General features: G+C 32.3%; 9 protein-coding genes across 11 annotated transcripts in view; 5 read left to right on the top strand and 4 right to left on the bottom strand.

Annotated features, from left to right (window-relative positions):
- Positions 1–2,643: 2,643 nt before the first annotated feature.
- LOC123902564 (DNA mismatch repair protein MSH3) lies at positions 2,644–12,102 on the bottom strand. The gene is made up of 13 exons (XM_045952327.1): positions 10,986–12,102; positions 9,384–9,572; positions 8,231–8,392; positions 7,531–7,629; positions 7,166–7,414; positions 5,877–6,125; positions 5,631–5,762; positions 5,283–5,543; positions 5,134–5,205; positions 4,577–4,726; positions 3,855–4,322; positions 3,078–3,355; positions 2,644–2,913 (listed from the first exon to the last, which is right to left on the bottom strand). Exons 1-13 carry the CDS (start codon positions 11,937–11,939, stop codon positions 2,910–2,912), a joined length of 3,267 nt encoding a protein of 1,088 aa, XP_045808283.1. The 5' UTR covers positions 11,940–12,102; the 3' UTR covers positions 2,644–2,909.
- A 2,458-nt stretch (positions 12,103–14,560) lies between these two features.
- On the top strand, positions 14,561–19,243 carry LOC123899658 (pre-mRNA cleavage factor Im 25 kDa subunit 2). Its single transcript, XM_045950852.1, has 7 exons — positions 14,561–14,832; positions 17,071–17,116; positions 17,883–17,976; positions 18,058–18,131; positions 18,228–18,314; positions 18,408–18,518; positions 18,851–19,243. Exons 1-7 carry the CDS (start codon positions 14,714–14,716, stop codon positions 18,920–18,922), a joined length of 603 nt encoding a protein of 200 aa, XP_045806808.1. The 5' UTR covers positions 14,561–14,713; the 3' UTR covers positions 18,923–19,243.
- Positions 19,244–23,939: 4,696 nt separating this feature from the next.
- Positions 23,940–26,417, top strand: LOC123917963 (transcription factor LAF1). The gene is made up of 3 exons (XM_045969883.1): positions 23,940–24,236; positions 24,644–24,773; positions 25,659–26,417. The coding sequence occupies exons 1-3, from the start codon at positions 24,101–24,103 to the stop codon at positions 26,185–26,187; spliced, it is 795 nt and encodes a 264-aa protein (XP_045825839.1). The 5' UTR covers positions 23,940–24,100; the 3' UTR covers positions 26,188–26,417.
- A 767-nt stretch (positions 26,418–27,184) lies between these two features.
- LOC123917973 (25.3 kDa vesicle transport protein) lies at positions 27,185–28,771 on the bottom strand. 2 transcript variants are annotated; one of them, XM_045969895.1, is made up of 5 exons: positions 28,537–28,771; positions 28,273–28,433; positions 27,872–28,018; positions 27,569–27,639; positions 27,188–27,475 (listed from the first exon to the last, which is right to left on the bottom strand). In XM_045969895.1, the coding sequence occupies exons 1-5, from the start codon at positions 28,725–28,727 to the stop codon at positions 27,368–27,370; spliced, it is 678 nt and encodes a 225-aa protein (XP_045825851.1). In that variant the 5' UTR covers positions 28,728–28,771; the 3' UTR covers positions 27,188–27,367. The 2 variants fall into 2 exon arrangements, with proteins under 2 accessions (XP_045825859.1, XP_045825851.1); XM_045969903.1 differs by lacking the exon at positions 27,872–28,018 and having other exon boundaries at positions 27,185–27,475.
- Positions 28,772–34,335: 5,564 nt separating this feature from the next.
- On the top strand, positions 34,336–36,699 carry LOC123917953 (transcription factor MYB17-like). The gene is made up of 3 exons (XM_045969872.1): positions 34,336–34,869; positions 35,532–35,661; positions 35,842–36,699. The coding sequence occupies exons 1-3, from the start codon at positions 34,737–34,739 to the stop codon at positions 36,488–36,490; spliced, it is 912 nt and encodes a 303-aa protein (XP_045825828.1). The 5' UTR covers positions 34,336–34,736; the 3' UTR covers positions 36,491–36,699.
- Positions 36,700–36,756: 57 nt separating this feature from the next.
- On the bottom strand, positions 36,757–39,536 carry LOC123917986 (remorin-like). The gene is made up of 5 exons (XM_045969915.1): positions 38,980–39,536; positions 38,112–38,162; positions 37,860–37,947; positions 37,225–37,306; positions 36,757–37,138 (listed from the first exon to the last, which is right to left on the bottom strand). Exons 1-5 carry the CDS (start codon positions 39,215–39,217, stop codon positions 36,944–36,946), a joined length of 654 nt encoding a protein of 217 aa, XP_045825871.1. The 5' UTR covers positions 39,218–39,536; the 3' UTR covers positions 36,757–36,943.
- A 4,984-nt stretch (positions 39,537–44,520) lies between these two features.
- Positions 44,521–48,143, bottom strand: LOC123885282 (transmembrane ascorbate ferrireductase 1). Its single transcript, XM_045934562.1, has 4 exons — positions 47,781–48,143; positions 46,383–46,431; positions 46,068–46,267; positions 44,521–45,033 (listed from the first exon to the last, which is right to left on the bottom strand). The coding sequence occupies exons 1-4, from the start codon at positions 47,922–47,924 to the stop codon at positions 44,737–44,739; spliced, it is 690 nt and encodes a 229-aa protein (XP_045790518.1). The 5' UTR covers positions 47,925–48,143; the 3' UTR covers positions 44,521–44,736.
- Positions 48,144–61,739: 13,596 nt separating this feature from the next.
- LOC123902667 (intracellular protein transport protein USO1) lies at positions 61,740–66,542 on the top strand. Its single transcript, XM_045952446.1, has 8 exons — positions 61,740–62,168; positions 62,431–62,631; positions 62,733–62,855; positions 63,039–63,076; positions 63,175–63,274; positions 63,485–65,257; positions 65,717–65,760; positions 65,914–66,542. Exons 1-8 carry the CDS (start codon positions 62,100–62,102, stop codon positions 66,107–66,109), a joined length of 2,544 nt encoding a protein of 847 aa, XP_045808402.1. The 5' UTR covers positions 61,740–62,099; the 3' UTR covers positions 66,110–66,542.
- A 1,303-nt stretch (positions 66,543–67,845) lies between these two features.
- LOC123902668 (low-temperature-induced 65 kDa protein-like) overlaps positions 67,846–69,426 on the top strand; it is a 2,867-nt gene continuing 1,286 nt past the window's right edge. Inside the window, exons 1-4 of one of the 2 annotated variants that reach the window (XM_045952449.1) lie at positions 67,846–67,977; positions 68,066–68,305; positions 68,677–69,021; positions 69,128–69,316. In XM_045952449.1, coding sequence (XP_045808405.1) covers positions 67,899–67,977; positions 68,066–68,305; positions 68,677–69,021; positions 69,128–69,316 — 853 coding nt within the window. In that variant the 5' untranslated portion in view covers positions 67,846–67,898. The remainder of the gene's footprint in view (positions 67,978–68,065; positions 68,306–68,676; positions 69,022–69,127; positions 69,317–69,426) is intronic. The other variant, XM_045952448.1, reaches the window with a different exon arrangement.

Consider the following 69,426-nt stretch of genomic DNA (forward strand, 5'->3'; position numbering starts at 1 on the left):
TATAATGCATTTATATTTACATTTATATTTTAATGAGAAAACCCGTCTTCAAAAACAAATAAAAAATGAGAAAACCATTAGCAGCACTTTGGATATAGATTCGGACATTGTTTGAAAGGGAAGAAAAGCATAAAAGGAGGAGGGCTCGTGAATTACTCAAACATAGAATTAAAGTATATGTTTGTTCCCCGTTAAAGAAAAGTGATTTTGGTAGTTAGTAGTATAAATATCACATTGGCTTTTTCTTCTCTACCCTCACATAAATTGAGGGCATATGCCCTATGCTGATGTGGCATGATGTGTCACCAATTAAATTCAAACACATGTATTTAAATCAAATATAATTAATTTTTTACCTTAAAGTAATTTTATTTTAAATTAATTATATTTTAAGTATTATATTTTATGAATTTACATTTTGGTCATTGCTTCTAATTTGTTTGTTTGCCTTCTTCTTCTTCCATCTCTATTTGACAGGCAATGAACTAGATAACTGACGGCAGTGTGAGAAGAAAACTGAAACAGACAGTGGGGGTTACAGATTGCAACGGCGGTGGCAATGGTTCATCTTGAATTTTGGTAATTAGATTGCAACGGTGGCGAAGGTGGAAACCTTATCAAGAATGTTATCTGCGTACAAATTGAATTTTGGTAATTAGATTGCAACGGCGGCAACGGTGGAAACCTATGTTTCTCCGCTCATGGATAATTTTGTTGGATATCTATTCCAAATATTTCACATACAATGATTCTTAATTGCCAGGAATGGTGAAAAATTGATTTTGGGTCTATGGGTGCTGGGTTTTGCTTTCACGCAGAGAGGAAGAGCAAGAAGAAGGCAATTGGGGAATCAATATTAGGGTTTTTGATATGTTATAAATTGGGGAATTTGTGATTGTTAGGTGCTGTGATACTTTTCATAGCATTATCCATGTAGTCTGCAACAAAAAAGAGGAGAACAAAAAATAGAGATGGAAGAAGAAGAAGAAGGCAAACAAACAAATTAGAAGCAATGACCAAAATGTAAATTTATAAAATATAATACTTAAAATATAATTAATTTAAAATAAAATTACTTTGTGGTAAAAAATTAATTATATTTGATTTAAATACATGTGGTTGAATTTGATTGGTGACACATCATGCCACATCAGCATAGGGCATATGCCCTCAATTTATGTGAGGGTAGAGAAGTAGTCACCTATCACATTTTATATATTGGAGTCGAAATATCCAAAGATGTTATTAGAAATATTAGTGTTCGAACTCCAAATTTCTCATTTTTGTTCATTTAATGTATGTGAATCTGTTATTAGACTACCTAACAAAGAAAGTAATTTTAATTAATCATGAGACTGAAAAGGGGAGAGATGATTGTTGCCTTTTGTGTTTAGAATTTTATTATCTTTATACAAAAATAGAACTTCATACGATGGATTTCGGATATCTCCGCTTTACACCCCAACTTTATTTCTACGTGAATTTGAATTGTATTTTTAAAAATTTGCCCTCTGCTTTCATGCGCAATGTCAAAGTCTCATAGCCTTTTTTTATTAAAAAAAAAAGGACAGCACAATGTCGGAGAATTACCAACTAACATTAATGAAAATTTAATTACTATGAAAATTAAATATATTATTTACAAATAAATATTACAGATTAAAATTCAAATTGGTGCAGAAAGAAATTAAGTTCAACCATACGTTTCAACGAACTTTCCTTACCTTTTTTATTTGGTACATAACGAACTTTCCTTACTTATACTCACTTCTATTTTAACAAGAAAAATATTGTCAATATTTTTAGTCATCCAACCACATCCATTTATTTATAATAGTATAAGACTATTGTTTCTTTCGAAGGCTCATAGTATAAGAATATATGTGTTATGTGTTATATTGTAGTTGTTACCTACTACTAGTCGACCATGTAAAAGATCGACATGCAAAGTGACGTGATAAATCTATTTATATCTTATAATTGAAAGACCAATCTTTCTTTTAAAATATTGTTTAGTTGATATCTATAATCTATTTTATTTATATTTTTAAGCATGTTATTTTTTTATTGTATTTATTTTATATATTTTTTTAGTGAAGTTTTTATGGTATAAATTGTTGTAGTTTGTTCCTATTTATAATATGTTTTGTTTCTATGTTTAAGCATTTTTTTATTTATTTATCTTATATTCTTTCTATATTTTATTTTGTATTTATCTTATAATCTTTTTATATTTTTTTTTGAATTTTTTTTAGTGAAATTACAATTAAAGATATAAATTTTGCAACGTGGTTAAAAACAATAACGAGAATTTAGGAACTTTGGTGGTAATCGATTTTAATATAGTAAGTAATTGACTATTTTACACTGTAGTAAATATCTCACTTTCTACTCTTTTACTTTCCCTTCACTCTTTTACAAACCAAATACAAAGCAAAAAATAAATAATAAAAAAATCAAACCAAATGATTGATTGATAGTGAATTTCTCTCCTCTCTCTTTTTTATTACCAAATGTAAATAAGATCACCATACCGTAGTAATTACCTCAAATTAAGACATCTATATATAGTACATTGCATAAAATATAATCAGTTCCGAAGCATAACCGCGATTACAAAAATATAAACAAGGCAAGAGGGAGTAAAGAAGCAAAAATCGGAAGCCATAACTTCAACGAATATATAAAAATTGTAATCAAAATATTACCTATAATATATAACACTAGAGGAGACCTTCTAAACCCTGCATCTTATGTCATATATACAAACTGGATTGACATGTTAAAGCACAAGGGGAAAAAAAAACTAGTTGCGATGAAAATTTCGAAGCAACTGCTATTAGCACCAACAAACTAACCAGCTAGTCAATCACGCAAAAAATAATTAAAAAAACTACTTGGCTACACCCTCATCTGCAACCAGGAGAAGAATTCTGTTAGTAAATATCTTATGCAGATAAATCTCACAAGTAAGAACTAAGTCAATGGTTTAAGTTGTCTATTCTGTTAATATAATAGGAAAGCCACTGATATACGAAAGAGGTAATTACTACCGAGATACGAAATAGGTGCTTCACCTGCTAACTAATGTCTTTGCAATGCTTCTAGCATTCTCTAAAAGTTGAAAGCTTTTTGCATGGTCATCATCTAATATTGCAGCTTTTAAGTTTGAATAGAATTCCTTATAAGCACTACCAAATTCTTGATGTGGACAATCATGTGGCTCATGCTCTGGATCAATTACAGGTGCATCCAACAACAACTGCTTTCCTGATCTACCATGCATTCTACTGTTTACTAGTGCTTCTAGTTTGGAAGCCATGACAATAGCTCGGCTAATGCAATGTGATGGTAACTGAAAATTCAATATATACGAAAATTCAACAATTACATCATTAGATTTGAGACCTCAGTTGTCAAACCCAGATATCAAGGCAATCCCTAAATTTTCTAGCCATAATATTTGTTTGTGATGAATGCAGTAGCTCTAGGAGTAAATTAATTGCTTTAGGAGCTGTGCAAAGTATTCTGACCCAAAATAAATGCCTTTTCAACACGGAAAAAATGTCTGAAATAATCATTTTGTGTTATCAAAGTAATATTAATTATTTATTTTAATTTTACCCCAAAACTAATATTGTGCACATCACTCCCAAATCCATTTATGACAATGGCTAATATACTCAATATGTAAGTTGTAACAAGGATAATTTTGTTAAATTGTTTCACAAATCCATTCATTAATAGTTTTTCATACTCTGAATAAACCTTCAATGATGTTTTAAAAAAAACCTTAAATGACTCTTATTATGGGACATCACAGGAAGTAATGTAATAAAATGCCATGAATATACCTGTGCAAGCTGGGCAACCTTAAAACCAAAACTCCTCTCTGAAACACCTGGTACGAGCTTATATAGATAAGTGACATTTTCATGATCATCGGATTTTCCACTCGCATCATTGTGTGAGGTCAGATGGGACATGTGATATGCTGCTACGGACCCTGGAAATTCAGTTTCCAGACTAGCAATCTTTGGATAATGAGTGACAAAGAGGACCAAGCTTTTCCTCTGCTTCAGAAGATAATGTAATGTCGCATAAGCGATGGCCATGCCGTCATGTGTACTTGTACCTCTCCCAAGCTCATCAAGTATAACGAGTGAACGTCCTGTACATCTATGAAGTATATGTGATGTCTCACTCAATTCTTCTAGGAAGGTGCTTCTCCCTAACTGAATACTGTCAGAAGCACCCATCCGGGTGTAGATCCCATCCAGGACATACAGTTTTGCTGATGATGCTGGTACAAAGGAACCCACCTAGAGAGATCGGGGCAATTTTCAATAAAGCAACAGCCGTAAGGGACACGGATGTCAAATAAAAGCAGAAGGTTAAATATTTTGGAGGAGGAAATAGTTCAATAATTTTGATAGTATAGGAAATAATTTGGAAGAAAAAATTAACTCAATTTCAAGACATTCAATGTATAAGAAAATAAACTTTTCCCAGAAAGGATAATTTCCCTTCAGACTAACTCAAAGCATAAATATAGCTGACAGTGTATTGATCCTACCTGAGCCATGAGAGTGATCAGAGCCACTTGGCGAACATAGCAACTTTTCCCCCCCATATTGGGTCCAGTTACAATTTGACAGTACTCTCTATCTGCATGCATGTTTGTATCATTTGGGACAAAATTATTTTGTAAGGTAGTCTCCAAAACCTGGTGAGAAATGACTTACAATAATGAGCCCTTTGTTACCAATCAGTGAGAAAATTGAATCAACTCGGTTGAAGTCAAAAGTACAGCAGCCCCAATAATTTTTTAGAATAGAATATTCTGATTCTGGTTATCTGATATAGGAAATATATAATAATGAATAAAAAAGGGTTATGCTAACACCAGATAAAATTGTATAAGTCATTTCAAGTATACTAGTATCTGCAACCATCAAGCAGAATTATTTTGTTTCTCAAGCCAATGCCCTTTGAAGGAAATTAATAATAATGATACCAATAACATGCACTAAATATACAAACACAAATCATAACAGGCATTTGCAGCTCAAATACATTCAAGTAAACATCAATTTGAATTACATACAAAACTTCAAACCGTGAAATTCATACCGGATGTCTACCAGAGCAAATTTGTATCTGAACAGGCTCATGATTGTCTACAAAAACTGGGCGGACATAACCCTGTCACAGTAAATAGAGAACCATGTTAAAAATGTACAAACATTTGGAGGTGCTTAAGAAATCCTTCAATAACAGACCTTATTTCTTGAAAGAATGGCAAGTGAATGCAGACAATCTAAAGCAGCTAGTGCTTGAATAGAAGCTTGGAACTCCGCATAGTGTTTACTGAAGTCCTTCAGAAAGCTATCCCAAGCAGCTCGGCAAGCAACAGTAAGCTTCTCTTTCGCTAAGGATAACCCATCCAATGCTGTAACTACTTCAGGAGGGTGATACCGAATTGTTTTCTTTGTGCCATTTACCTTGACCCAATTTGAAGGCACTTTTACATCAGTTGATAACTGCAGCCAAAATGAATAACAATTTTAACTTATTCACAACCAACCATCAAACCCATATAAAATATTTTGGTGGCTCAGTCAAACTACCTCTATCAAGTGAGTTATACCAGAAACACACATATATTCCAAATTTCGCATTCCAAGCCGTTTGCGGTACAAGTTAATCAAAGAATCTAATTGTTCTTCTGCCATCTGAAAATCCTTTCTAGCTGTAATTACCTATTTATAGTCATATTTTTAACATATATTAAAAATGAAGCAGAGAGTACAAAATGAAATCCAAAAAGAAACAAATTATAAAGTATAATTTTTTTCGCACAGATACACACAAACCTCTGGAAATTGTCCCTCAGTTGCAACGAACATATTTATCAGATCTCCTTGATAAGCAGAGTCTTTATTTAAAGATGACAACATCTTTGCAGCATTACCAATAACACTTGCAGAGGAAGCAGTTGAAATTAACTTCTTCAACAATTCAGAGCGCAATTTATTATTACTATCATCGCTATCCCCCTCTCCTATGTTAAGTTGCTGAAGCCGTTTTCCAGCAGACAAAACAGCTTGTATAACGGCAATAAACTGTAAAAAGATGGCATGATTGAAGCAATCAACAGCTAGAAGCTTTCTGGTCAACTGAAATATTTCTAACTGAATTTATACCAATTTAATATGACCTATGAAGAATCTGAATGACTATAAGTATAAAAGTTGAGAAATAGCAATACTCATAATCATTGCTTCACACTGCATTGAAACTTTATAGTTCTCATTCTCAAACAGTTAAAACATTTTTACCAAAAAATAAATGTATTAGTCGTTGACTTTCTTAACCCAGAAAAATGCAAACATTGCCTGAAAACAGTCATGATCTTCATTTCAAATAGGTTACATAAAAAAACAGTTAAAACATTTTTACCAAAAAATAAATGTATTAGTCGTTGACTTTCTTAACCCAGAAAAATGCAAACATTGCCTGAAAACAGTCATGATCTTCATTTCAAATAGGTTACATAACTTTATTTGTTGGCTATATTTTAGATACTAGAAATATACAAAGAGAAGGTGTTAGGAACTAAAGAAGAAGAAGAAGAAGAAAGAATGAAGGAACATTATTCTGTGAGTGAATGGTACAAGGTGTGCTAAATCACCTTACAAGGTTTTCCCCATACCTGATTTTTCTCAGTTACTCAGATACAATCATCCAAACCCCTAACCTAACCCCTAACTCCCTTAATCAACGTTCAACGGCCTAACCTATACCTAGGTAAAGATTGAGAGAGAGAAAAACTCATATTAGGTATCTAGGTCAATTTATGCTGAACTCCTGTTGCATCCAGACCCATTTGTACAACTTGAATGGGTTTTAAATCATGATTTTATCCTTAGCTGCTCCAACTCAATGAATCAAACTATGTACTGAAGAATCACTAACAACATCTTGGCATGTACCAAACAGAGATTCTTGCCGTTAAGTTAAAAGAAGATGTTTAGCTATATTTGTTATCTCCCTCTCATGAAAAGCTAAAATGTGAACAAAGATCACAAGGAAGATAGGACAGTTGATTACATTACATCATATAGTGAAATACATGAACATCCAACAAAAAGCTATTTTTCACCTCAGATGGGGTAGCAGTGAGATGGAAAATTCTAGTAATCCCACGCTGTATATCAGGTGCCCGGCCCAGGGATGCCAAAACCGATGAAAGTATGTTTGCTAAAGCAGGCTGCACAATTGCTACATCAGAATCTTCCTCAAAACATTCAAGATTCTTCATGCCATTACAAGTTCCCATGGACTCTGCGATTTCAGATACAGCATTAAGACGGGCAGCAATCAAGGATTGATCACACAATGGGTGTGATACCTGTATCATGCACATGAACAACATTTAAACAAATAACTTTTTTGGCTGGTGAAAGGAAGATAATCGATAATTTAACACTCAATGATGATATATCAGGAATGGAGGCATTCCCATACCCAATGCCTAAGAAGCCTGGAACCAAATATAGTAAGAGTCTGGTTCATAATTTGCAGCAAGGAACCACTCTCAGATCCATCACTGTTATTTTGTAAAACCTGAAAACATAGGAAACCTTCATCAGCAGCAATAATCTGCAAGATTATTTTAAGCTGGCACGAGCTTATGTGACCCATGTAAAAGAATATAAGTATGCATGCTGTTGTCACAGGCAATCAAAAAACCACGATACTTTATTACTATAACTATCACACTAATCCTGCTTACACATGTTAGCTGTAGAGCCAATAAGAAGTCATGATCCTTAATTACTATAATTTAATTATTTTATATGAATCTTTAAGAACTAATACCTGAACCAGAGAAAGAAAGGGCGGTTTAAGTGAACGGTTAGATTGATTAATAGTCAATTTAACCATGTTAATGTTGGTCCAAGTCATGTTAACAGGATTAGTAAATAGTGGAAACTCTTGTGACACTGGGTTAATGGGCCGATTTCACTGACTATTTAAGCTAATTTTAATTTTGACCACGTTTCTGATAATCTTCGGAAAAACCATTTGCAGTTTATGTTGATAACAAAATGATCATGTGAACCATTTCCATTCACTATAATTGTCACACTTCCAAAAAAGAAAAATGAAAAAATTGAAACATCCAGCATGTAGGTGTAGAGTATGCTTGTCATTTTATAATTACCTCCAGTTGTTGAAGTGCATTGGCTGAGAGAGTCATCTCTGTATTGCTTATGAAGGGCCTTAAAGCACCTGAGCACAGAATTCTTTCAAAACCAAATCTCTTCAAATGGCGAATAGTTAAGGCCAAAGCTTCGACCGCCAAATCTGGCAGGTTCATTACCTCCTTTAAAATCAAAAGAGTAGAGGTAAAACTATAAGTATGCTATCAATAGAAATTGCATAAAAAATGAATGTATAGCTATAATCTGGAAAGTAAAATTAAATTTGTAGGCATCTGGTAAGACTTTAATAGAAAAGAGAAGCATTTCAAATTCAGCAATTTCTTTGATTGCATTATCATACACTACAATCCGCTATAACAACATCGAATCCTTTTTGCAGTTCATTACATGGATCAAGAGGCTTGTTAAGTAAGTTTGAAGATATTTACCTCTAAATCTCTCTTAATCGTTTGACATAGTTTTCTTTAGTCTGCCTCTACCTCTGACTAATGGAGAAACATCCATAAAGTCAACTATCCTTACTGAGCCTGATGTTTCTACAGGTTTTGTCAACGCATACCCAAATCACTTAAGATGAGACTCTAACTCTACTATCTCCTCTACAATGGGAGCTACCCTTTCTTTTTCTCTGATGATTTAATTTCTAATCATGTCTTGTGTAACCACTTATCCATCTTAAAATTCTCATTTGCAACACTAAGCTTGCGTTTTTATTATTAGTTTTTTTACCACTCAACAATAAGTGCCATAAAGCATTTCTCTAAGCTTGACTAACAATTCAATATTACAAGTCATATCTGAGGTTTCCCTTTTTATCCTTTTCACTTTGTATGATAGACCCGATTTATCTGAACATGAGATTTACCGTATTGTAGGTTATCCAATTTTCACCTCCAAGCTATGGTTTGTGTGTCTCTTACTACACATGTATTCCCTATTCCGTTTTGCTCCTACTTAGACAAAAGTTAAACAGATTTTGACTTATAAACTATAATAACAAACTCCGATGGCATGCTTCAAAATCACAAAACATATTTTGACTGGTAGCATAATGCATACTCAAAATAATAAAATAATAGTAATTTCAAGACTTTTGAAGTTTGCTGGAAGGATAACGAGTTTTATAAATAATTAAATATCAGTAGTTGGTACCTTAACTACCATCTGCTGACTTCTATGCTCGGTTAGTTCATTGCTTTGCATTGAATCTGGTGGACTGTCAACATGCATGTTCTCATACAAGGTCATAACTTCAGCAGAAGCACCTCCATCAGTGAAGCAATCTCGTGAGGCACGCTCCACACGGGCATTTGAGGAGGGTCCAGCAAAAGCCAGTAATAACTAATAAAAATCAAATCATACAGTTGGATCTTAGGGTTAGAGAATTTACATTGATAATTGATCAACTTGACCTTCTGATCACTGTAAGCGAACCATCTAATGTTTATGAAAACATGCCTCCTTGTAAGGATTATTACATGATTTAACACGAGTATAAAATTTCCATCTAATATTAATTAATAAGAACATAAAATATCTTACGAATTAAGACATGTTTTCTAAGCACTGTATCATTTCAACAGTCCTTAAATGGTGATATATTGAATTACAAGAAAACTGAGATGGAAAAGCCATGTAGTGAGGACAAATATGCACAGTACATAAATGGTAAGAATAAATACTGAAATTGATCATCGAAATACATGGGATATCTTGTTGGTCCTTCAATGAATCCATTAATAAACTTGGTTAATTTAATATTGGAAATAGAGATCAATTTAATCCCTGAATGGATCTTGGAACATCAATTTATTCCTAAGCTAATGCTTAGTAATACTATGAAGGATTAAAATTGATGTTCAAATTTTTTGGAGGACCAATTTAAGTATTAAGTCAGTGTTTGGATCAATAATGAGTATACCTGTGCATTATATTGTGTCGATTGTTACAATCAAAACATCCAATTCAATTTTCTGGTAACTTCGTCTTCTGTTCAGTTCAAAATTCCATCTACTGTATTGAAATACAGATCTAAATCAGGATTTTGCATCAACTATTTGAGCTAAGATAAGGGATTTGTATTGTACCAGCATATTTCAAGCTTAAAACTGTAATTTTAATATTTGATGTTTAAATATTTGATGTTTATAATGTTTTATTATCCTTTTATGATAAATCTTAGAATTTGGGCTTTAAGCTTCACACCTCACACTTATTAATAGGACTGAACATCTGAAGCATACAATTCTGGGTGGTCCAATAACAAATATCTTAACAATGAACGTTCCTTGGCTGTGAATATTTTTCCTTTTCCACAAACTGGAAAGCAAGAAATATTTTATTGAAATATAAACAAATTAAGTTATATCTGAATGCTTACAATTTTAAAGATCCTCACTCCTAAGCCAATAAGTAATGTTAACATAAAGTATATTTTGATGCCGTCCTCTAAATTGTCTCCTTTTCCAATAAGCAAGCCATGAAATAACCTCCTGGATTATCAATCCAATCTTACATGGTATATGTATGTTGTATGACAGATACATCATTCATTGCAGTATCAAACATCAACATTCCAACCATCAGAATTGTTTCAACTAGATTCTAACAAGTACCAACTACAGTCTGAAGTTCAATTTTTAACATAATGAAACAAGATTACAATTATTGAAATTTATGGAGGAATATTGGAACATTTCATTGCTTATGAGAATAATAGTAGTAAGTAGTAACACCTTGGCAAATAAAAACTACCTTCTCGGTTTGTTTGGAAAGAGGATCTCCAAGAAGTAACTCAGCAGGAGACAAACTCGCAACAACGGCCTCAAGTTCACTCCTCAAAAAATTATCATTAAACTCTCCATAAACAACATCTCCGGTTGATATCTCCACACCAACAATTCCAATCCTCACATCAAAACCACCTTCCACACCACAATTAGATTTGTTCTCTCCCAAAATGCTCTTCTCCACAACACACAACAAATAGTTACTCACACTCCCACACTCATCTTCCCCTCCTCCCAAATCCTGAGCTGCCTCCAACGTCGCCTTGGTGTACAACCCCGACAAGCCTCGGCAAAAAGGGCCAGCCCGGTTCAAACCATGGGCTTTAATGGAAGCAGTCTCAGTCTGCTTAACAACACCAACCTTATACCCTGCACTTACAAGCCTCCTCACATGGACATTTAATCGAACAGTTGGTATACTAGCAGTTAAAAAATTATGATCCATATGTGCATATATACCCAAAACTCTAGCAGCATTCTCAGCATCTTCGCCGAAAAACCGATACTTGTAACCAACTTCAATCATTAAAAGAACATCAGGGTATTTAGCTTTGAGTTCCACTACCTGATGCTCTAAAGGAGTAAACTTTACCGGTTTGGAAGATGAAGGAAGTTGTGGGTCTGGAGGAGAAGGTTCTAGAAGCTTCTGGAGGAAGCGTTGGTGGAGGGAGGGATTGGATGTAGAGGGTATAGGGTTGTTAGTATCTGGTGAGAGTTTGGGTTTTTTGTTAGGGGATGATGTTAGTTGAGAGATTAGGCGGCGTTTGGATGGAGAGAAATTGACGGTGGCGGAGATTTTGGGAGTGGGAGGGGTGGGACGAGGAGAGGAAGAAGGTGGAGTTGGATCGGTGGTCGGTGGAGGGGGTTTGGGTTTAGGAGCGAAGAAACGGGAAATGACTTGTTGTTTTTGCTTACCCATTTGGTCGGAGTTGCTCCGGTGGTGGTGGATTTGTTTGCGAAAATTTGGCGCCCTTCTAATTTTGTCGGGAATGTGTTTGAAGAAATGCGTGGGAAAAGCTAAACACTTACCACTTGCTAGTTACCAACATGTCAACTCTTTTTTAGAACAAGACAAGAAACCCTTTTTTACATTGGTTCTTCTCCACTTTGAGGGAAACAAAAAAAAAAATGAAAATCATCAACCGATTCAAAACAATTTTATCAAAAAAAAAAAAAAAAAACTGATTCAAAACAATGTGAACTTTTTTGGTTTATAAAATAAACAATGTGTTATAAACACCAAATTATCCTAAAAATAATACGAAAGACATATGTTATTATTAATGTTGAAATGTCTATTTAAAATGTCAACTTACAATAATAGTAATGTAAATTATCTATCTACATGTTAACTTATACAATTACAATAGTAAATGAGTTTTTTTTTCTTTTCTTAAGTAGTCTAACGGTTAGAATCTCACACATTTAAATGTGGAGAAGTGTAGAATCTGGGATTTAAACTCCGGTTACTTTAATAATATCTCTAATAGCTACCATTTGAGCTACACTTATAAGACTAAATATGAGTTATTTTATTCATAGCTTTGGTTGTATAAATAACATTGTTCAGAACTTATCAGATATTTTCTACATCCTTCAGGGATGTGTCACAATTGAATTCATCAAGATTTCATGGAGAATAAAATTTGAATTTTTAAGTTCTTCAAGAACATATAGATCTAATTGCACGATCCTTCAAAGATGCATCCGTAATGAATTTTTCAGGAATTCGTGGGGAATACAAATTGATTTTTAAATTGTTCAAGAACTGTATAACAGATCAAATCAGTTATTTATTCAATCCTTCAGGGATTGATGTTCATTTTACTTATATCTATGAATCTTCAGGATTCATATTTTAAAAGATGTTTTACGGTACTTTTAGAAGCTTATGCTTATGAATCTTCAGGATTCATATTTTAAAAGATGTTTTACGGTACTTTTAGAAGCTTATGCTTATGAATTTTCAGGATTCATATTTTAAAAGATGTTTTACGGTACTTTTAGAAGCTTATGCTTATGAATCTTCAGGATTCATATTTTAAAATTTCATCATACTATGAATCTTCATGATTCATATTTCAAAAATTTCACCACGATACTTCTGGATCGTAAGTTTGTGAATCAATATAAAAAAAACGAAAAAATAGAATAAAAAAATACAAGAAATAAAATTATCACCTCCCATGGTTGCTATACCTTTCTTGAGAGGGGAGAGAGACTATCGTGCTGATAACGTGTTATGAACTATTCCTAGATAATGACAAGAATAGAGAAGAAGGAGAGAAAGAGAATAGACTCTTGTATTATTTTATTTAAGATGTATATTACATTGTATCATATGTTCTATTTATAGGACAATATATGGGCCAATGAATATGGGCCAAGACTAATGGACATCTACTAATAATATATTCATAACAGTTCATGTAAAGATGCAATTTTATGAATAATAAAATACCTTAGCTAACTTATCTATTCTCTTCATTTCCTTAATTTAATTTAATATATGTTTGCAGCATTATAATTTATATCATTTAATATATGTTTGTTTGTATAATCATTACTAGTAATTTTTTTTTAACGATGTTAAATTTATATTTGTATATTATATACTCTATCAATTTGGAAGGGTTGGATTTTGTTCTCGTCGAAGTTTCTTTGTGTGTTCGTCGTTGGGCAACCTTATCATCGACGGTTTTGTTAGTCGGGGTGTTTTGTGTCGAGGTTTTTTCGTTTTGTAAGTCCCTGGCTTTTATTTTTATGTTTGTTTTTACGTTTTTCGTATTTTTGTTTGTTATGAGATTGGGGAGATTTTAGATTTGTTTGATTGTGGCTGATTTTTTAGACTCGAAAGTGTCTGTTTGTTCTTATAACCCGAAAGAGTTTGGTTGGTGACTAACGTGTTGGACTCATCGCTCGATCTGGGTTCATACGTCTTTTATTGTGTTACTGGTTATGTTGGGTTACTGCTCTTTGTTTCTCTGATGCTCCAGATTTATTGAGATTTGCAGGTCTCAAGGTGTTAGATTTGCCTCCAATTTTCGTATCAGGTGCTTATCTGTCATAGTCCCCGCGACTGTTTCCCGATTGTTTTGCTCGAAAGAGCTTTGATACTTGCTGATTTGCTCAGGAAGTTATTGGTACGTGGGTTTGAATTCCGTGTTGACGACCGGTTTGAATCCTGATTACTGTTTGCAAATTATTACTATTCCCCTTTTGTAACTTTGTTTCGCGCCTGTACGCGGGTTCGCTCGATTACCCTCGTGAAGAGTGATAATCTGTTAAGATTGTTTTGATTTATCACGATGTATTTCTTTTACATGGGTCAAGTAAGTTTAATGTCTCCAAATTTTTGTATATCTGTTTTTATTTAATATATTTTTCCTTTCCTAAAAAAAATAAAATTGTGTAACAAAAATAGATTTAGTTTATTTTTTTATTTTATTTTTTTAAAAAAAAAAGAAAAAACAAGAGTTGGTGGAACGGGCCCCCGGCCCAAGTTGAGATCTTGGGTTTGGCTGTATGCATCAGTGACAGGGCAGTCAGTCCTAAGACTTCCAGAAAGACTGACATTGATTCATCTCCCTCCCTCCTCTTTCTCCTTCTTCTATTCTCTTCTTCTCTCTTTCTTCATCTCGTTCTTTCCCTCAAAATCAACACAAGAGAATAGAAAGAGAAAACAGTTCGAAAATGATACCGTCTCAGGTTGTAAACACATATCCATTGTCAAGCTACACCTTCGGCACCAAGGAGCCAAAGATGGAGAAAGATACCTCCGTCGCCGATCGTCTCGCTCGTATGAAAGTAAAGTCAGTATCTTTCTTATCCCTCTTTATTTTTCATTACTACCCTATAATTAATTTCATAGAATCGTTATTCGCTAGGTCACGCACTATTAACCCTAAAACCCTAGAAAACCCCAATTCCCAATTTTACTCCACTGTTATAAATTAAAATTAATGTCTTTTCATTTGATTTTTCCCTATAAATTATTGGTTATGTAAACTGCTACACTGTTATGACCTCATCAAGAACTAAATTTCTGTTTTGGTGGATCAAAACTGAATTTTTAAGTCTTCCATACTCTTTTTCCTTCCGTCAAAAAAATAAAAAAATACTCTTTTTCTTATTACATTGCTTTAAGAGCCGCTTAAATGGCTTATTATATACTAACAATAATACAATTCATATCACTTGTTATCAAAAGGTTTCAGGATTTGGTTCCTCAAGGATTGAAATGTATAGGATTCATTAGTAAGCCTAAAAAAGGTGTTATTAAGAATCCATAATGTGCCCGAAATCTGTTTTGATGATATATCTTAATCCTTCGTGTAGATTTAGTGCTGTTTTTTATTTTATTTTTATTTTAAATCAAGCTTAGTAAAACTGTGCCTTCGTCTTACTCATTTGTCGATTTAGATTATATGTATTCAGAATTTTTCTGGTTTAAAATGAAGCAGTTGATTAACCTATGTTTGGCTCTCTTGATATTATTACTGTCGTTGTTTCTCCGATTTCCACCAACTGATTTAGTTCCTTGAAATTAGCTATGATCTCCCGCAACTTATAGCCAGTGAGGCATCTATTCCACTCCTAACACAACCCCTGTGTCCTCACTAGTTCAAACAAGAAAAATCCTGTTGAACTGGCAAATTTTGCAACTGCATCTTGACTCGTTTACATACGCCTTGGCAACTGGTTTTTTGTCTGCACAATACTCGGTTTTTTTTTTACTGTGGAGCTTAATTCTCGGACAAGCTTGCCATCTATGAAGTTGTGAGATGCTCTCATTTTCCACCAAACCATCACCTTGATTTCATTGATACTCCCCCACAACTGTGAAGCTATAAAGATCTGTACTCCAGACTGTGTGCTTCCATGTGCTTAGTCGAGTTGTTTTTCTCATCACATCCAAATCAAAAGTAACTTTCTATCTCACAACTCAGCTCCTGATAGTCTCATAGCTCCCCCAATTCCACCTTTGCTCCAATCTACCTGCATATTACTTGAGCGGCCTCTATCTGAGTTACCTCCTACACTCCTTTGCAGATCCTGAACCTAGTTCTTTCCTTCATATGTAGCTGTCCTGGAAGAAGGATATTAACCCCTTGCATTGTTCTTATCTTTCTGGGTTAGCAGCATTCCTTTCAATGGAGTTTGATTCCTCTCATAAACCATCTGCATCATTTTTGTCATCTCTGCCAACCCTTCTACCCTTATATATTTTCAGCTCTCTCTAATTTTCTCCCTTCAAGCCATGGATGATAAGTCACTGGTTGTATGATAAGACCGTACTCAGTGCAATGCAGGGGGTCAGCATAAACTCAAACTGCTACATAAATTGCTTCATCGGATTTGTTTGGCTCAGTAAAATTTGTTAAGGCTTTGCATTATGGAAGGTTGGAGCCACTTTACAGAAATTCAAAACGCTGACCAAGATTGATTCGACATGCTAGCTTCTCTATCGTGTTTCTTCTCTCCCACTCGTTTCCTTTCCTTTTTATGCATTGGCCCTCCATTACTAACTCTCCCTCCGACACCTAACTCTTAACTGCTTTTGTTGTGGTTATTATGAGTTTATGACAGCTGTCTTTGTCACAGGCAATGATCTGAAACCACTAGGGAATTATCAGTGATGTTGATCATTTTTTTGTTTTACCTTTTTTAATTTTTTTCTCTCGTCTCTCGTATCGTAAGTATGAATTTTAAGAACATCAAAACCTTCCCTACACATAAAATAAAAAGCTTCACTTTCAAGAGGGGCACTGGGACTGAAGAACTAAATTTAAAGACTTAAAAAATGCTTAGTTTGAATTTGAATGCTGATTTTTTTTTTCACCTAGACATGGTTTTGAATTTCAAGTACTCTTCTGGGTGAATATGGGATCAAAATCAAATAGTGAAAAGGAAATAGGAAACTGTGTAAACTGTAGAGCTGGACTTCCTCTTACATAATCTTTTTACTTGTCCCGTGTGCTGCTCTCAAATTCATTATTTACTCAAAACGGTTCTGAAATATAATTATTTCCTCTGTTTCCAAACTTCAGTTATATGAAAGAAGGAATGAGGACTAGCGTGGAAGGAATTTTACTGGTATGTTGGTAGCATTATTATCTCTGCAATGTTGATCTTATTTTCTTGCTGGCTTTTTACTGCTGAACATTCAATTTCATACATGACAAATCTTATGGCTGTGCACTAAAGTTTATGTATAGGTTTGATTGGTAATTTTTCTATCACTAATTACATCTGAAACATTCCTGCATTAACTATTTCATCCACACGTTTGAATCCTATGGTTAATATCTCACGCTATCTCACTATCATTTTGTATAATAGATCCAAGATTCTTAAATCATACAACTTATAGTATGGTATATTCTCCAATTTTCACCTCTAAACTACTATTTGTCTGCCTCCTGCTAAACTCGCATTCTTTATACTCTTTTTGGTTGTGTCACTTATCTGAATTGAAGGATTGATGATATATATTAGACTTTATCATAACATATGTTGCACCGTTGTCCAATCCACTCCCCCATGCTACTTTACATATAGTACCTAGTTAACTAGAATTATAAAATCGGCATTCTAGTGAATCTAGACAATTTCTTTAGGTAATCTTCTAACATGTACAATAAGGGACATTGATATGTTTAGCATAGACATGTATTTTAGTTTGTAGTAGGGAAGTGTGCGAATTTTATGGAACAAAAATTACTTGCAGATTTTTTTTATAAGACATGCTGATTGATCATGTGTTATTGTTTTGATTGGTAATGTTAATGAAGAAGATTCTAGTTTCCCTGGAGATTCTGTTTATTGTCAGGTCTCAGCTTTATGCTTCAATTTTGTGTAGGTTCAAGAACACAATCATCCTCATATTCTTCTTCTGCAAATTGGGAACACATTTTGCAAACTCCCAGGTGGTCGTCTCAAGCCAGGGGAGAATGGTAAGATCTTACTTCCTTGCTCTGAATATGGTAGTCTGAAAATTGCAATTATGCTAAATGTACTTTTTTGGTTGTTAACAGAAATTGACGGCTTGAAGAGAAAATTGACCAGCAAGCTTGGCGCTAATTCACCTGCTCTTGTACCTGACTGGCAGGTATGATCACGTACCTTTTAGATGCATGAAACCAGAACGTTTACTACGAAGCTTTTTGTTTATATGCACTCATGACTTATCCTTGGCATCGTGCAGATCGGTGAATGTGTTGCAATCTGGTGGAGGCCAAATTTTGAAACCATAATGTATCCATACTGTCCTCCTCATATAACCAAACCCAAGGTAATTTGTGATGGCAATATCATTGAAAGTCTTGTATTGCTAGTTTTATTGGTCTGTCTATGCTCACAACATCCATTACTATTTTGAATGCAGGAATGCAAGAAGCTTTTCCTTGTCCACTTATCTGAGAGGGAATACTTTGCCGTACCCAAAAACTTGAAGCTGCTTGCTGTTCCATTGTTTGAACTCTATGACAATGTTCAGGTATGATAATTATTATAATTTTTGTCTTCTGTCACTCAATTATAGAATAAAGTTTCAAAATGTAGAGATCTAAAATGGTTATCACTAATTAATGGGAAAACATGCTTGTCAACTGAAACTATTTTTTTTCAAATAAGGGAATCATATGAATTTGATGTAGGAGAGTATTCGGTTCCAACAAAATGTTTTCCTTTTTGGGTGCATGTTAAAAGTTTTCATCTTGCAAGATTTTAGTTTTGACACTACTATTATTATGCTTGGCAGTCAAAATATATTTTAATAATTCTATGATGTGTTTTGTCTTACGAGTTTTTGGTGTCAATTAATTGCAGAGATATGGACCAGTCATATCGACCATTCCTCAGCAACTTTCCAGATTCCAGTTTAAAATGATCACTAACTGACCGTAATTGGAAGCTTAGACGCTGATAGAATTCTACTTCCATTTCTTATTTTGAGAACTAGGACTTATTTGTTGCATTATCCTAAACCCTTAATTTTATTATCATTGCATAATCTGGCTAGAGAACTGATTTTTGAAGTGTGTTTCTAAATAGATTTGTAATTTGTATCACTGTTTGTAACTTTGTATTAATTCATTGGATTGTTGGTTGATATATTGCGGCTGTCAACCCAAGATGGGAAACAACTCGCATGCTAGGCCTGAAAAAGCCGAAGTTGAAATCAATACCGTGGATGACCATCGCTATCACATGGTCTGTTTCCCTGCCCTGCTCAAGTTGCCAATATCAGAATGGAAATGTAAAGGAATGTACAACACTGGTTTTCATTGTATTTTTTTGGGAGGATTAATCATGAAAGGAACAGGAGGGGATAAAATTATACATTAGAAATACGACATAACCCTCGTGTAACAAAATGTATAGAGCAAATGTAAGACACAATTTGAAAATTTAGTTAGATAGAGGTTTTCCCTATCCAATTCTCTGGAAGGTTTTGTTCATTTTTCAACTTGAATTCTTGACCTCCAAATATCCTTGCATTAAAGTTAAAGTAACTTTGCGCACAACACATACTAGTATATCAACTCACCAAAGAAAATATTATAATTCACAAAAAAAAAAAAAAATCATACTAGTATATCTTTGTTGATGGTTGCTCTTAGCGTCTCCTAAATTGATTAAAATCCTCCCATGTCCCCCATCTATTGGGAGATATCTCTTGGTAGTACAAATCTTATCGGGAGATTCTTTCGGTAGTGGACATCTTATTGGGAGATATCTTCCAATAATGCAATTCATGGGAGACGAAGAGTAACCATCTTTGTTATCTATTTACTTAGAAAAATATTCTGTTCAAAGTATTCTGATTGAATACAACAAAAATTACTCTTGAATAATTTTGCTTAAGCCCTCAACTTTCATTCGTATAAAACAAAAATGTCAGCAACAAAACAAGTAACACACCAGATAAAAATGCAAAAGACAACAACCGTAAGATTCCATTTTTCTTTACAAGATAATAGACGGCAGATAATGATTCTTCACTCTTTCCATGAGTTTAGACATATAGTAAGATAATGATGACATAAGTAAGTTTAGGCATAATTTCTATTTGTTTTTTAAATTATACGTGCACAGCGTGCTTCAAGTTTTGCTTATTTACGCCCTTTTGTGCTTATGGCACGCCTACAATTTTGTTGGGTAATTAGCTTACAAGTCTCTGAAATTAATTACAGCATTTTTTTTGACAAAATCAATTAATTAATTATAGCCTTAGACTTTTTTTGTTAAGTAATCTAGTGGCTAGAATTTCACATTTTAAGGTGAATAAGTAGGAGTGTCGGACCCCTACAATAACATACAATGTTCTGCCAATTGAGTTATGCTTACGAGGACTTTTAACCAAAGTCTTACTAGACATATTATGATGAGAAGGAATAGATGTTTTAAATTATATTTATCAGAAAAATTATATTTTATATTATATTTACAAATAGTAAAACAAAATAAGCTGTTTTACTAAAAGTACAAAAGAAATCAAGAAAAATAAACACGTTAATATGAAATTAGGAATAATGTAGTATTAATACAAACATATGCCCTAGGATTAGTCCATGGGTTGCTTTGGTATATGCCACAAATTGAAGGGACATTACCAACTCCAAATATTCCATTTTAGAATTTTAGCATCAAATTTGATCATGCTACCTAACTTGTGTGATTCTCTGAAATAAGTTAAGCATACATCATACATGTGCATGTGCCAACTGATTAATTTATAATAACCTTATGTTTTTCTTTTTAATTTCTGTTTTATCATTGGTTTATGAGGACTGAATAATTAGGAATTAGTATTACCATTTTTTACATTCCTATACATCTTTGTAAAGTCATAGTTGAAAATATAATGGTTATATTGTGCCTTATTTTTTGTTCTAACAAATTCACTCTAAAGAATTGACAACATAGAATGTGTGACCATGCTTTTTTTCCCCCCTCTTGAATGTGGCTTCTGTAATCTTGAAAAGTGGTAGATTATAGTCAATGGAAAAGTAACCCCTTAAAATGGGGACTTGTTTCTTATTTCACAAGTGAAAAGTCATTAGTTAAAATCAACTAAGATATTCAACATTTTATTTATATAGCATCAATTATTATTATACTCCAACCGACTTAAATTAATATTCAACCCACATATAATTGTCATGTTAGCTTATATTGTATTATTAGTTAATTATTATGATCTTATACTATAACAGCAGACCAAGTTGATCCTATATATCCATTGTGCTTTGCCATTGGCAATAATTAAAATCAAGTCACTGGCTTGCCGGATATATTTGAATAAGGACTTCTTTTTTTGCGCTCCTTGAGTGTTGCACGCGCTCTTCAGTCTTCCAATTATACCTTCTTTTCGATTTATTTTTTTATCTTGAAATCTGCAACTATTTCTGTAAAATAAAAATAGTGTTAAAAATATTAATAAAGGTATTTTGGTCTATGGATGACGAGTTTGCACTGGCCAGACCAAGACTTATCCCAAGAGGTGAGGAAAAATGTTGCACAAAACTAGTGTCAATATGTATGTCAATGATATTCTGCAACCAACTCTAAATTTGATATTCTGCAAAGAGGATTCTAGGCTAGTACCACAAAGATCACATTTGAAAACAATAGCACAACCTCTAGAAGACACATTATCATTGGTAGGTAATTTTTTTATGAATGAGTCTCCAAAATTAAAATCATTAATCAATATGAAAAGGAGATTTAAAAAGTTATAAATCCATTTATACATTTTGTTTTTTTGTTTTATTAAAAAATTATAAATATCCAAGTGAATTTAATTGCAAATAAAAAAATGACAAGTAGACACGTCACGTCATCAAAATATACGATCATAAGCCAGTAAACCAGTTAGGCAGAGGTTGAAAACACTTTAAGCCACTCTAAAATGTATTTTCAGTGTTCTTTGTAGGTGTTTATAATTAATGAGATTCTTCTTGGAACAGCATCCATCCTTGTCATTTTTGGTGAATACTGTTGTACACATGCTCATCCAAGTTTTGCAATGATTATAAAATGGATCTAATTCACTAGTACTTTTTTTTTTAGCTTATGTCTCTCACCATTAATGAACTCATGTTATTTCTGCCAAAAATTGTACAAATGTTCCTTTCACCAAGGAATAATGAAGGTGCAATTGTTCTAGTAAGGACAAATTTTTCTCCTATAGCAACTTCAACACATGCATGCTTGTAGATTCTTCAAGCTTTCCTAATTATCTGATGTTGGTCTTTATTACATCAATTGTATACATCAACCTCTGACAGAAGACAAAAACTTCATGTTGTAACAACTACATTAAATTTGTACGTAATAAAAATTTATAAACATGCTATAGAAAACGAGGAATTTCATGAGTTTTCATCTTAACCTTTCATCTTTATGTACGTATTTTTAGTTTTTGTTAACCATTTTGGACAATCTTTCAAAATCCTTAATCTAGAAAACATGTGCTTATAGGATTTAAAGTAATTTACACATGCAACTTCATTTTTTTTATCACCATCGGTACCGGCTCATTTGACCGTCTAATCTGATTCGGATGTCAGTTTTTGTATCAAGTGGTTCCAACTCCTTCCTGATTGCAGTTGCGGGGAATCGAACTATGGTCCTCCCTACCAAGTCCAACGCCAATCACCACTGAACCAACCATAATGATAGGTTGATTCATATATATTTTATTTGCAATGTAGTAAAAATTATGTGTACAGTTTAAACTATACAATAAAAAAGTTTTGTTAATTGATCTTGGGCGGCAGAGAATGTGTTGGCAAGAGACAAAGGTTGACTTGAATAAGCTGATTTCCATTATTACCTCATTATCATTTAGTCTACCTGGCTAGAGAATAACATGAAGTTTCATCAATTATACATTAGTTTATGTTGGTATGTGAGTACTGAAGTCACTTGTCATATCTTTTTAACAAAGCCTTTTCACATAAAATAAGACTTTTCATAATAGGTAAAAATATAAAAAAATTAGGACACAAACTCAGCAAATAAGGATTGGGATTTGCCATAGCTAGCAATTCAGCAGTGAATACGTCGGTAAGCGTTGAATTGAGATCGGATAATTCAGATTTTAATCTAAAAATTATTGCTTTTCTCAAAAAATTTAAAATAAAAATATATATGTATTAAAATCTTAACCGATTTTAATCCAACGATCATCGATATATTGATTGCATGAATGCATATAATCTCTAAATGCAGCAAATTCAAATCCAACAAATAAAGACACCACTATTCCTTGTAATTTTTGACAGTGCAAATTCATTAATGTACTAGTATTATTTGTTCATACTAATATGTAGAAAAGAAACCAAAAATATACACCATTATTACAATCTAATGTTTTACCACAATTTACTTTTTTGGGTTTTCATAAAAATATTTATAGTAGCCGTTTGAGAATAAAGACAAAACTCAATCTATAGTGTATCAAAAATTAAATCATATAAGTATATAACTTTTGGGGTACTTTGAACATGAAATCAACTAATTTTGAATAAGATTAGAGTAAAGAAATATGTTAAACAATGATACATTAGTCTCCAACATTTTCCATGTTTGCACCCTTTGAGTCTGCAAGGGTGAATTTCAATAAGGGGAACACGTTTTCAACTTAAGAGACAAAGTACATAATTATTTATTATTTATTTGTTTGACAAAAATTATTTATTATATACATTTAAAAACCCACTTGGGTTGATGCATTGGTATTGGTTTGGGACCTGGGAGTGTGCTCCTCTTGAGGTCTGAGGTTTGATTCTCTCTGGTGCCAATTTGGGTGGGCTAATTTAGCTTCTTCAAAAAAAAATTATTATATACATTTATTTTGTTAATTATTTCAACATTATTAGTGAAAAAATGGTAGAAAAATGAACAATTACAACCATTTCATCCTTTATATATATTAGTCTACTTGTACACTATTTTCCTTACCAAATATTCTTCCATACCTCTATATGAGTCTACTCTATATTATTCTCTTGTAGAGAATCCAAATTCCAAACATAACATTTAAAGTGATTTTTTGTAAGGCAAAACAAAATGGGGTTCCAACAATTAGAAAAGACAAAACCAAAACATAGGAAGGGTTTATGGTCTCCTGAAGAAGATCATAATCTCAGAAACTATATCCTTAAACATGGTCATGGATGCTGGAGTTCTGTCCCTATTAAAGCAGGTTGGTTTCTTTCTTCTTCATGTTTCTAATCTTTTATAAGTATATATCAAAAGTGCATTGTTTCCTAATCATATTTTCAAATATATCATTATAATTTTATGTTATTGTCCACACGGTGTCACTTCTGTGGTAAGAGTTTGACCTTTGTATATCTTAAGAGATGAATTTCAAATTCACTCAGAAACGGTTGTAAAATAGTTATATGCGTTAATTTAATTAATAATATTTTTTCCATCTAAATTCTTTTTAAGGTTGTTGCACTACTAAAATTTATAAATAACTCTTTAGTCCTTACTTTTTAAGAACTATTGGTTTTTGCTAAAGTATGGATTAATATGAAGATCCATAGTGTATAAGATCATGTTCAATTGTGCTATCTAATTGAGTACAATAACATATATGTATAGGCTTGCAAAGGAATGGAAAGAGTTGCAGATTAAGGTGGATTAACTATCTAAGGCCAGGATTAAAGAGAGGGAAGTTCAGCAAACAGGAGGAGGAGACAATCCTAACCCTTCATCACATCTTAGGCAACAAGTAAGTTAGTAGAGTAAATATATTTTATTTTTTATTTCCAAATTTTAATAATTTTAATTTTATCCAAAAGTTCAAAGTGATTTTTTTTTAAGAAGTGCAAAATATTAATGCAAGGAAGATGAAAACAATATAATGTTAATTTGATGTTTGAGTCTCAAGTTAGGGATGTAATTGGATTGGTGGGTTTATCATATGTAATTCTATTCTATTTTATAGAAGCAACTGGATCCTATTTAAACAAAAAAAAATGAAGCAAGAATTGATAAGTCAAACCAGAATTGGCATGAATGGCATGGTCTTTTTAATAATGGATGAACATTGAGAAAAAAAAAATTGTTTATACTATATCCCTCAATTATGAATATTCAAACTAAACCTATTTCAAGGTTATCTGTTCCTCTTCCTTACGGTTGAAATAGTGACTCGATTGATGTTAGATCGATCAAGTTATCGTATCAGCCGAAAAGATGAGAACGAGAACTGTGAGCTTTTACTTTTAGAAGACAATATCTATTATCATTGAGAAAAAAAATTGATTATACTATATTCCTAAATTATGTATATTCAAACTAAACCTATTTCGAGGTTATGTGTTCCTCTTATTTCTTACGGTTGAAGCAATGACTCGATTAAAGTTAGATCGATCAAGTTATCATATCAGCCGTAAAGATGAGATCGAGGAAAACTGTAAACTTTTATTTTTAAAAGACCATACCCATTGTCATTGAAATTTTGAACAATTTTCAAATACGGGTCTATCATAGATTTTTTTTTTGTTACATCTATGGTAGATTTAACAAACCATGCATTATAAACTTTTTTTTCATGTACTAATTTCCCCATTAAATGAAGACTAATGAGAGAAACTTAAATTATATTGGGCAGGTGGTCACAAATAGCACAACATTTACCAGGAAGGACAGACAATGAGATAAAAAATTATTGGCATTCATATTTGAAAAAGAAAGTGGCCAAAGCTATGGAAATAGAATCTCATAAACAAATTCATCACCATGCTAGCTCAAGCTCAGATACATTGAACTCTTCACTCTCTCTTCAAAACCATGCAACTCAAGATCCACAAAATTACAACATAGCCAAAGAGATTCATCAAAGTTCCTTACCAAAACTCTTGTTTGCTGAATGGCTTTCACTTGATCAAGTAAATGGTAGGAACTCTACAAATTCACTTGACTCTTTGGTCATGAAAAATGGATTTGATCAAAATTCAGCTTTTCAAGAAAGTGCAATGCAAGAGGGACCCTTTAATGGAGAGTATCATCATAGTAATGTGATGTTCAATTCACATGTTAAATTTCCAAATCAAATGGTGGAAAATGGGTTTGTCCATTGTATACCTGAGGTTGATTTAAGTAATAATTTCAATCTAAGCAATGATGCAATGTATGCATGAGAAATATAAAACTATGCTTCCATGATAAAATGTATTTACTATACTCCTCCTATCCTACCAAATTCAAATGATTTCAATAGGATATATACTATTAAATTATTTGTTATTTTGTTCGAGTTGCTTTGCCCACATATGTAGTTTTTGGATTGAGAAGTTAACAAACATCTTGTGGTCTTCATATATGTTTTTGCAAGTCATAAACATTTGTGTGATAACGAAAGTGAAGATAAAACTATAGGAATATTATTTTACTTCTTATTACTATGGTCCATTTCTGAAGTCGAAATAATACATATAAAAAATAACATTGAATGAAATCAGATATATCATTTTTTTTTGTGAATGTCTTTTGTACACAATTGTAAAGACATTTTACATGGTAATGAATATAAAGATATCCTTAAGAGGTTTAACATTGCTACATTTTTTATGATGAATTCGAACTCGACCTAATTAGATCAAATTTACATATATATTAAAAAAATATTAACTTTTTTTATTTAAAAAAGTAATCTTAAATATATTATTTTATGTATTGATGTATACAAATATATTTCAATGTTATTTTATATATTTTATGTGTTGAAAAAAAAATTATGTATGACAATTTTCTTGAAATTAGAGGGTTTTTAAACCCCTTTGTCGTCGAACCATCGACTCTGATATAACTGTTGGGTTACGAGGGGGCAGTCGAGGATCAACCACATTGGGTTTAAAAACAATTATATAAGTGAGTTTAAGAACAACTATATATGGGTCCTATCACTTATAAATTATTCAACTTCCACTATTTTAAGCAATGTGAGACTTAACTCACATTTGCCTCGATAGTATCTACCATTTTAAGCAAATATTTTAAGCAATGTGAGCATGCTTAAATCGTTTCAAATGAAAGATGTATCATTTTCAAGCTAGAGAAAAAAAACTCGATAACAAATCTGAATTTTTCTCAAACATTTTTTGTTTGTTTTTGTAGGATCCAACAACTTTTTTCTCTTTTACTATGTTATTTCTGGATTATTATGTGAGATGACCTGCTAGGGAAATGATAATATGATATCAGTGGGGCACTACATATATTTATCTCTTTCTAAAATCAAATACAAGCTAGTGGGCCATGATGTCCTTCTATATACTGTACTATGGAAGTTTCATCCTTCATTAATCTTGGATTAATTCATCAGCCTGATGAAATAATATAGTCATCTTTGAGGACTAAGCTTGCCCATAGAAGAGCAATAGAGGTAATGACCATGATCAAAATTGGTGTCCATTTCATTGCAATCACCTGTGCTCCAAAACAATAATGCATAATTAATTATTATTAAAGATAATAAAGTTTAGCTACTTTTTTTCCCCCCCTAATTTTGGTATGCATTACCTCAAGGCGTGGGGAACACCATATTGTTGAGGATGTAGGTTGAGGAGTAACTACTAACCTTCTCATTGTTTCTGTAAGGAAAAAAATATATATTACCATATGCCCAAAAAATGCATAGCTTGATATTCTTACTTTGTTCATGTAAAATATGTGTTATCGGAACACAATTTTGCCAACACCGTATAGACACGGTACGCCTACGAGTGGACTCCGTCCATACGGCGCGTCCAATGTTAAAATGTGTGACCGATATATAATAGATAAGTGTTGATATAAACATTTTAAAAAGGTGAAAAAGTTTACCTAAACTTCTCCTCCTCCTTTCTAAAATGTTGGACATTTCTTCTGTAACAATGTTTACCTCTTGTTTCTTGTTGGTTTTAAGTTTTGCTAGATTGGCTTGAGTTCTTGTATCAATGTATTGTCTACTAAAGTTTGCAATTATACCATCTGAAAATGAAATTTTAATTTTTGTTTTGGCAAGGAAATATGTTAAAAACAAAAAAATAAAAATAATTTGACAAAGGGTGGACCTTCAATATTTCCTACTAATTTGTTAGCAAGTAGTAACACCAAGTGCTAGGCAAGGTATATGGGAAATATTTGAAGTAAAGAATAACACCAAAAATATGTAAAGAAATGCACATAAATTTTGTATTATAGAATACAATGTCATTGCATGTTGATAGTTCAAAGGGAATTACCGAATTTGACAAAGCTATATGGCTTTGTGATTTTGCCTATGAGGGTTTTATCAAACTTCTCAAACTCTTTTTGTATGTCTTGTAGGTAATGAAATGCCAGTTTTCTTGGGTATGTAGACTCACATAAAACAACGTAAACAACTCCATTCTCTACCAAGAAGCTTAATAAAAAAACAACATAATCATAATTTATCAAATTTCATTGAACTACAAGAAAAAAGAACAGAAAAAAGAAAAAGAAAACTAGGAAAAAAATAAGGATACTTGAAGCAGTAATGGTCAATGAGAATGGTCATCATGGAAGGTGTCAATGTTCCTTTTGAAATTTCTTGGAGTATAAACTCTGCTTTTTGCCTATAAAATGAAAGATAGGAATTTTCTTCATTCACATATCTTAGTCCTTGTGCTAGAGGTAACCCATCACTTCCCCTTCCAACTATCGTTACCTTAACCATTATCTATGAATTAAAACTACTCTTTTTATAATCTCAAATGGAATGATTTGATTCTCCTTTTTAAAATTTGACTTCAAGCTACATATATATAGATGGATTTATTTGTGATTATATGAGGCCTTTTTTTAGAATATGTCAGGGGTCAAAGAATGACTAATGAGAGAAGGAACTTGGAAAATAAGTTATTCCTTATGTGTGCAAAAGGAAGGAACCATATGATTTATGAGAATATATAGCGAGGATAATGGGGTTGCCATTTGCAAAAGTTATGAACCAAATGGCAAAGGCTAGAATCTCCCCATATCAAGTACAACCTAGAATACAAAGACTAATTGATGTAGGAGGATTTCTTCAGTATTTTATTATTTTAGTTAGATTTAGTTTTATTATATTTTAGGTAGATTTCTTATTTTTATATTTCACCTAGATTAGTTATTTTTATATTTTAGGTAGATTTGTTATTTTTATTTAGCTAGGTTTGTTATTTTTATTTTTACAATCTTTTAGAAGATTTGTTATTTTTATTTTTCACTACTATTTAAGGTAAACTATTGTAGCCTTGAAGGCAACTTTTTCATTCAATAAAATTATAGAGAATTTTCTCAAATTTGGTGGACTCCAAATTACTCTTTCGGTGGACTCCGAAACCCTATTTTGACAAGTTTGTGTTTGCGGCTTGTCTTTATCCATTAGGTTTAGCGTTTTGCTAACCTAGCGCTTCCGTTCTGCGTCAGTTGGTATCAGAGCAGGTTTCTCCTGTTCTTTTCCTAACGTGATCAGATGGGAGATCAACCGGTGACGAAAACAGAGTTTGATGGTGCCATAGCGGGTTTAACCGGGGCCATCACCGCTCTGACAACACAGATGACGACGTTATCCAACAACGTTAACAACAACAGAATCAATCCGAATAGGGGAGGAGAACGAATTCCGGTTATTAGGGTTCGTAATAACAACCAAACTATTGTTACCTACATAAAATCAGAACATACGCGTGGTGAATCTGATTTGGAATACTATGAGCGTAGATACTACAAAAGGTTGAAGGATGATTACTACACGTTTAAAATCTCTGATTCGACATATCGTTGTCCGTTTTGTTGCAACAAAGATTACTCCTTGTCCGACCTTTTGAGACATGCTTACAGAATGTCAGGTAACTTGCGTAAGACGATTAAAGATATTGCTAAATATTCTGTTTTGATAACGTATATTAATTGGTATGTTAAGGTTAAATTCGATGAAGCATGGAGCCTCATCAATAATTCCAACAACAACAATCATGCCAACAATTTTCAACTACGTCACATAGCTAATGAAACCCTAGATGATAACCAACCATCTCATCCCGAGAAACTTGACGATTCTGCTGATAAATCCAAACCGAAAGAAACTGAAGTAGTTGTTGAACCAGATGTTTCAGTTGAAGGTGAAGAATCCAAAGATGAAAATAAAGAGGCCGATGAAGTCGAGCAAGTTCACGATGTTATTAGAGATTCCCAACACGATGAAGTCGTGGATTTTGAAATCGATAACACCAAATCAGCTATGGTTTCAAACGTCATCAATCCCAATGTGCAATCTGCTCCTTTAATCTGTGTCCAAACAGAGGCGACGCCAGTCACAGATTGCATAGTACCAGCGTCTAAATATCACAATGAATCAATGGTTGCGTTTGAAAGGATCATGGATGCAGCAACCGAGACTCAAATAAGTGAGAATGAGCCACTTGAAGTTGATACTTGGAGTTCTCAAACTTCCCTCATTCAGCACCATTATTATTACCTAATTAGTGAACTTGATGTTAGTGACACTAACTCATACATGTTAACTAAGGTGGGTCAAACATCCTTCTGTGATAAATTTCCAACTTTGTATGCCATCTTTGAGGAATGGGACCCCGGTGGTAATTTGGATGTGTTGGCACAAGACGGGTCCTCTCACTTCACTCAATGGGATCCAGGAGGGTGGTCTCTTGTTCATTGGAGGAATCAACTTGCAAGGGAAGCTCCTTATCAAGATGAGAACTCGGGGTCGAGTTCTTTTGAGGTAGAGGAGACTGATGTAGGAGGATTTCTTCAGTATTTTATTATTTTAGTTAGATTTAGTTTTATTATATTTTAGGTAGATTTCTTATTTTTATATTTCACCTAGATTAGTTATTTTTATATTTTAGGTAGATTTGTTATTTTTATTTAGCTAGGTTTGTTATTTTTATTTTTACAATCTTTTAGAAGATTTGTTATTTTTATTTTTCACTACTATTTAAGGTAAACTATTGTAGCCTTGAAGGCAACTTTTTCATTCAATAAAATTATAGAGAATTTTCTCAAATTTGGTGGACTCCAAATTACTCTTTCGGTGGACTCCGAAACCCTATTTTGACAAGTTTGTGTTTGCGGCTTGTCTTTATCCATTAGGTTTAGCGTTTTGCTAACCTAGCGCTTCCGTACTGCGTCACTAATAAAATTTAATTATGGGTGTCTTCCATCTTAATTAAAGGTTTTTGGGTTAATTTCGAGTTTGAACTGTTGTAGTGAGTGTGAGGTGAGTTCTATAGAAAAACAGATGTTATAAGTGAGAAAATTCATAAATCTAGCTAATGTCTTAAAGTTTTCGATAAATATGTAGTATCTATCTTATTTGTGTGGTTGCTTTGACAAAATGTGGATGGTCCCCTGAACTTCCCTTTGGCTCCTTGTGTCGGAAGTCTTCTTGACAATGATTTTCGGGCAGCGTATTCAGTTGACTGCAGCGACAATGGATGTGCAAGTTTATTGATTTGTCCAACTCACTTGTGTTGACAACCGTGTTCCGTTGTGTGCAGTGGCAACGATAGTGCAAATGTATGTATAGAAAGAAGAAAAGAAGAAAAAAAACCACTTTAGAGGTAGCATAATGAATTGATGACTAATATTTCGATAAAAATGTTGTGTTCTACTGATTTGTATAATTGCTCGTTGTCCAGTGTGAATGATCTCAAACTTCGTGACCTAACATGAACATATTAAAAATTGGGTCATTTTAACATGTGTCTTAAGAGCATCTTTAATAGAAATAACATAAAAGTTTCTTAACAATAAAATATTGATTTGGCATATCATATAAGATTTTGAGTTCCATAGATTTAGTCAAAGTTGTTTAATTAAGGTACTCCCTCTGTCCCAAAATATAAGCAAAAAGTGGTCAACTAACACTACAACATTTTAGACCTAACACAACCCCCAAAATTTGGGATGTAAAAAAACCGTTCTTGTAGAGTGTCAAAGACAACACTTTTTGTAAACCGTTGTAGTAGTATTTATATTTTCACAGATTATATGCAACATCGAAAAACCGTTCTGGTAGATACCAACGAGAACGGTTTTCGATCTATATTCTACAGCAACAGTTAACAACAGTACTAATATACTTTTTAATTATTTATAAAGTGAGTGTATTTGGTTAAAAATTTAGTCTAAATACATCCATTTTGATTGACCACTTTTTGCTTATATTTTGGGACGGAGAAAGTACCTCATAAGTAGTACCATAAAATTAAATATTAATTTCATGTATTTGAAAGTATAAAAATGAGAGATGATATAAAATATGAATGAGAGACAAATGATATTTGTGAGCTAAGCAAGCAATGAAACCACTTATATTGGAGTAAAAAATATAGAATATCATAAAATTGAATTGACACACACAAGCCTGCTTAATAATGTAAAAAATTTAATGTTTGAAAAATTAAAATGCACAAGTTAAAAAAATAATTTTTATACTATATTTGTTTTCTTAAAATATACTTTTAAAAGCACACGGTAACATTCTCCTTAATATATATATTTTTTCGTTTATATTCTCCTTGATATTTTGATTCTTAAAAATTTTAGCGATAGTTTGTTGAATTTGTTCATTAACTCAATACAATGAACCAAAAATGAATGTAGATCTCTTAGATCTATATGAAGTTTCATTGATTTATAGAAGACATGGTGGTGGATTAATGTGACATTTTCCCACCCTGATGCCAAAAATAAAAAAGGAAATAAAGAAAATGAATTGTAGAAGGGCACGTTGAGCAGTTGAAGTTAGTTCACATCAAGTATCGTCAACTTCAAGACTATACTACACACACACACCATTGTACTTACTGTAGCAGTACACCTTAACCAATAAATTCATTGCTGCTTGTGATTTTACAAGTCACTGTCTTGTCTTTTCTCTCTTCTTTAATTTCTTTCTCTCTCCAATCCACCGCTTAAACGTTTTCACACCCCTCCCTTTGACCTCTCAACTTTCTCTGTTTCAAATCTTTCAACTCTTTCTCTGCTTCAGTATCTACAATTGACCCTCAAACAACCATGACGTCCTCTACTCAAACTAGCAAAAATGACTCACTCTCTGTTTAGAGTTAGATGAACATAGGCCATAGCTACATGCATAAATGAAAAAATAAGTAGTAAAATAAGGTAGTCCCTCCGGTTTTAAATATAAGCAAAAGTCAAAATATAGACTGAATATTTTTTTATTTTTGCTTATATTTAAGACCAAAGGGAGTAAATGCTAACTAGTACTTCCAGACATTCTTTAAGACCTTAAATAGTAAATTTTTATAGAATTTTTATGTAAATTTGTAAACTTGACTCATTAAAAATCGTAGTATTTAACTTTTATGATTTTTTTAATACTCACATTTTTTGGAAGAAGTTCTATATTTAACCAGTAGTATAAATGTGATTTAAATTTTCTATATTTAAAAATCCTAAATATTCATTTGTATTTAGCGTAAAAATGCTAGGAGTGAATGGAGAGATAGCATGATAAATAGTAATAACAAATTTAACCTTAAAAATAAACGAAATATAGGTGAATGTAAGATTTTTAAATATAAAGAATCTAAATTCATATAAATAAAAGATCAAATAAGTCCTGTATATATGTTAACATGTGTCATTGAATGAACAAATTTGTACATAAGAAAGCAAAAAGTGAAAAATTTGTATTTAAAAAAAGTAATATTTTAATTTTTAAAAAGTTAAATGCAGAAATTTTAAAGAGAAATATTTCTACATTTACTTCTTAAATATGGGACAATACATAAAGTGGAAAAACTAGAGTTTGGGTAAAATTTTCCATGTGACATATAATATATAAATAGTCTAACAAAAAATTTCAGTTTTAATCAAAAATTTTCAGTTTGCTCTAAACTAACCCATAAAAATCACAATTTTATCCTAAACTAACCCTTAAAAATATCAAAGAATTTGCCCAGAGTCGGAGCAACTGCCTAGGCTTGCTGGACCCTTGCTCCGCCCATGAAAACATGTAAACTGTCATAGATGAAAGAACTAGAGTTCAAACTCCAACCATGACATCTAACCTAACAATTTTGACATTTATATTGAGCTATAATTTGTGGATAAATATATTAGTATAATTAGAAATTAAGATTTTCTCTATTTTTTTCTTTCCAATTTTCTCCTATTATTAAAATTTAGAAATCCACTTATACTTCCAAAACTTTAATAATTAGTGGTAAAAAAAAAATGGAGAGAATCTTGGTTTTAGACGAGGGAGTATTGCATTTACTTTGGCAGCCTCGTTTTCTGTATCTGAAACTGAAGCAGTATTGACTCTGTTTGTGGTAAGTGATGATGGATGTATGTTTTCTTTCCTCAGTTCTATAGTGGGGCTCCTCTTCTCTTCAACACTTCACTTTCCACTTCCCTCTCTTAAAATATTCTTTCATTTTCACCTTTCTCATTATTAATTCCATTGCATATTTCAATGTCAATATTTATCCTATATGCATTTATGACTACCTTTATTAAGTCGGTTTACTTCTTCAACACTCTTCTTCTTCTCTCTTACTTACCCTTATGATGAAAAAAAATAGACTCTGAATTTGTATTCATTGATTTTGCTTCTAACAAAAAGACAAAAGTTGTGTGTGTGTGTGTGTCATTATTAATTGTGAATTTATTGTTGTTCTCATGAGTTGGTGAAGTGTGAAAGTGAAAAATGGGTAAAGCACCTTGTTGTGAGAAACATGGTGTTAGAAGAGGAGCTTGGACTCCTGAAGAAGACCAAGCTTTAGTTGACTACATCAACAAACATGGCCATGGAAATTGGCGTACACTCCCTAATCATGCAGGTACACTGTGCAACTTTTCTTTACATACTATGTTTCTGCTTTTTTTTTATAAGTACTTTTTGTTTCTATGACTTTTTTCTTTTTTGGAATAGTTTGAAGCTAGGGAAGAATATATGTTGTGTATGGCTTTTATGATTAAAGCAACTTTCTTTTATGTTGTTTTCTTACAACTTCTGTTTCCATGTTCTTCAAGGTTATTTTGGATATATAAAAAGGGTATGATTTCATAATAGTTTTCAGTTGTTGCTTTTTTGTAGCTAAACATGTCTTGTGAATGAAATTTAGTTTGTGCAAAGCTATTAGGTGTCTAGTGATGAGGGGTTTGAGTAGTATGATGAGGTTTTGGGTTCGATTATCAGTTCTATCGTAAAGCAAGTTTGGGTGTGCATTTTGGTCACCGCCACCGCAAGTTTGTTAGCATTTCACCGTGGAAATGCACAAGCTACAAACTGCAGCTTATGAAGCAACGCTGCTCACATTTTGTGTTGGGCTCAAGGTCAAGTGTTTAGCCCCTTTTATACTGTTCGTTCTGAATAACATGAGAGTAGGCCTAGTAGAAAGATATTGGGCCAAGTATAAAGAGTAAACGTTTGACACTAACAAAAAAAGGATGAAGACTTGCATATATAAACTTATTTAATTTAATGTATGTTTACAACTAGGTCTCCTACGATGTGGTAAAAGTTGCCGACTTCGGTGGATAAACTATCTTCGTCCTGGCATCAAGCGTGGCCCATTTACTAATGAAGAAGAAACAACTATTATTCAACTTCATGCCTTGCTTGGCAACAGGTACCCTTGTTAAACATGATTCATATATCAATTCATCTCGGTCCTATAGTTCATTTCACAAGTAAGCTGCTTAGTGAATGGTGTTGCAGCATCTATCAACACTTTTTGGTGCATTGATCTCTATTTGTAATATTACATTTCACTTTACATGTACCCAGTAATAACTATGCAATCTTTTAGGTGGGCTGCTATAGCATCCCAACTACAAGGAAGAACAGACAACGAGATTAAGAACTATTGGAACACTCATCTAAAGAAGCGAGTCCTTCAATCGCCAGGGGAAAAAAATTCATGTCTCATTCCTGATAAGAATGTTCAGTCTAATTCTCCGTCTACACGCCACATGGTACAGTGGGAGAGTGCGAGGGTTGAGGCGGAGACAAGGTTGTCAATGGAATCCACATTGCTTAATTCAGACTCCACGACAAAAACAAGCCCGGATTACTTTCTTCAACTTTGGCATTCTGAGGTTGGAGAGGCGTTTCGCAAAATCAAAGGAAAGGAAGAAGCATCGTCATCTTCACTATCATCATCAAAATTGGAGGAGTCATGTTCAAATGTCTCATTGCAGGTGAAAAGCACCGGAACACAAAGCTTGAAAGTGTCAACACCAAAGCATGAAGATGTCAACACAACTCAGGAACAAAAAGCAAGTAGCTACAAACCAAAGCTTGAAGATGATAGAGCTGGTTCAGATTCAGGCAACTATGAATTTCTTGATACTTCTGATTCTGCACTAAAGCACCTGTTACACATGCCTGATGATGATATAGGATTCTTGGGACAAACTGACAATTTCTTGAATCTCCTTGATGGTAGATGCGACTAAGATAAGCAAATACTCTTATATATATGATTAGAATAGTTAATTTTGTTTGCCTTTATGATATCTTCATTTTTGTAAATGCAGTCACTAGGCAAATGCTCAAATGTCATGGATTTGGATTAGACGTAACGTAACTGATTTTGGTTGTTCGATCTGAAATTAATGGCAAAGATAATTTTGTGAAGGTGTAATATGAGCCAACCGATTTCAATCCATCGATCTATATTTTGCACAAATTGATGCTACAAGAAATTTATATATTGCACAAATTGAATAAGAATGAAATTGTTTTTATTCCCAAAGTAATGGATATATACAAGCAAATATATATCACTATGCACACAGAATAAATTAACAAAGACTAAAAATGACACCAAACCACACATGAAGAAACTATATAACATAATAAATCACATCATTTTTGTTGAGAGCAGGTTTGAGGATTGTTTGTAGGATTTAGAAACAACCAAAGAGTTTCTTTGGAGCTGTTCCAGTTGCCCTGTATTTTGCAGCTGTCTCTTCTGCTTTGAGTAAATCTTCACCTTTCTTGGCCTCAATTATTGCCTTCTTTTCTTCAGCTTGCTTGTGAAGTGCTGCTATTTTGTTTTTCATTTTCTCTGCATATTCTCCCTTTTTCTTCTCCAATTGTTCCTATTCACAGTGAAAAGTTAAACTAATTGTTTTTTTTTTTTTCCATACTTTGGCATTGTTATTACTAATAAAAAATAAGTTCTTACCTCAAGTTTTCTCAATTCAGCTTCTGTTGCAGCTTTCTTACTGTTTTCCCATGCTGTAATGGTTGAGAGTTTTCTCTGAGCCCTGCTCATCAAATTCATTTTAATTAGTATACAAAAGCTTGTTGAATAACAAAAAAACAAGTCATTGATTGATAAAATAATATAATGATGATGTTATAGTAGCAAGCTAACTTGGCAAAACATATAGATGACACCTATTTGAGCTGAAAATAAAATGTATGGAATTTCTAGGCAATCTGATATTTACTTTTAGAAAGTTAGTTATTGCAATGACTTGGCGTTTGAATTGATTTATTTGAGCTTATCTGGTGACACTGACATATGCAGTGTTGAGATTGTTTGAAAGAATTTATGAAAATAGTTTATAACATGTCCATAAGTTGTTTTCGACTTGTTTACACAAGTACTCATATAATAAATGTGAGTGTTATAAGTGCTTAATGTCCAAACACAGCCTTAGTGGTGATCCCTTCATGGCTACATACATAAGTCATTCATGTTTTAAGCAAGCAAAGCTTCATTTTGACAATTCCACATGTTACTTTAACTAGCCCTCTTAGTTATGGTGACTCAATGAAAGGTCCTAACAAGTATTAGATGGTGCAAGCTCTTACTTGTTCTCTGCTTTTGACTTTTCACTTTCTTCCCATGCTTTGATTAGTGAAATCCTCTTTTCTGTTGCAACTCTTTCAAGCACAGCATCTGAATGAAATGCCATAGTTTGTAATGTTAACATATGAAGTGCATTAAGGGAATGATTTAATTCATATATATGATCAGTGTAGCTACACTAAAAGTCACACATAATTGATTGTGATTTGATGACAGTGTCAAACTTTATACAAAGACGGTGTAAAGTTACATACCTCGGTTGATCGAGCCCTCTTTTGGTTTCTCTTCAGCAACTTCATCAGTCTCTGATAGTAACGAAATCAACAACAGAATGATATCAATGAGCTATTATTGTTATGTTATGTTAATAACACATGAATTAGAGTACCAAGGTGTTCTTTTCTTCCTTTAGATTCTGGTTTTCATGCAAGTAATTGGATCTTTACATGAAAACCAGAATCTTAATTAGCTTGTAGTTGGATGGTAAAAATAGAACAATTTGAAGATATATATTCTTTTTTTTTTTAATAAGATATAATTCTTCCTAATTGAACAATCATCAGAAATTCCAGCAAAAGGAAACAAAGAAAAACACAAAATAATCAACCATGTCAAAAGTCACATAAAACTTTTTATTAGTAAATAAATACTACTAGTTTTGAATTTTCTATGTTAAAACTTTGCATAACCCCTTCAGGTTACTCAATACTAATAAGACAAGTATTAAAAAAAAACAGAAAAAAGAAAGATAAAATATTCCCTGCAGTTTAACTTAATTTACAAAAGAAGATTAAAATTGTTAAGAAAACAGAGACTACAAGACAAAAAAAAAACCATAATTAGACCTCAAAAAACAATTTTACCAGAAAAACTGCAGAAAATTCTAAAAAAAGAAATCTCAATTGCATCCCTTATATCTATATATAGAAACTACAAAGTGTTAGTATATATTAAAATCAACATGAAACCAAAAAATAAATTTTAATCTAACCACCTTAATCAATCCAAAAAAAAAATTAAACACACCAAAATTGGAAACAGATAATGAATTCTATCTTATAATATATATACATACGCTCAAGCGCGCACATACACACGCACACAGAGTGGAGTGATACATACTCTGAACTAAGACAAGAGCTTTGGAGTCATCAACAACAGGAGGAGGAGGAGGAGGAGGTGAGGATTGTGGAATTACAGATTTCTCCTCAGCAACCAATTCCTTTGGAGCCTCAGGTGGAGGAGGAGGAGGTGGAGTAGTAGTAGCAGTTTCAGTTGAAGCTGCAGGTGGTGGTGATGGTGGTGGAGGATTCGATGTTGATTCAGATTCTAACTTTTTTGGTTGCTCTTGATCTGTCATTTTTTGTTTGGTATTTTTCACAAAGTGAAAAGATGATATGGAAATGGAAATTTATTTGTTGTAACGAAATTATTTGATTATAGAGAAGGAGAGATAAGCAAGTGTTGGAGGGATAGGGTTGGTTGAGATATTATAGTTGAACTAAGTAAGAAATGTAACTGTTACTTAAAATAAATAAAGAAATGAAACTTATTTTTATGCCAAACAAAGGATAGTAGTAACTTCAAATTCTAAAAGCTTAACTTGGTAGGTTTGTTGGTAGGTACTCCAATGAGTTGGCACTGCCCACTAATAGGGACACCTTATTATGTGCTCATAAACAACAAAATATCTTTAACAAAGTAAACTATCTCAATAATTATGGAGTATAAGAGTATCAATTAATCATTGATTAGGAGTAGTATACTATACAACTATTTATGTTGTGTCGCCTAGTTTTTCAAAGATTAGGTTTTACTATTTAGAAAGGTTCGGCGGCGCAGCTTGTTGTCTGTCTGCCTTTTGTTCATCTGTAATTGTCTTATCTTATATATATATATACATATATATATAAAGTAGAAATAAATGTATATTATTAGACCAACTTAATGCGACAATTATGTCGGGATGAGATTTGCAAGACTCGAGTCTGATTTAGTTAAGTTATTCACCTGTTTGACATGGACTAGGTCATATATTCATGTAGACCGATTTGCCATATTCTCAACTCTCTTTTTTTGTTTAATAGTTTATTGGCTAAAAATTCATTATTTGAAGTGAATAAAATGGAGAATTTTGAATTTGAGTCCCGACCTCTTGCATATGCTATGCAATGTATTTATCGACTGAATTATACTTACGGATACATCTATTCACAACTCTAATCATACAAAATCATTAATTTGTATGATACAAGGGTTTTTATTATTTTGATTTAATAAGGAAGAAACATGAAAGACAGCATATTTCTGATAATTAAGCAAAGCAAATGGAGCACCCATATAAGTAATGGTATCGTTTAAGGTACATAATTTTTTGTTTTGTTTGAATATATTTTATCCTTAGAAAGATATTAATCATTTAAGTTTAGTAATTATAAAAAAATTCTTCTATTTTTAGTCTCTCATTTTATCTTTCATGTTTCCACAAATGGTCTTTTTTTTTTCCAACACAAGTATTCAACTTACTAGACCGTCTAATCTAGTTTGGGGGTCAATTTTTAGTTTCAGCCCCTCCAGATCGTAGTTACAAGAATCGAACTGTGGTTCTCCCTATCAAGTTCAACGTTAATCACCACTGAACCAACTAACTATTGGTTTTGTTGTTTTCTTTTGTTGATCAAACAAATAGAAACTCAATTTAATAATATATGGATTTTTAAATAATAAACTTTTAAATAAAATCGGACAAAAGATTTACACAACCATGTAGTAATATAATCTTCATCTTAATCCATTCAAAACAAAACAAAAAACCTATATATCTTCTAACTAGTAAATGTTCACATTCCACTTATATTAAACAAACATGCCATGTAACAAAAAAATCTATATATGAACTTTGTTTGTTCTTTTTTTTTTTTTTTTTTCTCTTCTAACACTCTTTCTTGTATATTTTTTTCTATTCGTTGTTATGTTTATTGAAATGAGATATAAAAAATGAATTAATATAAATGATAAAATATTTAAAATTAATGAATAAATAATTTTGAATTTAATTTCTAACTCTATGAAAAAAATTCAATTAAAAATGAAAAAACTCATTTTGTGTGCACATAAATTAACATGATAAAAAACAAATTATTGAAAAAAGATTCTATCGTTTCTTGTTTTAGGAGAATAACGGAATCTTTTGACATGGGACCCTAGCCTTAAAGATGGCTGGTATCTCTTTCAATACAACTTGCATATATAAGGTCCATCTGTCAAATGTGCGGCTTAAAATGAAATTTGAAGTGAAACCTAAGACATTATGTTCAATCAATAATTAGTTGATTAAGTGATGATTGATGCTGAATTTGATAGAGAAAATCATGGTTCGATCACCCGCAACTGCGATCAAAAGGAGACTACAATCATTTAATGCTAAAACTGACCTTCAAACCAAATTATACAGTCCACCGATGATTATAATTTTTTGCCTGACTTTCCTTATAATTGGTTGGGTAGGAATTGGGAAGGTACATTAATAGTATAATGTGTGTATGTCTTATGGTAAAATCAACTGTGATAAAACTAACCGGCAATTAAAACTATAGTTTATCTTATGATCTAAGGAATTGAACGGTGTTGATTCCCTAACGTCCTACAAAGTACATTGGTTAATTTCCCCTTTGATTGTTCTATTTGATGAATTGGTTGTTGCGTTTATTTCTTAATTTGTTTTGAATAGTGTAACTTGAGTATTTCAGCATTTCATTTTTGCCCCTTTGTTTTCACCAAACATAAAGTTTCAAACAACTTTGATGTGAATTAATTTCATTTTCATATTGGAGTGAAAGTTAAAAGAAAGTATTTTCTTCTTTGTCTTCACTTACCGTTGGTTTCAAGCAGTGACGGAACCAAAAAATTTAAGTAGTGGGGGTATCATATACATAATTTTGAAGCATTTTATTTTGTAGAGCATAAATATACATCAGAAATGTTCTTTATAATTTGATGTTTTTTGAAAATATTGAATTTTTTTTTAAAAAAAAATATCAAATGCTTTTCTCAAAAAATTTTGTTTGGCTTTTCACCACCAATTTAATGTGGTTCAATGGTTAGTTCTGTCATCAAGTCATTTCAGCCTCTTCCCAATCACAGTTGCGGGGATCGAATCGTAATTCTCTCTACCAAGTTCAGCGTCAATCACCACTGAATCAAGTAACGATTGGTTGCTTTTCTCATTTTCAATCTCAATAAAAACATCTCTCCCTATATAAATAACTGAATAATCATTTAATTATCAATCTCTCGTACTATTTCGCAACTCTTTTGGATGATAAGGGTCATTTAGTAAATAATATCTCATAAATTAATGTCTTCTCTATTACTTAAATTAATCGCTATCATGAGCTGCTAGAGAAAACAAAACATTCCCACAACACAGTAGGTCACATACAACAAATAAAACCTTCTACACCAAAACAATCCATATGCTCTATATAAATAAAAAGTTTCTAAAAACTTTGTGTGGGCATGTGCCTTCACACTCTAATACATGCCTCCGTCCCTGGTTTAGTGTGAGTGATTAAGTCCACATCGACTATGTATAGGACGAATGTTGGATTTATAAGATAGGTGACCCATTAACCTAATGCCTTAAGGTTTTGGGTAGAGATGTGGTGTCTCCCTCTCTTGTGGTCTTGGCTGGAGCATTGACCCATTGTTTCTCCCGAGCTCCCCAACAAGTGGTATCAGAGTCTGGTTCGGCTTAATGGGAGAGCGGGAGGGGATCCAGGTATTGGATCAACTATAGGATGTGGGGGAACTCACACTTGGGGGGAGAATGAGGGAGAATGTTGGGTTTCAAATGTGAATGATTAAGTCTCACATCGACTATGTATGGGAAAAATGTTGGATTTATAAGAGATGTGACTCATTAACTTAATGCCTTAAGGTTTTGGGTTGGGATGTGGTGTCTCCCTCTCTTGTGGTCCTGAAACAATGGCCCATTGTTTCTCTCGAGCTCCTCCAGACTCCCCACACTGACTACTAGGGTAGTGAGAGTAAATGAATTTTAATTTTATATAACATTCAGAAATTGGCACCCAAGTAAAACAAGTTTAAAAGAAGAAATGATCTGCATTTATAGGATTACTAGTCCCACACTCGTGCGATGCACAGGTGTTATGTGGTATTTTATATTATAATGTTGAAAAATTATTTGTATAAATTGTAACAATAAGTATTATAAAATGAAAATTGTAATAAGAATAATATAAAAGTGATGTACTTATCACTTCCTCCAACCAATATATATACCTATATGTATAGAGAATGAATACGGACCATCAAAATTGAATGAAATATATTTTTTTTTTTGGTGGGGTGTGCCAGCCAATGCAATAGTGCAACGCATATGCGACACACTAAAATTGAATGAAATATGATAATGATAATGGTTATTATATATTTCGATCTCATAACCTAACTTTTTGCATAATCTTCACTCTTCTCTAAAATTATAATGTAATTAAGTCAATAATGTATATCTTCGTATTTTTTTTGTGTGACTAAATTATAAACTCTTTGTTGTTTCTATGAAAACGATTGACATTTAAATGGGATAAATATTGAAAGAGAATCCAACCATGTTCATCTTCATTGTCACTAAGAAATGTTATAATAATGTAGAAAAATGTAACATCACAACATCAATTTTTGGATAATTGGAGAGGTATAATTCAATAATAATGTAGAAAATTGTAACATCTTGTGACATCAATTTTTGGATAATTGGAGAAGCATAATTCTTTATTATTTATTATGAGACTGATATAATATAAAAAAAAATAGAGATGAGAATGATATAATATTGATAAAATATATAAGGAAGTGATGTGGAAACAAAAAAAATAGAGATGAAAATGATATAATATAAGGAAGTGATGTGGCATTATTGTGTGATTTAATTGGATGTAAATGAGTGATGTGGATTAGGGTTAAGATGGATAGTAGGAGAACTATCTAGGAATTATATATATATATAGATAGATATAGATAAGAAAGTATCTTTTCTAAAAGGCACTCCATTGTTTGTTGTTTTTTTTTACAACCACTCCATTGTTTTTTTTTATTTTTATAAATTCTTCATTGCTTCTTTTAAGCGACTATGATTACATTAATTATTTTATATTAATAACCTCATTAGCATTTTGGTAAAAAAAAATAAAAAAATTCAACCATCTCCTCCTATATAACCGTCTCCTTCTATATAATTCGATCACTTTTTACTTCACTCATCTCTAATCACATACTGACTTGAATGTTAAGTACTAATCTATTTCGCTAGTACCTTCTCCACTGCAATCCACTGTACCAGAAATTTATCTCCACCATAATCGTCTAAAGCCTCGCCGTCGAAATCACATAGTTTTGTCCAAAGCAGATCAGATTTGTTAAGAATGATTTAAGGATTAGATTCAAAAATTAAATTAAGATGAAATTCAATAATTTGATTAGGTAAAACAACCTATAATTATAAACCACGGATACAGATTTGATAGTTTATAAAACAACAAAATAGCACAAATGTCATACATGAGTCCCACTCCCAGTCCACCTTAACCTTTGCCTCATCAATAATCAATAACTTAAATAACATCTCTTAAACAAAATAACTTTTCACACAAATGCACCATAAATTATACCGATCCAAATCAATGTATAACAATAATTTCTTGTTTCGTGGATACTATTAACGATCAAATACAAGCTGAGTCGAACCATATAAACAAATTATCGTATTCCCTTAGTCCCAAATACAAACTAACAACAGCAGACATGATATTACTTTTAACTAATACATAAAAACATGAAGCCATTGGCAAGAGAAATCTATATGGGTGCGTAGTCATCAGCAGCTGGTGGAGCTTGAGATATGGCAGATAATACAACAAAGGTACCGAATAAGATTGTGATTATAGCATTGAAGTTCACAAGGAAAGCTTCAGAACCATATTTTGCCACTCCTGAACTCTCCAGGAATGTGAGTTTTTCCAGAAACCCAAGAGAAGAAGTGGCAAGAGCCAAAATATACACAAACAGCCCAAATAGTACATGCCATGGAACTGACTCGCGTCTTAACTCGGAACTCCCACCTGGGTAGAAAAATACCACAAACCCAAATATCCACTGCAAGTATAAAAAATACAATAAGTTAGAAAAATTGGAAAATAGTTGTGTTCTAATATAGCATAATGTCAAATCAATGGATTCATTTGGATAAGCCAAGTTCGGATTTTCAATTAAGAGTTTGCACTTTGCACCATTGTGTTTATGGTTTATGCCTTGTGATTAAATGTAAGCCCATATTTAGGACTTATAAAACTAATAACTTAGTTATGAGTGGGCTCTTTCAGTTACTTTTCTGTTAATATGATACCATCCCTTTCGGGTATTTGGTCGAGTATAAAGTATACCTTTACTGTTCTTCCGTCTGATAAACCAGACACTGATACCATATTGAAGAGAATGATCACATTGATTCATTGATAACCAAGTAAATGTATATATACAAGAGCAAATACATACAACATGCAAGGGAGAGCAACCCATTAACAGAAAAGCAACTGAAGCAACTGAGTCACAACTTAATCGTATAATTGAATTGTAACTAACTTGATTTCTGTCAAGGAAACTAACGATTAGCTAAGTCGTTATAGCCCGAGCTCTCGTATAAGTAATGAATTCCAGTGTTGTCAATGATGGATGGCGGATTATGTCATCCAGCCATAAATACTCCAGATAAATATGGCGTTTTCGGCCTATAGGAAAACATAGTGGATAATGACATAATAGGCATTGCAGCCTATGGCTGTTGACATAGAATCCACCATGTCTAAATGTCGTAGCATCAATTTGACAATACTGTCGCAACAAATAGCCCAGCCTCTCTCATATAAGTCATGCATTCTAGTGAAACCAACGACGGATGACGATTATGTCAGCCAGACATAAATCGTCTGGATATAAATATGACATTGGCAGGCTATGGCAGCTGACATAGAACACACCATGTCTCAACGTCGTGGCGTCAATTTGACAACACTGATGCATTCATAGTAAACAGCAGAGCTAAGAAACCTTAATTTTACCATAATCATATCCTGCTTTCATAGAATATTAGATTAATCCTAGTGCTACTGTGCTACGATCCAATGGTTTACCTGAATGCCATAAAGGGAAATAACCCCAATTCCAAGCCATGAATGCAAGCTGTAGAGATTGGCAATCCCACTTTCATTGTGATTCTTGAACGCAGCAGCAATTCCAATTATTCCAAGTACTAATGCAATTGCGTGGAGAACAAGGTGTATCAATTTCTTCACTTCCTTCTTCAATGGAAGAGATTTGTAACTTATAATAGCTGCAATTTTTGTTTACACAACATAAAATCGTGACACAGTTAGTACGCGAACAAAATCCAATGGCATCGACTCAAAAACCAGTAACAATGTGAAGTTTAAATGTATTCTGCTTACCTTCACCTCCAAATACTATTAAGCCAGTAAGCATAAGAACAGGATGAAGCTGGAAAAAGAAAAAGATACATAAGATAAGGGACTAATAGTAATACTATTATATAATAAATCAATTGGCCTAATAAAGTATTCTTCATACATTTCTTTGATTTCATGATGAATGATAATTGATAACAGATCACGACTTAATGATTATTTACATTCGAAGGACCACATATCTTTATATAAAATTACAAACCACCTCAAAGTAATCATATTAATTTGAATCTTTTAAAAAAGCAACCTAAGCAAGTGGCATAGTCAATAGCTTAAAAGTGCAAGACACTGCAAATTTCTAAACTCATTATCTTTAACTAGAAAACAAGTAAGGTTTTCACTGTCTTAATTAACATCCATGAGAATCAATAATTCAAAGGATAAGAACATGTAGAAAAATATCAAAACTATGATTTATCCAAATTTTGTGCTTGAGCTGTCACCACATAGAAAAGTGCCATAGGAAAATTCCATTTTCATTCAAATGAACAGATAAGCATGTGTTGTCAATATCTCTATCATGCAGGATAGAAAAATTTGTACCCTGTAAAATATTAAATTCAAAAGGAGCCCACATAATTAAATTGTCAGATTTTACTGAACTGTGAAATTTTTAAAAAACCAAAGGCCATCAACCTACAATGATGCAAATGACTTTTAAATATAAAAACAAATATCACATATTTAATTTATCACAAGTGCCATCAGCCTCCTAAAAATATACATGTCATACCAGATACGTGCAGCACGTTAAGTCAATATACTATTATTTTTTAGTCAAAAATAAAAATAAACATATTATTTAACTAATACAATAATTTTAGCTTTTTTGAAGAAGCTACAATAATTTTAGCTTAATCAGCTCAGTTGATAAGATATTGCATTTTATATTTAGTAGTTAGGATTTTGAACCTAAGGTTTACTTATTCTTCACCGTGTCATGTCTTTGCCAATTGAACTAAGTTAATCGGACAACTTAAATGGAATTCTAGTCAATAGACTACTTCATGTCCAGACTAAAAATATATTATAATTAATTTTATTTTATTAGTAATTAAAAAATGAATCAATTGAATTAATAATATATATCCCACTTTTTAATGCGTATACCTAGATTAGTAGGTGAGATAAATCTGGAAAAAAAACGTTTAACAAAAAAAAAAAAACTCCATGGAATTGACCTGAACATATATGAGTCGTACAGTACAGATTAGTGATCCCCAAACTAAAACAGTGTTCTGATAATTAAAAATCTAAGTACTAGTAGTTGTTGAATTTTATTAAAATGAAGTTAAGAGTGATTTAACATTGAATTATCCAGAAAGAAAGAAAGTAGTAAAAATGAAGAGAGTGGAATCGTACATTGAAGATGAGAGCTTTGTTGTCAGAATTCCAAGCTAAACCACCTCTGAAATGTAAGTTCCAAACGAAGACCAATACGATTGCGACAACACCAAGAACGTGAGCAACGTATGTGAACGGAACAGCAGCTACACCCAAAGCCATCTAATTGTTGTTGTTGGGAATAAGATATGATTGTGGAAACTGGAAAGTGTGGGTAGTTAAGAGAAAAAGGCACACAGCAAACACGAGCTTTGTTCAAGTCGTAGGTGAGATATACGGTGTTTGAACTTACAGATCATCTAATTAATAATGCATTTCTAACCGTACGATCTATATCCGAATCTTTCTTAACTAGATGCTTGCCACGTCGCTCTTTCTCTTACCACTCTTTTAGCTTCTTCATTGATTTTATAAGCAAAAGTTCAATTTTCGGATTTACTGAATGATTGATGTATTTACTGAATGATTGATGTATCATACATCAATTATTTAGTGAATCTGAAAAATGAACTTTTGTTTATAATTAAGGATAGATAAGTACCTTCTTTTCTTTTTGCCCAACATTCTTGATCTTGTAGTTAGAGAATTAGGTGTAAATTAATGTGCGTTTTCAATATTGAATGCAATATTTGTTATTAATCTCACTACTGGTATATAGCTTACAACTTCCATTTAAATATTTTGAACTTTCACGTATCTTTTTCACTGTATCATCCATCAATTCATTTGAAACTCCATGGTTAATCACCCACTTCCTCCGGTCCAATATATAAGAAAGACTTTTTTTAGGTTCATTGTAAAATTAATGAATCTAGATAATACTCCCTCTAATATTTTTTATAAGGAACAATTTAGAAAAAACACAAGGAACCTTATCATTCTTATTAAAAATTCTAAAATTTTATAATCTATAACATTCGGTGTATAGAGAATGTGTCACTCTAATTAATGCATAACATTGTAATGCATTACATTTGATACAATTTAATAAGAGTAAAAATGGAATTGCTTAATTAATAAACAATAAATTTAAAGATTGTTTCTTATAAAAAGAACCTTTTTTTTTCTTCAAATTGTTCCTTATAAAAAGGACCGGAGGAAGTAATATATATAGTCTAGATTCATCAATTTTATAATGAATCTAAAAAGCAAATAGGACCGGAGGGAGTATTGTATAAATCCAATTATTATGATTAAACACACACAAAGCCAAACCCAACATCATAGTGAGAATAACTCTTATAACCAACTTCGAATGAAGAGTGGAATAAATTTCACCGTATCATTTGCTCGAAAGTTTGAGATAAATGTGACGGCAAAATTGTGATGTGCCATTTCAAGCAAAATTTTATATTGAATCTAATTAAACATTTTGAATTAGAATTAAACAACTTATTAGTACAATATTAAAAATATATATATAATAGTACATACCTGGAAAAATCCATACTCCTTGAAAGCTTTTAAAATGTCCAATAATGTTTCAGAATAAACATGTCCCCCAAGATCCACCACTAGAATCATCTTGCTGGAAAGTACAAAAATTATGTTGGGTCTACTTTCTGGAGGTTGAACATAACATAAAGGTACTGAGGAATAATGATTAAACCAACTGGAGGCAAAAATCATATTCATGTTCTTTAATGCCTAAATTCACTGAATGTATATAATTGTGTTTTCTATGGTTTTTTTTTTATAAGTTGTGTTTTCTATGTTTATATAGAGTGTAAAGTCATGAAGTTATATTATTCTAATGATTATTGTCTAGTTTCTTTATCTTATTCTCATGAAATTATATAGTGTAAAGTCGATATGAATAATTGTTTTGTAAGAGTTTTTATGTGGATACCCACTCAAAAATGCTCAAAAACTAGGTTTATAAGTTTGAGTAATATGTCACTCATGAATGAATCTTCCAACCATAATGTCTAGTATATATACTCGTCTAGTTCCAATGCTACTTGCCACGACAATTACCGGCCACTTTCACGTCGTACTAGCCTCGTGCTTGTTCAATTTGACTTTCCTTCTCTTAGAGGCCAATTAGGGTACTGGGTTGTATCTCACATATGATCCAAACAATTTTCGATTGGGCTCAAAATATCTATGGTCCACTAATATTAAACAAATCCCTTTTAATCAATTAATTATATTTTCTGTCAAAAAATTCACCACATACCTAAAAAAGTAGTTTTGATTATTAGAAATTCTTGTGTTAAACAAAACTCATTTTCTGGGATGTACCTGGACATTAATCGCAACAAAATGCATCTCACGTGTTGTATGTTGTTGACCTATGCAATGACGTTTTTCTTATGTAAAGAAAGAACAATAGTACTCTATGACCTTACCCTTCTTCAATGGAGAAAGAGACACTAAACTTGCTGAAATATTAGTACTATTAGATCCAAGGGAAAATCGTGTTTGCTATCTCAAAATAGCAATCTGATTCAAATATGTTTTTCTTGTTAATAATTAATTAGGGTGCTAATTTTTATTTTTTTTGTCATGTAGCCTAGTGGATAGAAATTCCACCCATAAGGTGGATAAATGGGATGACCGAGGTTCGAACTTCGGTCCCTGCATATATAATGCAATGTTCTACCAACTGAGTTAAGCTCACGGGACATATTTAAATTAATAGTTTTGGATTATACTTTATTTTTAAAATCTCTGAAGAATAAAGTCTAAATATTTATATTAAAAATTAACAAATACTCCATATTATAACAAAAAATTATCAAAAAATAAAAAACCATATTATAAAAATAAAAAACACTCCATTAATTTAGTTAGATACTATTTGACTTGTGCACATATATTCAGCACCTTTTTATTGATTGCAAGTTTGTTAGATTATTTTGAAAACAATTTAGCTCTATTTTACAAATTTAGACATTTACTTATATTGATACTTTGGTTAATTTATGTGATATGTGATTTAGATCGGTCTAAATAATTTGGTGAGGTTGTGCTTTTAGGAATCATCAATAATATTGGTGATATTATTTGGTATTGTCTTAATCAAACTCATTTCCATAACAAAATTATTAATTTTTTTTCACTGCAGTGAATCATATTTGTGCTAACATCAACATTCCTGAAATTTTTTCAAACTCGACTGGAATTTTTTCGATTAAGGTGCACCATCCTAATGCTCCTAAAATCAAAGGCCTATTATATGTATATATATATATATCCTCTTGTAACCTTCTGACAAATCATGTTATTGTAATCTATTGAAACTCTAGCCACCTTTTCTCTTTGGAATCTCTATTGTTAGCATTTTCCATGAGTTTTTTTTTTTTTTTTTGTGTAATTAAGGTTTATCTTTCATTCATGTGTAATTAGTTTTTCATGTAAGGTTTACCTTTCATTTTCTACGAGTTTTCCATGTAAGGCTTTTAGAAAAATGTAAGGTTTTAATGAGATTGTTGTATTTGTTAGCTCCCACCTGGGTTTTGGTCTAATCTCCAAGGTTTTCTTGTATCTTTTCCCTCTTTTCAATTTATTTGAGAGTTTGCTTGTTTTTGAGGTGAATAAAGGGGTGCCAACATAATTAAGATGTCTTTACTTCTCGTGCTATGCTTTCTCCATTTGCCATTTTAAAAAACAGCATTAATTTAGAGAAAAAAACACTCCATTGACATTTAGATAGAATTGATTTTGAGGTTTGAATCGATTTTCAAGTTAAAGGTGAATTATAACAATTAATGATAAAATCACATTTGTCCTTGAATAAATTTTTTGGAACGCGTTTTTCGAAATTTTTTTGCCTTGAAAAAGAAGTTCATAATGTATTTTCTGAGTTTTTTCCGAATTTGGACTAGAAAAACTTCGAAAAACGCATTCTAAATTCTTATACAAGGGAAAAAAAAAGGAAAAATGGGGGGTATAAAAGAATTACGGGGTGAGAAGAGAAAAATTCCATAGGTTAAGGTTTTGTAACTTTGTGATTTTCTGTTTGTCAAAAAAAAAAAACTTTGTGATTTTCTTCTGTCCATCAACCTTAAAAATGTTGCACCTTTTTTTTTCTTCTAATTGCACGCCTCTTTATTCCCATCTCCCCTCACACCAACATACCTCACCTTTTAAGTTTTTGGTTCTTAAAAATTTATATTTGATTAATATTTTGTTAAAATAATTTAAATTTTTTCGAAAGAGATTTTCATAGCATTCTTAATATGCATGCAAAATTTTAGTTAAAAATGTTAATGATACATATGAATTGACTTAAAAATAGAGACAACAGATACTAACAACAAGCATTTAAATGACTATTGTTTAAAGAAAAAAATTTAAAAGAACTACATGCAGACAATTCAGATAAAAAATAGTCATATATTTTGGTTAAATCTTCTTTATATCTGGACCGTCCGATTTTAATCAGACGGTCAAATTATGATGTTTGTATAACCTGATGGATATGGTATTGAGATTGGCCTAGTCTAAAAATTCAATCCAATCCAAAACAATATCAAATATTCATGTAATATTTTATCATCTAGTTGTACTTACATAACAAGTTCTAACCATCAAATAATTTTTCTTAATCAATTGATTAACCTTTTCTAGCTCAAATAGACTTGGTTACTCGAGGTTCAAATTAGATGCATGAGTTTGGCAATTAAGCCAGATTTTTTAGAATAAGCCAGCACTGTTGTATTTACTCAGTTGCTGTTATTAGGTATGGATTACAGGATTAGTATTCTATACCTTAAAGGAATTTTATTTTTTCTACCCCAACAATTATCTCTTTACCCCAACATATTTTATAATATGCCCATTCTACCCTTATCAAATTTTAGTATATTTTAATATTTTTTATTTTGTCATTTTATAACTTTTTCGGTAGACTGGTCACACCCCCGAAGCACTGTTCCGGTACGTATTTTTTTTTTCGGTATGATAATTTTACCGGAACACTTTTTCATAGTGTTCCGGTTTGGAATAAAAATATGGATTGTTACCGGAACACTTTTCAAAAAGTGCTCCGGTTTGTATCATACCTGCATACTTTTTAAAAACATACCGGCACACTTTCGAATCAAGTGTTCCGGTAGGCAAATTAAGCAAAACTATCCATTGGAACATGTTAGACATTACCTCATATGGCAAATTGTGAGTAATTGTAATTCTGCATAGGATAATTATTGGTTCATCAAACAAGTGATAATAACAAGATAATATACTTTATCTTATTCTACCTCCTTATCTACACATGTTCCGGTAAGCTTCTCTACTTTTCCGGTTTATTAAATTTACCGGAACACTTTTCAAATGTGTTCCGATTTGTATAATTTTAAGATCTGTTTCAATTTTTTTATCGGAACACTTAGAAAAAATGTTCAGGTATTTACAAATTTTCTGAATTTTTTTTTTGGTTTGTTAAAAGTGTTCCGGTGAATCCACAATATTAAAACCCTGCAATACTAGGACCCCAACAATTCAAGTCCCAACACTTTCTTCAAAGATTCTTCCTGCAGAAGATGCAGAGGACAATTTCTTTGCCTGAGTGTATGATCTGATATTATTCTTAACATGTTGATGAAGTGATCTGAAAGTATAGTTCCATCTGCAAACACCAAGTTGATATTTTAATGTCTCTACTGCTCCTATACTTGATGCTACTACCCATGCTCTTGTTGCAGCAGTCATGTTGTTGTTGTACCAATTTTTGAATCTGAATTAGTGTTGATTGCGTGATTTAGAATTGGGAGTTAAGAACTAAACAAGGGGCTTAAGTAAATACAAGCAGAGTAATACTAGGGGCGATTTTGTTTGGAAAGAAATTACTACATCAACAAACCGGAACGGTTTTGGTAAGCTGGTAATAATATAAAAAAATCAGAAATTTCTTACATACCTGAACTCTTCCGGTATGTATTAGAAAGGATTCTGCATATGATACAAAGTGTTCCGGTAAAAATGATTGCAAACCGGAACACTTTTTCAAAGTGTGCCGGTAATATTAACATACCGGAATGAAAAGTACATACCGGAACAGTCTTGCAGTGGTGTAACCAGTCTACTGAAAAAGTCATAAAACGACGAAATAAAAAATAATATAGTAAGATAAGGGTAGAATGGACATATTTTAAAAATTGTTAGGGTATAGAGATAAATGTAGGGGTAGAAAAAAAAAATTCCACCTTAAAGATGGGAGATGAAATATTTAAATCAAATGCACAGCCCACTCCCCGGATCCACCCAAGATTTGCCATTTTAGTGTATGTGTATCTATATTATTTTTCTCTCTTAAAACTGTGTATTTATATTTATACATCATCCGTCCCAAAATATAAGTAAAATTTGGTCAACAAAAGTAAATGTATTTGGTCCAAAATTTTAACCAAATACATCAAGTTACTTTAACTCACTTTTGCTTATATTTTGGAACGGAGGGAGTATATATTTTTTTTTTACCACCAGTATTCGGCTCACTGGACCGACTAATTTAGTTCGGGGGTCAACTATAGCATTAAGTGGTTTCGGCCTCCTCCTGATCGCAGCTGCGGAGGATCGAACCGTGTATTTATATTTTTGATTATTTATAAATTTTTTAATAAATTCTCTTTGAGACGAATTATTTAGGACAATCCAATTCAATTTCTGATTAAAATTTCTATCCGTAAAAAAAGAAATAGAATAATTTATTCCTCTAACAAATTTTCTTAATACCCATAATTTTTTAAAGTTTTATATATTAATTTTCTTAGTTTATTTTTTATTTTTTATTGATCCTTCAAAAAATTTTATTTTTTTTTATTGATGTGTTGTGAGTGTTGAATCTTAAACAAACGATCTAGATTTATTAAATGAAGTGAGTATTGACTCCAAATTTATTGATTTATTGTGATTTGTGAGTGTTGAATCTTACACAAACTACTTAGGTTTATTAAAAGGGTAATGCTAAATAGTGTCTCCGGACACTTGTTAAGCATACCAAAAATAGAAATAAAACATAAAATTAATAATTGTAAAGTAATTTTTACACTTTTAAGATGTTGAATGCACAAATTTCAATACATAATTTCTTTATTAATACGTTTAACTAGTGCTCCGAAAACCCTGTTTAGGATTTTCTTTATTAAAATGCCAGAAAATTTTGAACCAAACAAAAAAAAAAATGCCAGAAAATTCAAAGTCTTCAATAATGAATGTTCGTTAGTTTTATCTAATATGTAAGGGCTAGACAAATCTTACACTATAGTATACACACTTGGTTTTACCAATTAGTTAATAAATGTTATTATTAAATAAATAAAATGTAATATGACATACATTTATCCCATAATAAAACTTAATAATCTAATAATAAGAACAAACTTGTACAAAATAAAAAATTTATCTTACATGTGTATCACTATCATCTATAGAGGAGTATTTATCATTGATACCGAGAGGTGATGTCATGAGATTTGGATTCTACAATCGATAGATTTTAGGCCGTTCGATCTTGATAGGATAGTTTATATGTCATTTCAGAATTTTATATTAAACAAAAATAAAAATTATTCTAAAATATATATAAACTGTTTGATCACTGTACCAAAAAAAAACTGTTTGATCTTAATTGGATATGGTTATAAGTTGTGAAGCCGCGATACTCCAAAAATGACAAAGTATCGTGTCTGATACGTACTCGATACTGATACTCGTCCGATACTTTTTGATACACATATCGAAAAAGTATCGGCAATTAATATTATTTTTTAAAATAAAATATAACCAATATTTATCAGACAATTAATGCTATTTGATGATGGAAACGTAGGAGAGGATGCTGATACAATTCGTATTTTCTCTTAAGTATTGAATGCTAGAGTATGATGTTACCAACTAGTATGTCTTTATTAGCTTTTCTCCTTGTCATGACTTGAACTCTGGACCTCGAACTCCTTAACGCTTAGCTCAACTAGCTTAACCGGTTGAGCTACCCATCTCACCTCTCTTTTTGGGTAGTACTTAACTTAACATATGTAATTGTCACTTGTTTTCTTATTTTGAGTAATTTGAATGCTAATTTTTATCATTATCGATTTTAGTTATGTTTATATATTGTGCATTTATATATTTAATTTTAAATTTAATTTTTAAATAACGTATCCCGGACGTATCGTATCGGGAATTTTGAAAATTTTCTCATATCGTCGTATCGGTATCATATCATATTGATATCGTGTCGCTACTAAGTCACTCACTACATATTGTTCGACTGCATTCAATCCAATTTCAATGTCATGACATAAGATTCCGATAACCATTTTTTGAAGCTTTGATTGATTGATTTTTATAATGTTATGATATGTTGGCATAGTAAGAACCATGCAAAGGCAAGTCATAGCATAAAAAAATGAATTTGTGATGAGGCAATACGTTGTGACATGTTTGGTGCCACATAACAGGACAACAAGAAGAAGAATTGGATAAACTCACGAATTTTCGTTTGCCACTTCTCAGAAAGAGACATTTCTAAAACTTCCTTTTCAGTTTTTGGTAGTAATCATACTTCATTCTTGCCTATTGACACACGCACCTCACTATACGGAAAATGGAATAAAATAATCAAACATTGAAATTCAATTTTTGCTGTTGTGATCGGTGCATTTAAATTCAATTAATCAAATTGTTGAAAATGATTTTCCTATGAGTTTAATATATACATTTTGTCAATGTAAATTAATTTTATACCGATAATAGGAATCAAAGCATTTTTTTTATATCATACGATTGACGTAAGATGTAATATAATGATTTGACAGAATATACTGTTAGTATTGAATGCAATGTATTTTTTTTTTATTACATTGCAATGTAAAATTAGCTTACACTATCTATAAATATATTTTCTCTTTTCCTATTTTAGTGAATATGTATGTAGTATTTTCCCAGAACAAATCTTCTCCAGTCACATTATTTGTGCAGTGAAATTATGGTGATTTTTTTTTTTGAACAAAGCAAAATGAGATATATTAACTAAATCAGCCTCCCTAACACAAGACGTACCGAGGTAGACTACAAAAATTTACAAGAGAGTCAAATAATCAAAAACATATACGAAAGTCATACAAGACCCAAACAAAGTAGAAGACTAGACCACCAGCTATGGTAGTTTAAAGCTAATGTAATACTCGTCGACTTCAACCACCTAAATGAAAACAGCTTGATCTTGTCCAACAAAATATGGGGCATATCTGCTGAGCCTCTGAACAATCGATGATTTCTCTCCGTCCATACAACTCAAACACAAGCAAACCAAATGAGCTGTAGAAAAGATCGACGCGCTCAAGATCCACCTGCTGAAAATGTGAACTGGATAAAGTGATCACACAAAGAAGCGAAGTCCACCAAAAGAATGTCAATCCACGAACGCACTAAATCCCAAAGAGAACCAACAATACCGCAGGATATGAATAAGTGATGGGCTGACTTAGCCTCACCACATCCAAAAACACACATGTGAGCTGTAGGAGATAAAACCCGTTGAGTAACCAGATTCACTCTCGTGGGCAACCTGTCACGCAAGGATGAAAACCTTCAAAGGAACCTGAGGGTGCCAAATGAGATTTTCCGCAACATCCATAGTAACCAAAACATGAGATACCATGAGTTGGTATGCCCCCTAACAGTGTAACATGTGTCAGGATCAGGGTGCCACTGCCACCTGTCCAAAGAAAGAGTCTGCAAGGAAATGTTAAAAAGTAAAGACTGACACTCCCGCAACATCTCCTCCTCCCACACCCTCAAATGTCTCTGCCACTCCCACGCCCCTCCATCTGCACCCCACCCTAAAGCGAACATCTCTGCCACCGTACACGATTTGTTCACCGTCAACTCAAACAGGGGCCCAAACCGCTCGCACAAGGGAGTACCATCCACCCAGGGATCTGTCCAGAAAAAAATCTCTGACTCGTCCCCCACCCTCCTCACAACATGCTCCCCGAACCACCTGCCCCCTGGCTCGCCACCTCCCTCCCTAATACCCACTATCTCCCTCCACCACAAAGACCCCGCTCCGACCTCCGTCCCGAAGTCTGCCTCTCTCAACCCCATACCTAGCTGCCAACACTCTAAACCACAACCCCCGCTGTCCACCAACATCCTCCAACACCACTTGCCCAAAAGGGCTTGATTAAACTCCCGCAACCGCCTGACCCCCAAACCTCCACTCTCCTTAAGTAAGCAAACAATTTTCCAACTAACCCAATAAATTTTTCTAGAGTCCTCACAACCCCCTCCACTCTCCTTATGGTGATTTATTTTATTTTAACATTAACTACCATTAATTAATTAACTAATTAATTACTCGATCAGGCTGTCTATTTTTGCTTCTCCATACCCATTAGTCCAAGCACTTTTTTTTTTTTTTTTTGTGACAAATTAGTCAAGCAAAAAACTACTGGCTGATGATTTTTCCACCATGTTTGATTATGGATGATTTGTTGTCACTTTTGAAAAGGCAATACAACCTTTTATTTTAATATTAGTATTACTTTTTAAACAAAAAAAACATTAAGACTAATTTTTTAAAGTAATTGAGATTCATTTTAAAGTTAACATCTCACAACAAATATTTTTTTTCTCATAAACACCGGTCAAATATCTACTTTATACTTACTATTTATGTTACACTATGTTAATTTTTAGGAGAATGTTAACTCGTGCCCTTAAGGCACATGTTAAGGAAGCAAAAATAGAAATTATTAAATGCTAATTTGTGCATTAATTTTTATTTTAAGAGTTATGTTAAACAATGTCTCTGAAGTACTTGTTAAACATATTAATAAAAAAAAAAATATTGAATATCATTAGTACTATATACAAGACCAAAAGTCTTAGACAAAGGAGAGGAGCTGTAGCCTTCAATGTGGTAAGGAGAAAAGGTGAGATGCTTTGGACAGGTAACCAAGTAAGAAATTCATGTTGAAGAATCGAGAGGTATACATTTTCCTACACTTTTTATTATTATTTAGAAATAGATAAATAAAATGCCTCTTGATTTTTATTATATTAAATGCCTCGAAGGTTTACCCAATATATTACACTTGTGAAAGTGATATGTGTGTGATGGAGTAATGGGTTGGAAACCATTAATAGAAGTATCACCAAAACTGTAAGGCTACCATTAATTCTTGTCTACTATAGAATCAAATTTTGTTGTGTGAAACTACGTGTTCAAAGTTTCTCTTGTATTCTATTCATAAACTTGCTTGAGGTCCACTTTACTTGCCACTTGCTTACATAGTTTAAGATCATTTATTCTATACAACGGTCATTTTTTTCTTATTTTGTGGTTACTTATAATTACATGTTCTTATGATACATGTTATCATTTTTTAAAATTTCCATAGGTTGATGTAAAAGTTTAATGATCTGCTAGACGTATATACATTTGTTGGTAGTCACTTCACTTATTCTATTTTTTTTTCTTTCAAAATGTGAATCTAAATTATTAGGCATCTAAATTAAACGGTCAACTAAAATGGTACCGATCGAGGAACGATTTCCTCGAAAATGGTCATAGGAGAGCGTGAAACCTGCAACAATGCTTAGCGAGGAATTTTTTTCTCAGAAATGACATTGATAATAGACCGAATGGTATTCTATGAAAATTTTCCTCAAAAATGTTGATGTTTTGCGAGAAAAATAGTTTTCCTCAAAAAACTGTTAAAATTCTTGTAGTGTTTGAAAATTCAATGGACAACACACTTGTCCTATATATCATGGAAAATGTTCCTCGGAAACTGATAATATTCTTGTAGTGTTTGAAAAGTTTCCTCGGAAACAAGCAGAATTCTTGTAGTGATAAGACTCAAAATATTAGTTTTTACAGTTGCGTACATAAGATATCTGGTTTTTTAAAAAATATCCATGATAATGTGTGAGTGTGAAAAGAGATTCTTTTCAAGGTTCCACTTTCGGCCACCACTATATAATCAATGAGTTGATGCGTTAATTTCATATAAATTATTAGGGGTTGTTCGAATTATTTGAGTTTATTTACTGTCTATTAATATAAGTTTTGCCATACTATTTTTGAGAAATCATGAAAACAACTTATGACATTTTATTATAAATTTTTTTCCAGCTTATTTTCATAAGATCTTCGATATAACTTATGAAATCAGTTTATAAATAAATGCTTATCATGATAAGTGCTTATGTTATAAGTTTCAAATAAACCGTAGCCAAAATGATTCTATTAATAATTTAATACTAATTATTTTATATTACTATATATGCATAATTTCAATAGTGAATGATCTGGTTGGGCGCCGACAGTGGCATGTGCTGAATGCTGTGTACACAATTGCCTAATTTTATTTTCATTGTTTAAAACAGTTTATTGAATTGTCGTATTTTTATAAGAATAATATTTTGTTTTTAAATTGCTTATTGCAATTTCAAGATACATACTAGTATGTTGAAAAGATGGCTGAATATATTGGTGGGGGACCAACCCAACCTTTGCATTTACAACTCATTTGTGATTACTTTTTTTTTGTCGCATAAACTACGTATCAACTGCACGTAACTGCAGAGATTAATTCGAGTCTTGTAAAATCTAAATGGACGAAAAATTTTCACTAAGAATTTTAATGCTACTACATGCCGAAACCAATAACCAAACCTTTGATTAAAGTAGAAGAGACCTATGCTATCTCATTTAAGCGGGATTATTTGTGATTAAACTTTATTCATCATGTCCTTTGCAGCAGAAAGGTGCAACATTTATGTTTTGGTGGGTTGTTGCTTATCAAAGACAGCCCAGAAGCACATGGACATTGCTCTCTCTCTTTTTACCTTACTAATTGAAATACTTATTTTCATTGGTAAATTTGGTCAAAATAAAATGTCATTCTCCTACCTATTTTAAATGCTACAAGTTCAAAATGTTACAATCTAGCTACTCATTTAAACTTCTATTCCAAACTTGGGTTGATATTCCCATCACTGAGTTCTCATCTCAAGCTGCTCTCAGTCCCCATTTCAAGATAGATCTTTGGTTTAATAATAGGGTAACATAACAGTAATAAAAAAATTCTTGGAGTTTTAAAACAGAAAAAGAAAAATTATTTAATAAAACTTTGTTTACCTCAATTAACATCTATCCATGTTTAGTGCATTCAAAATACACTCCGTTAATTTTATAAATATTTAATATTTGTGAATTTTGTCGTTAGACTGTCTAGAATATTTTTTTTCTAGTCACAACAATCACAACAAATTCGATTAATTAGATCAAAATATGATATTTTGTATTTCATATATAAAATTTGAGATAATGAAAGTGAAATATATTTTCACCGATTTATTTATAAATATAATATATTCAATTTTAATACAAACATTGAAATATTCAAAACATAGTAACTGTTGCTTAAAAAAAATAAAATAGTAACTGCATTATATTTTTACCTTATTTAACCAAAATCTGATTTACATTCATACATTACTTTGTTGGGTTAAAGTTAAATCGTTTCCAATTTGATGTTTATTCTTATCTGTTTTTATTTTATTTTGTTGTCAAAAACCTCCTACCTCTTTAATATAAAAAAGTTAATAAGATTAAATTTACATTCATACGTCACTTTTTTTTTATTTAGGAAATATTCATACATTACTTTGTTGGGTTAATGTTTCCATTTAGATTCTTTTTACCTACTTCTTTTGTCTTAATCAAAATTCGACTATCTCACAAATCGTTAGTTGATTTAGTGTTAATTGTCATTGAACTTGACCGGAAAGACCACATTTTAATCCCTTACAACTATAATCGGGAGGGTCAACACATCGATAACCCTTTGATCACGATGGTTTACAAATTTTTCAAGTTTAATAGTTTAAATTTTCACTAAAATCAAAATTTTACATATTCTATAAACCGTCAGATCTAAATCCAACGGTCATCAATACACTACAACAAAAACATCACAAATTATATAATCCATTTTCCCTTTCCTTGTTATAAACAAAAAGTAGATTATAATGCAATTCAGCCGTGATTTACTTGATTAACCTTTTGTTAATACTAATAAAACCATGCTTAAGAACCTTCTTCAAATATATCAAACTTACTTTCTTTATTCTTTTTTTTTTTTTTTTTTTTTTTAATAATAGTTTGCTAATCATACAAGTTCAGCATCTCAATCAACCAAGAAATCAGGAATGACTTCAGAAGACTCTTGGCATTCAGAAAATCTTGACACCTCATTCTTCACTCATTAAACCGACTCAGTCACAAAAAAAAATTCAGTTTTTCCAAAATCAACATATAGACATAACATAAGTTACAAAACATAGCATTTTCATATTTATCATCATCCTCAAAACATGTTCAAGTCATGGAGCAAGAAAAACAAGATCAAAGCTGTATTCAAATTGGATTTTCAAGCAACTCAGGTATGATGAAAACATAGAAAGATAATTTTTTTAGCCATAAAGATTATTTTTTTAGTCATATGAAACTGAATCTGAAAATGGGGTTTGGCTTAATTGTTTGTTGTATGATAAAAAAAACATGTTTCCTAGGATGTTTGAAATTTACACATGTTTGTTTTTATAATGTTGTAAAAAAAAACATATGTATAGTGTCTGCGGATAGTGTCTGATACTCTGATCTTGTTGTGTTTTTTTTTTGTTTTTTGAATCTATGTTTGGTTAGGTTCCAAAGATGAAAAAGTCTGCATTGATGGTATCTTTGGTGCCAGATGATGTTGGGAAACCAACTGTGAAACTAGAGAAAACTGCTGTACAAGATGGAACTTGTTTATGGGAGAATCCGATTTTCGAATCGGTTAAACTTGTTAGGGATTCAAAATCAGGAATTCTCCATGAGAAAATCTACCATTTCATTGTTGCAACTGTAAGAAATTGTAGCTGCTATTCTATATATTGTTTTGTTCTATACCTAAGTAAAGGTTATGTTAGTTGGAAAGTCTAAATCTTTTTTATGGATCCTTGTAGGGTTCTTCAAAATCTGGCTATTTGGGAGAAGCTTCAATTGATTTTGCTGATTTTTTAGCAGAAACTGAACCGATTACTGTTTCTCTGCCGTTGAAGTTTGCCAATTCCGGCGTAGTTTTACATGTTAGTAACTAGTACAATATATCTCTCTTATATATGGTATTTGATTTTAATCTTATCTACTTTAAAAGTCATACACAATGTGATTTTTGATTGGTTGATAGTATATTCATTTTACACTGACGGTGTTTCAAAATTAATCTCTTATTGACTTCATAACTTCTCACATAAGAATTGTTGAAACAGGTAACTATTCAGAATGTGGAAGGATATACTGCTGAAAGGTGAAAATGAACCATAACATACCAGTTAATTTAACCAGTGCAATTTTTTTCCTTTGACTTTTCTCCTATATGCGCTAAAAATTATATCCAATTTGCAGAAATGGGGAAGATAATGGAGCTGAAGGAATTTATGATGATGGAAGCTTGAAACACCAACTGAGCTATGGCAGTACAGATGGAAGCTTCAATCTTGAAGAAGTAAGGTCTATTAAGATATATTTATAAATAGCGAGCAATTCTATTTAGAGTCTGTTTGAATTGACTTATTTGAGCTTATCCACCGACATAAGTACTTAACTGTTAAAATTGTTGCCATTTTTCTAAACAGAAACTTCTTATGATAAGTTTTTTTAAAAATAACCATTTTATAAAATTATATTGACATTAGTTTTTATTGTTAACTTATAGAACGGGAACTTGGCGAAGAGTAGATCTGTGTATTCTGAACAGAATGCATCTAACGGCATCAGTCCTGCAGTAGCTTCATGGGATGACCCTTATAGCTTCAGACAGGACTCAATGCCTTCAAGAGGAACAGTTGAAGCCAATGCAACACAAAACCAAGTGCATAAGAGGTCAAATACAGGCTGGTCCGTGGGTTCAGCATCAGATGGAAGTTTAGGTGACTGGACAAACAGTCCAAGAGAAAGATTACAAGAGCCTTCAGGCAACGCCACTGAAAATCTCAAAAGCGAAATTGTTTCTCTGAAGAGGCAGGCAGAACTATCTGAACTAGAGTTACAAGCGCTTCGGAAGCAGGTAGAAAAAGAAAGCATCCGGGGACAGAATTTATCGAGACAAATCAATGGTCTCAGAGATGAGAGAGATTCGTTCAAAACTAAATATGAGCAACTCAAATCCCAACAGAACTTCAATAATAACTATAATGAGACCAAAACCTCTAAACCCTTGGAGTCTGATGTTGAAAATGCTAGGCTTCAGTTAGAGGCAATAAAGGAAGAGCTTGTTTATGAAAAAGAAATGAGTGCCGATCTTCAATTGCAACTGCAGAAAACACACAACTCAAACTCTGAACTTCTTTTGGCTGTCACAGACCTTGAAACAATGTTAGAACAAAAGAATAAAGAAATATGTGATCTATCTTCCAAAGAGCATGAAGATGACACAGTTTTAGATCTTTTGCGGCAGAAGATTGCAGAGCAGAATAGCGAAATAGAGAAATGTAATAATCAACGTGAGGAGCTAAGCGAGCTTATAAAGGAGCTCACTTTGGAGTATGATCTTCTTAAGAATGAAAATGCGGATATCTCTTTGAGATTAAAGAAAGATGAAGCACAACACATCAGGTTGCAGAATGAACACTCAGCTTCTTTAGTTACAATACAACAACTTGAATCCCAGGTAAAGAGACTAGAAGAAAAGATAGAGATGCAGGAAGATGAATTTTCATCGTCTTCGGTCTCCATCAAGGAACTTGAAAATCAAGTTAAGGCTTTGGAGAAAGAACTGAAATTACAGGCAGATAAATTCGAAGATGATCTCCATGCAATGCAAAGTGCAAAATCTGAGCAGGAAGAACGGGCCATTCAAGCAGAAGAGTCATTGAGAAAGACGAGGCACAATAATGCTATGGCATCTGAGCGTCTTCAGGAGGAATATAAATTACTTTCTGTTGAAATGTCACGCAAAGTTGAAGAGAATGAAAAGATGATCACAAAAGCAGCTGCAGAAGCTGATGAGTTGCGGGACCACAACAGGCTTATGGAAGAAATGCTCCAGAAATGCAATCAAGAGCTCAGGCTTATATCAGATCAACATGAATCGAAAGCGGAAGAGCTCTTGAAACAAATAAGTACAAAAGAAAAAACAATTGAACAGATGTCGCAAGAACTAGAAGCGAAGTCTAAAGAACTTGAGGATGCACTGAGGCACAGGGATGAAAAGGATGCTACATTTTCAAAGCAAATTCAAATGCTTGAGATCCAACACAATGAAATTAAACAAAGTTTGAAGAAAGAACAAGAGGACAAAGAAAATATGAAGAAACATATATCTCAATTAGAAGGAGAGCTTAAGAAAAAAGAAGCAGAATTAAGTGCTATGGAAAAGAAGCTCAAGATTAACAAAGGACGAGGTGCAGCTATGCATATGAATTTGACCTCAAGAGACAGTGAGGCTTCTAAGGCAAATGTTAAGAAGTCAAAATCAGAAATGCATAAGGTAATAGCTCGGGTACCATACTTCTTATCAGACATTAAGAACATACTTATTGACGTCGCATATTAGGACAGGTTAAAAGGTAGCATCACACTGATGAGTTTATTATGTAACGTGCCTAAGTCATGACTCACAACAAAAAGGAAATTAACAATAGTGTTAGAATCCAAAGAGTTCAGTTTCTAATGATATATAATATTCACACTTTTATAGATATATAATGAGCTTTTTTTTATGTTGGATAGAAAACCTTTGAACTAAACAACTTTGTAGTACTTCTCAGTTCTCACAGTGTGATTCTTCTTATTAAATTCCACTGTACTGAGTGAGAGTGATGATAATATATAAATTGTGCTAAAAGAAATATTTGATCAATCTTTGACTTTAGTGTTGCTTTGCACAAATTATTTGATATTGATGTCCCGGAATAACTCACACTTTTGATATTTGTAACATGAATAGGGAATGGATGCTGCAAGCACTGCTATTAGCAAGTCTGGAGGAAGGTAAAATCAGATTCATTTCTTTCCATCTAAATCCATAGTTCCGTTGAACAGAATCATGAACCCTCATACCATTCACAATGTCATTTTTGTAGTTATGTCTCACATCTCATCCAAGTACTAACTTGTATTATTTTTTGTCTCCTAACATGACAGTGATGGTGAACGCCTTACAAAGGAATTATTGAATGAAGTTGCAGTCCTAAAGGAAAGGAACACCAATATGGAAACTGAACTGAAAGAAATGGAAGAAAGATATTCTGAGATAAGTCTGAAATTTGCAGAGGTAGAGGGAGAAAGACAACAACTTGTTATGACTGTCCGGAATCTCAAGAATGGTAAGAAGAACTAGAATTCTTTGCAGGTGTTGTGTTTCATACCAAACATATACAGGGGTTACAAAGGAAGTAATATATCATGATTACCAGGATGTTGGAACCAAATTTAACCTGTACTTTTTGCACTTTTGTTGTGACCTATTTATTATGTACATCAACTAACAGTTTTTCTTAAACATCATCCGAAATTTGCTGCGCTGCCTGCACGGTCCAATTTTTCGGTTTGTGCAATACATTGGCAAGGTAACCAGGCATGATGTTGGAGCCTCATGTGGGCCACATGTAGCCAATGGTTTAGCATTAGTTTTACATTTTTGGTATGAAATGTAACATATGATGCTTAAAAAAATGTATTGAATTAGAATGTGGACAGAATAAAGAGAAAGAAAACAGACTATGTAGTCTGAAAATAAAATATACAGGAAACTCTGAAGTTACCTTGGTATACTATAGTTTTTTCTTCCGAAAAGCTATCATTAGAAGCCAATTTTAGCAGTTCCCATTTTTATGTTGTACAAAAGACTAGTTTTTGATATCACATACAAAAAACTAGTTTTAAAAGATGTTTGGTTCTTGGTAAATCACTAATACAAATATGTAAAAAAAATTTAGTCACATTTGACAAAATATTGAAAATGTACAAACAACTGGTATGCTGGCGAAAGCAAATGAGGGGGCAGAAAGAATTTCTCTAACTTATGTTGTAATCTGTATATTCATTTCTTCATATTGCATATTTTACAAAAAGAGTTCCAACAAACCATTTCCATAAAGAAATTTAGAGGGATCAAAGAACTATTCTTGAAGGCTTACGCTATCGATTGTCGTCTGACAAGTTGCTCGCGCATCACTAGATTTTGTGGTTGCCTAAAAGGCTCAAACTGATGGCTGAATACAAAAGTAACAATATGAAGAATAGCATGGACTAGAAGCAATAGGGTTTGTATAGGCTAATGAACATGTTAGGATGTCATCTCTGTTATCATTTCTCTTAGGGCTTATAAAGGAGCACATTCCAAAGTTTCAAGCCAACACAGTTACATGTTTTATGATCTAGCTTCTCTTAAGTTATTTTCTTTAACGTATAAAAAGTTGTTTTGAATAGTTTAACATTAAACTAAGTTTTTACCTAGTCACAAACCACAGCTTGGCAAGATTATCTAAACTGTTCCAATAGTTTACTTATAAAAACAAATGCAGCAAGGTTGGTCCCTCCAATTCCAAAGTTAGGAGTCTTGAAAAGTAACATTTTTCTAACTGCAACATTATTTATTTGAAAAGTAACACAAAATAGTTGCAAAGTTCTTCTACTTAATTCTTGAATTTCTGTTCTCTTCCCTTAGCCTACCATTTGGCAATCAAAAACTAGTTCTAAATTATTTCCATCATTAAAGAAAAAGAACCAAACTAGACACTTGTATTACCATATTAATATCATACTTATCATCAGTTGTCAAATAATTAAAGGAGCCATTAAAATAATGATAGAGTACCACTTATGTTTTTCTCTCTTTCCAAAGAACCAAAGACACTTGTACGGTTTCATCTATACATGCATACTCACTGTACAGGAGCAGTTTTGTCTTATGACAAAGACAGCCAATTCTAGGACTCCACGTACACAAATATACTTAACAGGTGTCAAATGATAATTATATGTCGGTTATATGACACGTGTCTCCATATTTTTTAAATTCAAAACTGTGACATGTTTCATGCTTTTTTCCCCCTATATATAAAACAGAAGCTTGTTCTTCTCTATCAAACCAGTTTCTTTCTTCTGTTTATTACAAATTTACAATCATGGATTCAAGAATTGTTCATAGCCATGTGCAAGATGAGAACGAGGAACAAAACTCACATAACATTGAATCACAACAAGGTACGTATGATTATATATATAATATACTTTGAAGTTTCTTATGTTTGAAACAATTTTTCAACTTTTATTTAATCTACATTGGATGCAGTTACACTGACACATGGCGTAGAAGAGAACCAATCTTCTGATCATGAGAAGAAGTCTGTTCTGAATAAGGTGAAGGCAAAGGCTAAGAAAATTAAGGACACAATTAAGAAGCATGGTCAACAAGTACTTGATAATGGTAATGGACATAACAATCAAATTCAGCATACTCCTGATGATGATGATGGTGACTTGGATGATGATAAAGAAATTGTTCAAGACCGAGAACTTAATCAAGTACCAAGTATGTTCTTCCCTACATTATTTCAATTTATTTCTATTAGATTATACTAAGATTCAAGGACTAGTAGTACATTGATTCCATGTTCACTTATGAAATAGAATCTGTCATTTAGTTTCATGAATCAATGAAACAGACATCAAACACAATACTGACATGTTGACACTGATACTAATTTGAGAAATGGAAGTAACTAATTGTAATCATATGTGTCGGTGTAGTGTCTGTGTGAGAGACACTAGAAACGTCTTCAATCTAAAGGGTTGGGATTACATAGGTTTTAAATACTTATTTTAAATAAATTCTACAAACTTTTGTTTCAATATCAAAAGAATTTTGAAACTTTTTGATCATATATGTTTTGATGTGTACAGTTTATGACAGTGAAGATGTTAAAAGTCCTACATCTACACCTGAATCTGAGAAAGTTGAAAATTTAGGAAATTCAGGAATTGATATTGAAGGTACAAAAGTTAAGGGAGAAGAACCATATCATGATACACCAGTTGAAGGCGATTCTTTGATCACTGAAATCAATCAAAACATAGCCAATGACCAGGCCAAAACATTTCCTGTGGAAGAGAAGCCAGAGCAATACAAGGCCAATTTGGAGAAGCCAGCAATAGTCTTTGAGGAATATCCTCAAAAACAAGGAATTAAAACTGAGGAATATACTCTTCCAAATTATCAAATCAATCATACTGATCCAAGTGGTGCAGGTTTGTTTTCAAATTTTACCCTCAATTTTGGCATAAAAGCGTGGCGTTTGATTGAACAATTTATTTTCCATTGAGATTAATACTTTTCATGTGTGTTGGCTTACAGAAAATGATGAAATCAAAGACAATATTAAACCACTTGAAGAATCTCTTGAGAGAATAAATGTGCATGATGATGAACCAAAACTTACCAAAGAACCAAAAATCCAGTCATCTGTTGCTGATATTAAATACCCTCCTGAGGCATATACTCTTCTTGATGATCAAACCAAAGACACTCATCCAAATGAGGAAGGTGCGTATGTCAATTGAACGCATTTTCAGATTTTTTGAACTCTTCATTACGTACCTATCAATATATCAGTGTAAAATTTGAAGACATTTAATGCTCAGTTTGATAAAATC

The sequence above is a fragment of the Trifolium pratense genome, linkage group LG1 (assembly GCF_020283565.1).
Source record: "Trifolium pratense cultivar HEN17-A07 linkage group LG1, ARS_RC_1.1, whole genome shotgun sequence".
Classification (NCBI taxonomy): domain Eukaryota; kingdom Viridiplantae; phylum Streptophyta; class Magnoliopsida; order Fabales; family Fabaceae; genus Trifolium; species Trifolium pratense.

What these genes read in the sequence shown, in the direction of transcription:
- LOC123899658 (XM_045950852.1), top strand. Translation starts at nt 14,714, where the DNA reads ATGATACCGTCTCAGGTTGTAAACACATATCCATTGTCAAGCTACACC. An exon ending in GCGTGGAAGGAATTTTACTG is followed by an intron (nt 17,117 to 17,882) that starts GTATGTTGGTAG and finishes AATTTTGTGTAG; the next exon opens with GTTCAAGAACACAATCATCC. An exon ending in AACTCTATGACAATGTTCAG is followed by an intron (nt 18,519 to 18,850) that starts GTATGATAATTA and finishes AATTAATTGCAG; the next exon opens with AGATATGGACCAGTCATATC.
- LOC123885282 (XM_045934562.1), bottom strand. Translation starts at nt 47,924, where the DNA reads ATGGCTTTGGGTGTAGCTGCTGTTCCGTTCACATACGTTGCTCACGTT. An exon ending in ACAAAGCTCTCATCTTCAAT is followed by an intron (nt 46,432 to 47,780) that starts GTACGATTCCAC and finishes TTCTTTTTCCAG; the next exon opens with CTTCATCCTGTTCTTATGCT. An exon ending in TTTCCCTTTATGGCATTCAG is followed by an intron (nt 45,034 to 46,067) that starts GTAAACCATTGG and finishes TTATACTTGCAG; the next exon opens with TGGATATTTGGGTTTGTGGT.
- LOC123902667 (XM_045952446.1), top strand. Translation starts at nt 62,100, where the DNA reads ATGTTCAAGTCATGGAGCAAGAAAAACAAGATCAAAGCTGTATTCAAA. An exon ending in TGGATTTTCAAGCAACTCAG is followed by an intron (nt 62,169 to 62,430) that starts GTATGATGAAAA and finishes ATGTTTGGTTAG; the next exon opens with GTTCCAAAGATGAAAAAGTC. An exon ending in ATTCCGGCGTAGTTTTACAT is followed by an intron (nt 62,856 to 63,038) that starts GTTAGTAACTAG and finishes TTGTTGAAACAG; the next exon opens with GTAACTATTCAGAATGTGGA.
- LOC123917986 (XM_045969915.1), bottom strand. Translation starts at nt 39,217, where the DNA reads ATGACAGATCAAGAGCAACCAAAAAAGTTAGAATCTGAATCAACATCG. An exon ending in AGCTCTTGTCTTAGTTCAGA is followed by an intron (nt 38,163 to 38,979) that starts GTATGTATCACT and finishes CGTTACTATCAG; the next exon opens with AGACTGATGAAGTTGCTGAA. An exon ending in AGAGGGCTCGATCAACCGAG is followed by an intron (nt 37,948 to 38,111) that starts GTATGTAACTTT and finishes CATTTCATTCAG; the next exon opens with ATGCTGTGCTTGAAAGAGTT.
- LOC123917963 (XM_045969883.1), top strand. Translation starts at nt 24,101, where the DNA reads ATGGGGTTCCAACAATTAGAAAAGACAAAACCAAAACATAGGAAGGGT. An exon ending in TTCTGTCCCTATTAAAGCAG is followed by an intron (nt 24,237 to 24,643) that starts GTTGGTTTCTTT and finishes ATATATGTATAG; the next exon opens with GCTTGCAAAGGAATGGAAAG. An exon ending in CATCACATCTTAGGCAACAA is followed by an intron (nt 24,774 to 25,658) that starts GTAAGTTAGTAG and finishes TATATTGGGCAG; the next exon opens with GTGGTCACAAATAGCACAAC.
- LOC123917953 (XM_045969872.1), top strand. Translation starts at nt 34,737, where the DNA reads ATGGGTAAAGCACCTTGTTGTGAGAAACATGGTGTTAGAAGAGGAGCT. An exon ending in TACACTCCCTAATCATGCAG is followed by an intron (nt 34,870 to 35,531) that starts GTACACTGTGCA and finishes GTTTACAACTAG; the next exon opens with GTCTCCTACGATGTGGTAAA. An exon ending in CATGCCTTGCTTGGCAACAG is followed by an intron (nt 35,662 to 35,841) that starts GTACCCTTGTTA and finishes GCAATCTTTTAG; the next exon opens with GTGGGCTGCTATAGCATCCC.
- LOC123902564 (XM_045952327.1), bottom strand. Translation starts at nt 11,939, where the DNA reads ATGGGTAAGCAAAAACAACAAGTCATTTCCCGTTTCTTCGCTCCTAAA. An exon ending in TTTCCAAACAAACCGAGAAG is followed by an intron (nt 9,573 to 10,985) that starts GTAGTTTTTATT and finishes GATTTTTATTAG; the next exon opens with TTATTACTGGCTTTTGCTGG. An exon ending in TGATCACTCTCATGGCTCAG is followed by an intron (nt 4,323 to 4,576) that starts GTAGGATCAATA and finishes CGATCTCTCTAG; the next exon opens with GTGGGTTCCTTTGTACCAGC.
- LOC123917973 (XM_045969895.1), bottom strand. Translation starts at nt 28,727, where the DNA reads ATGGTTAAGGTAACGATAGTTGGAAGGGGAAGTGATGGGTTACCTCTA. An exon ending in ATTGACCATTACTGCTTCAA is followed by an intron (nt 28,434 to 28,536) that starts GTATCCTTATTT and finishes TTTTTTATTAAG; the next exon opens with CTTCTTGGTAGAGAATGGAG. An exon ending in GGTGTTCCCCACGCCTTGAG is followed by an intron (nt 27,476 to 27,568) that starts GTAATGCATACC and finishes TTTGGAGCACAG; the next exon opens with GTGATTGCAATGAAATGGAC.